Genomic DNA, 72,089 nt, shown 5'->3' with positions numbered 1-72,089 from the left:
TGTCTGTACTTAATTTCATCCGTCCCCCTGTACATCCCGAAATTTGTTTCAGTACTCTAACTTTAATTAGCCTGAATCAAATGTTATGATATATAATGCTTATTACCACAACAAAATAGCTCATGTTTTAATTGAGCTGGCATCCCTTTTACAAACGTTTTATATATCTAGATGTATGCCCCTTTATCCTCTCTAACCTTAGTTTGCCTCAACCAAATGCTATGAAAGCTTAGAAGAACAAAATAATCCTGATCAAGATTGAATTTTGTGGCGTCACTTTTACTGTTAAATTATGAGTTATTTCTGAATTTTGAGTTTCTGTTCTCTAACTCTAGTTTGCCTCAACAAAATTATAGAAAATTTAAACAAAATGATTATACCTTAAAAACACACAGCATGTTTGAATGCTTCAGGTTAAAGTTTTTGGTCTAGGTATTTTTTAATGAAGTTGAAGTCCAATCAATTTGAAATTTTGTACACATGCTCCCTATGATATGATCTTTCTAATTGTAAAGCCATATTAGGCATTTTACCCCATTTTCACTGTCCACTGAACATAGAAAATGATAATGCAGATTGGGCATCCGTGTACTATGGACGCATTCTTGTTTTTAAAAACAGTTATATTTATGTTCTTTGAACCGCTTATTTACAACTGTAATCGATGAACATGCTGAACTCACTATACAATTTTTAAGTAAGAATAATACCAAGTATTGATTTGGCTAAAAATGTATTAATAAACAAACTTGCTTATTGCTTATACTTGTATGTACCTTTGACAACTATTATAATCTTTTCATATAACGCATTTTCTAGATGTACCAGATTCTAAAACCTTTGATGTGACTTTGATGATACTGTTACTGAGGTACTTGACTCCTCTGAGTGGATTTGACCGTCTACCTTCTGCAAAGGAAACCACACCAGTCTCAGACTTGGCAAGGATCAAACACTACAGGAATTATCTGGCTCATTTGGATGATGGCAAACTAGACCCAGGGTTTTTTATTACTGCTTGGAATGATATAACTGGTGTATGTATCTATATCAAGGTTCATTTGGTCCGAGACCACAATTATTTCGTAGTGCAATTCCTTTAGGATATAAATGAAAATAAAAAAAATCCTACCTGCGCTTTCTCAAAGAAATTTTAACAGTGTGTTGTTCTACTTTTGGGACAAATTATATCAAAATTATAGAAAACTTTATCGTCTCTAACTCAAAATATGGGCAATTTGATGTTTAGGGCGTCTTGAAATCTTTGGACAGCTTCCGAAGCGCTAATTGTAAACCTTTTTCAGCTGGACCAAATCACTACTTTCCTTTAAAATTCTGGACCCAAATTTTTTTACAGTGTAATTTCACCCCCTTACTTGCAATTTGAGGCATTCAACATGGAGAAATAAATTTGGAAGGGGTATAAAAATTAATGGCAAGTAACCCACTGTCAACACGAGGGACTATATTTGTGAACAACAAAAATCAAGGGACGACAATGGTGGTCTCGGACCATTTAACTGAGTTTAGGTCACCTATTGGAAGAACGAAAATCACATGAAACCATATTAATTTGCCTTACACACCTTGTAAAATTTATCTATGGAAAAGATATTTTTCTGATTTTAATCATCTTTGAATTTTCAGAATGTGAGACGTACATGAATCATGTATCATGATGTAGTGATGCATTTTTTGGGCAGCTGTATCATCAGTGACAGCAACAGCTTTGCCTACTATTGTAAATGACACCCTTAATATTTTGCAAGCTAGTAGACCTAGATGCTTCATACTTTGTACACAGGTGCCTTTTATTTCAAAGTTTCCATCAGTCATATATCAATTTCCCATTGTCCTCATTTTCCTATTTCAGCAATAGCTTGGAAAAAATGTAGTTTTTGTGGAACCTTTAAATTCTGTCACAGAAAGCTTGACAAAGGGATATAATCCAGCGGCACTGGCGGCGTTTAAAAAAACCTCTTAAAAGCCTTAACCTGGACTTTTTATACTTTGTAAATAGATGCCTTATGTTATGAAGTTTCTGTCACATGTCCATTGCCCTCGACCTCAGTTTTATTGTTCACTGGCTACTTGAAATAAAGTTAAGATTTTTAGTACTCATTTTTTCTTGTTATGACTAATTAGATAAGTATTGTTGGTGTGTGCTTACCTTGTAAGGTCCTCTTGACTGTCAGACAGTTTTCACTTGTCCTGTTCCTCATATCATGGATCAATGAACACATTATAGTTTATTTGATAGTCTTAAATAAAAAGGTTACATACAATTGTATTTAAAAAATTTAACCTTTTTATTTAAGACTATCAACATCATATCGATGGTTATTCAAAAAATTGAGACATTCATTTTGTGCTTTCTTGTTTACCCTCTTGTGTGTTTTGACCAAATCTTAGATAAAAATAAATTGATTAACAATGCAAAGACAAACAAAACAGAGACTTTTGTCATGAATTCTATTCTAGTCTTCATTGTTGGAGAGTTGTTGAATATGCACATAGACAAAGGTGAGTTACAAAGGCCTACTAGAGCGTTTAGCATATGGTTAGTGTTAAATATAGATAATAGATAATCAAGTGTATGATAATCAAATCTATGCTTAAGTCGTTCATTTGTATTGATATGTTTGCAATAAGACCTATTATTACCTTGTCTTTTACCAACACTACTAATGAAATCAACAGAAGAAGTTTTAGTTGAAGATATTAGCAAGCAAAATCAAGGGAATTGTGCAAATGATGATAAAAGCATGACATTAGAACGAAACATAATTATCATATACTTTTAAAGAAAAAACTGCTGGCCATAAGAAAATTATTTTTTTTCAAGTTGGCCACCACCTTTTCTTAAATGTTTGGTTTTGTTTTCAGATTGAAATACATATTATTCTGGAAAACGTTTTCTTTGACCTTCTTTGAGAAAAAAATATTATCAGGTTTCGTGGATACCTTCTATACATGTGACGTATACACTAGAAATGAACATTTGACATGTTCTGGGTTTGCGCATGCGTGACAATGATACAAAATTCACACACAAACATTTGAACTATTTATTACATGCTTAGCGCTTTTGAATTTTTTATGATGTTATGAATTTGTTTGATGACATTTCTTAAGGTTATGATACACATGTGTTACACAATTTCGGGCATGCGCAAACGATTTATTAATAAAGAACGATTTACACGTACTACAAGTGTACAATGATGAAAATCGTAGTACATCTAACAGATGAGGATTTGAATTTTTTAAACATATCTTTGTCGTCATTCATTCCTCTAAGCATCTGGGCTCTTCTGTTTGAGTACAATGTGTTACTTCTTTAATGTCATTGTTTGAAAACACGCCCTTTCAGTTGCAATAATCAAGCATTCGATGGATAGGGTGAAAAAGGTGGTTAATTTTCTAAATATCGGACAAACATCAATATAGCTGCAGATAAATCCTTTGGTATTGGCTAAGCACTTTCGGTTGGAATGGCCAAATTTGTACGTGGGACATAAGTTTATAGTCATGTTTGGTGGAATGTACACTAAAATGACTTCTTTTAAAATTCTAAAAGATATATTGCGTGACAGTGGATGGACATGTGCCCTCACTGAAGGCAATATTGCAACACCTAGAAAAGCAGATGCTTTTCATGTATGTTCAAATGTAAGTAGAAATAGACACGCACATCAGATAACTGCATATGGTTGGCTTGCATTAATATTGCCAGCTGTTATGAAAGCGTTAACACAGAGAATATAGTTCAAGACTCTGTGACGTTCAAGTATGTGATCAACGGGCGTAAGGAAAGAGAGTCATATCGACAGTTTCATTTCTGGCGTTCAATTATGAATTAAAAACTTCATGTGCTTTCAGTAGTACGCTTAGTTAATGAGTCAGATATCGTACTTTACAAACAGTTCATGTCAAGCATGATATCAATATTGGTCTTGATTGTGTAAATAATACTTGATAGTTACCGATCCATCTCCAAGATATGGCTTCCCTTTACAAACATCACCCACGGGTGTCAATGGAATTGCAAATGGTAATTTTTACTGTACGTAAGACCAGCAAGTTGATTTCTTATATTACAATTCATCAGACACAAACAGAATAATGAGTCGTGAACGGCGATGTTGGTACCATACGTTTAATCGAAGGTCCCTTCGAGACGATGGATGGTAGATTGACCAGACGTCAGTAGACTGGTAACTAAATTTGAAAGATCTAGTGGTTTGAGTCATTCTACAACAAATGAACGACGTCATGAAGACTCTACAAAACACAAAAGGATTTCTTCGAAAAATGTTAAAGGCTTTGTAAAAGAATGAACGAGTTTGGAAATCCATTTCAAGAAGAGTCGTCAGATTTATACAAAATTTACTCTTTTAAGGAAACTGTTGATTCATAGTAGTAGGTAAGATATGTATATAAACTCCAAGATAATTGGTACAAACAGTACTTTCTTTAGACGCAAATGCGAAACGGAGGAGAATCTTCGTTTATTCCCAGATGAAAGCCTTTAAATGAAACTTGAAACTTCTATGTCAAAACACAAAGCTAGAGAACTTGAACACTGATTCTAATCTCTTTTCTAGACTTTTCATTTTTTCTTTAGCCATGAAAACCAAACTGCTCCTCCGTCTTTATGTCAGGATGTAGTATTAAATCGCAGCAAATGGGTTTACTTAAAACATTCTGCGATTTGCCATCAACTGATCCAAATTCTCACGAATTTATCGTTGGTGAGGCAGCAATGATTAATTTATTTCCACCATTTGGGGCATACATATTTGATGATTATGCAAATGATATCATACTGCCTTTCATAAAATCTTCCTTCTATAAGTATCGAAGAGTATACACCGATTTGATGTTTACTAGTAAATTAATTATTTAAAAGCTGAGACGGAAACAAAAGGCGAAGTTTTGGTGCTAGACGGAAAGTTGTGGGTTCTGATAGAACGCCAAGGGTTTGGAGTAGTTTTCTCTATGAAAATGAAAACAAAACGGAATTTTCAAGTTTCTTGCCGACAGAATTGCTTCTTAAGAGACTAATGCAAATGTTTATGCTACTCAAGGTGAAAATATTCTTTGCAATTTCAATACGGATACTACCATGCTATCCCCTGTAACCATGAAAATGCAGATACACAAATGATGGTCCATGATAAGCATGCTGCTGAAAATGGTTGTAAAAGTGATTTAAGTAGAACTGACATAGAATGAAGTAGTATTAGGAACGACAGTACTCGCAAGATTAGGTGTGGACAAATTGTTGAAAGAAAAAAGCTTTTCGATGGCTTCCTGTACATTTCATATCAAATGTGTTTGGTCCTCGTGTATCAGCTTTTCCTTTATTACATGCATTAAGAGGGTGTGACACTGTGTCAGCATTTCACCGGAAAGTGACGGGGTCAGCTTGGCAGGCATTGGATTTTTTTTTCAGATTTAACGGACTTTTTTGCCCGTTTTTGTATGAAAACACAGACATGGACATCATAGAAGTTATGGTTTGCATCATGTACGGAAACATCACCGGTTGCTGTTAAGGAGACACGATTAAAATCGTTTGCTGGGAAGCAGCGGCTTTATTGTGCTATCCCGCCTATCACATAATTATTTTAATCTTCTGCAGCACATCAAAAGAGAAGCATATCAAGGTGGACATGTTTGGGCTCGTCCGGATTAATGCATTCGACAGGTTCATGTACCCAGTCATGAACACAGGAGTTGGTTTAATAAAAAAAAAACAATGACAAATGGAAACCAAAATGGACTTCTTTGGTGAAGGCTGATCCTCGTGTCATGATTTTTTGAAATGCGGATGCAAGAAATTCATCTGTGTTGGTAACTGTAAATGCTACCGTTTTGGTCTTCCGTGTACAGGTTTGTGTATTGGTAACTGTCATATAATAATAAGATAAGCAACCTGTCTTTTCTAAACAAACAATACATGCATTGGAACTTAACAAAGTCAGTGATATCTCTTGTTACGTTAAAAGAAATGATAAAATTGACATTTTCCACGTTTTGCCGCCATTTTGGGACCAGAAGTCACCGTTTTTATTCATGAAGGTATTGTTTTTTCGTACTTTATAAATTGTTATTTAAGTTTTATCAAAACTTACATTGGATTATACCTATAACATAGCTTTCAAAAAGATTTACCACATGTAACCAATTGGATATGACGCCATTTGCAAAATGAGCGGTGGCCATTTTGAAAAAATGATTTTTTTTGTTATGGCCAGCAGCTGATTTTTTTTAATTATCATTTAGTCTACCCATGAACCAAATTTTATGCTTGTATCAGGATTTGCACAATTATGTCCATAATATCTCCCACTATTTTAGAGATGTTATCTTTTCCAATTATCGTATGCCATCTGCAGCTGTGGGTTCATCCAAGACAGTTTGCAAATTTCATGGAAATCTTCAAATAGTTTATTAAATTGTCCTTGCTGTTTCATGTGATTGGAATTTAATGATTTAATTGTAATTGTGTTTTTTCTAAACGTTTATAAAGTCATACTTTTGAGTTTCAAAGGTTTTGTAAGTTGTATAGATGTTCTCGTTAGTTGTACATATTTATTACCACACTGTCGGCTTGGTTCATGTTACTGTTAAATGAGGCGTATTTGATATGTTCAAACAAAAATATGTGATTTAAGAAAAAAATACAGATCTTGAAATCTTAAATGAACAAGCCCAGGTTCAAAATATCAAATGAATGAGCGATTCAACAGTGTGGTCTTTCAATATACTTAGAATTCATGTTTCAAATTTAATGTCATGGTTAGGGATGGTTTTGCAATGATTTGGATGCAGTTTTCCTGATTTTGAAGTTTTGTTTCTCGTATCAAAGTTACAAGCACTTTGAATTGTGCCAAGTATTTCAATGAGTGGTTTCCCTTATATATTAGTATAATGACAAAGTCAAAGTACTTTACCAAGATGATCTATCAGATTTGTGAGAGCTGATAAATGATTGCCATCGATCATTGGTTTCTATGAAGACAAAGTATTACAAGACTCTCTTCTGAACCTGCAATTTTTATCAAGTTATCAAGAATAACAAAAGGGACATTACTTATAAAATAATTAAAAAAAATTCATTGTATATTTGACAGGCCATAGATAGATTAGGTGGGCAGCAAATGAAGCAGGAGTGTGATCATCTGAAAACCAAACCTCTTGATCAAACCAACCAAGAAATAATTATGGAAATCAAACATTCCAATAATGAAATCCGAGAACTAAAAGAATCATTGAAAAGTTTGAAAACGTCATATACTAAGATGAGAAAATCCCATGACATGTTACAAGAAGACCATGACATGTTACAGGAAGACTATACAGAAGAAAAATATCCCATGAGAAATTACAGGATGACCACACAAAAGTAAAGAAATCCCATCAAAAACTACAGGATGACCACACAAAAGTAAAGAAATCCCATCAAAAACTACAGGGTGACCACACAAAAGTAAAGAAATCCCATGAGAAATTACAGGATGACCACACAAAAGTAAAGAAATCCGATGAGAAATTACAGGATGACCACACAAAAGTAAAGAAATCCCATGATAAGTTACAGGATGACCACACAAAAGTAAAGAAGTCCCATGATAAGTAACAGGATGACCACACAACAGTAAAGAAATCCCATGAGAAATTACAGGATGACCATAGGAAAGTGACAAAGGAAATGGAAGAAATAAAAACTTTGCAGGAGGATACAGTACCATGGAATATAAGAGGTAAACAGTTAAAGGGACTTGGGGGTACATCTACTAAATTTCATGGGAGATAAGATTTTTATCGATTCCTGGGAATGTGATTGATCATCTCTATTGTTGATTGGTTGATTTCTTGGCTAGAGTTTAGAAAAGGAGGCCATTTTGATAATTTTGGATGCTAGAGGTTAATAACATGAGAGATCAGGTTGGGAGCTAGGGATGTTATAGATCAATGCTTGGAGGTCATGTTTTAAACCTTTCTATCAGAGAAGTCAACAGGCAGGTATATTTAATAGCCATGAAATGTCAGAGGTTAAAACAGTGAGGGCAGGTTGATATCTTGAGGATCAATATTTAAAGGATTCTTGGTTGGTAAAAGGTAGAAACCTTGGGATTTTCAAATTAATCAGAATGTCAAATCAGTCAATATAGTCATCTTGTCAGTATAATGCTTCAGCTTTTTTAGGCTGTTTGTACCTTTAAGGTTTTACATAGCGCAATATCTTAAACTTTTCTGGTAGATGCTTGATTTGTAAAAAATGGTGTTCCACCTACCTCGTTGTCTGTTAACTTTCAAACAAATCTTTATCAGAGTGATTCATTTAGACATGTTGTTTACCTTTTTTGTGTTTGTGCAAGAATTAGAGAAATTAGAGACAATGTAAACTGAAGTTATCATAAATACCAGATCTATAAAACAGAGTTTGTTGTCATAAATTATATTCTAGTCTACATTATTAGAGTGTCAATTGTAGAAAATGCATATCAACCTTAGTGAGCACTAAAGGGTCTTTTCACCTGTAGTTTGTTAAAGCTGCCATTTCAGGGGCAGATCCATCCATTTTTAAAAGGGTTATAAACCCAGATAAAGGGGGTGTTCAAACTATATGACCCATACAAATGCATTAATTGTCAATAAAAAGAAGGGGGTCCAACCCCTGAACCTTCCCTCTGGAACCACCACTGTAGTTGTCAATTTTGTTGAATTGTGTATCAATCAAACATAAAATGAAATTCAGGATTTTGTAATGGGAACAGTATTGGAAAGAAAACAATTATTAACAGCAAAGTTATGTCATTGTTTATTATTGTAAATTAAAAAGATTTCAACACTATATGCAAACTTACAACATTCAAACATAGAGAAAATAATGATAAGAAGGAATTTTTTAGAAGGTTATAGAAGTAATCTGGAGAACCTTGATTTACAAAAAACAATTTATACACACAAATGTTATACAGCAATCAACTGATTATTCCTGTTATGAAATGATGAAGTGCTGCGGATTCAGTTATTTTCGTACCAAATGATTTTGATTGACGAAATCTTGCAATTTTGTTGATATTCAACTTTGTTGTATTGCCTAAGTCTGCATTCAACACACGCAATTTGGTATTCCACAGATGATAATGAATCCACAGCATACTATCCAGATATTTCCATGTTAGTGAATATAAAATATTTTTTTATTTATATTTCAGCAAGAATTAATGATACACTTAAAGATTGGAAGGATAATGATGATAAAATGTTTATAGATACAAGAGCTGCCCAGTATGTCCTTGAATGCATTAAAGGAAACAGTTGTGTAACGGCTAGTTCTGGTGTAGGGAAGACAGCAACACTGAGACATGTGGCTTTACAGATGGCAAAAGAGGGATATGATGTACTTATGGTGACAGAGCCAGGCGACATTCCTAGGTTTAACAATCCAAATAAGAGAACATTGTTTGTTGTTGATGATTTATGTGGAAACTTTTCGCTTGACCAGAGTGACATAAAAAGTTGGGCACCCGTCATGGAGGATATAAAACAAAATCTTGCAAAAAACAAAACAAAAATACTTGCAGCATGTCGGTTACAAGTGTACCAAGATGAAAAGTTTGATTCTTTATCAGTTTTTAAGTCATGTGAGTGTAACATTTTATCTATAAATATGTGCTTGTCAAAAACTGAAAAAGAAGCCATAGCTAAACTGTATCTCAATGCAGAAGCCTCTGAGATAGGTGACTTATATGATATTTATGACTGTTTTCCTCTTTTATGTAAACTGTACCATGATAATCCTAAACTTATTATAACAGATTTCTTTCAAAATCCATTTTCCATTTATAAGGCAGAGATTGATAAGCTTCTGAAGAAAGGGTATTACGCTAAATATTGTGCTTTGGCTTTATGTGTCATGTTTAATAACAAATTGAAGGAAGAAATGTTGACAGAAAAGTTGAATGAAGAAACCAGGGTTATCATTGAAGACACATTTGAGGCATGCAAATTAAACAGAGGAACATCAAGACTTGTATTACAGGATGAACTTGACTCACTCAGACATACATTCATAAAGAAAGAAAACAATATATACAAAATTTTACATGATAAAATATTTGACTTCCTTGTTAAGATATATGGACAAAAAATAATCAATTGTCTGATAAGGAAAGCAGACATAGGTTTAATCAAGAAAAGATTTCCATTTGAAAGGAAGGATAACATGGATCAATTTATCACTATAATACCAACAAAGTATCATCAGATGTATATACAGAGAATGATTGATGACTGGTCAAAGGGAAAACTTCAGGGTGTGTTTAGTAACATCAATATGAAGATACCTCAGTTCAAAGAGAAATTGCTCTGCTATCTGAATACACTAGATATGTCACACCAGAGACGACTGGCAAACATGAGTGTGGATGATCATGATAATGATTTGGATAATGATGACGAGGATGATGTCTCTGAAACTGCTTTATTACATTGTTGTTATATAGGAAATATTTCTCTGGTCAAATGGTGTTGTGATCATGGCGTGAATATAAACAGGTGTACACACAATAATCTGTCTCCCTTAATAATTGCTTGTGAACATGGTCATACAGAAATAGCGAAGATGCTGTTAGACAGAGGAGTAGACTATTATAAATGTAATATTGTTGGTTCGTCACCTTTCATGATAGCTTGTGAACATGGTCATACAGAAATAGTTAAGATGTTGTTAGACAGAGGATAAGACTATAATAAATGTGATGATGTTGTTAAAAAGAGGAGCAGACTATAATAAATGTAATGCATTTGGTCACCCACTTATAATGTATGCCTGTATATATGGTCACATACAAATAGTGAAGATATTATTAGACACAAAAACAAACTATAATAAACGTGACACGAATGGTGCGTCATCTCTAATGATGGCTTGTGAACATGGTCATACCGAAATAGTCAAGATGCTGTTAGACAAAGGAGCTGATTATAACAATTGGGATATAAATGACAAGTCACCTGTAATGTATGCTTGTCAACAAGGTCATACCGAAATAGTCAAGATATTGTTAGACAAAGGAGCAGACTATAGCAAATGTAACTTGAATGGTTGGTCATCTGTGATGATGGCTTGTGGACTTGGTCATACGGAAATAGTAAAGATACTGTTAAACAAAGGAGCGGACTGTAATATATTAGACAGGAATGATGAGTCATCCCTAACCAAGGCTTGTAAACATGGTCATACAGAAATAGTCAAGATATTGTTAGACAAAGGAGCAGACTATAGTAAATGTAACTTGAATGGATGGTCATCTGTGATGATGGCTTGTGGACTTGGTCATACGGAAATAGTAAAGATACTGCTAGACAGAGGAGCAGACTGTAATATATTAGACAGGAATGATGAGTCACCCCTATTGAAGGCTTGTGAACTTGGTCTCACTGAAATAGTAAATATTTTGCTAGACAGTGGAGCAGACTATAATAAAGGTGATAGTAGTGGTAAGTCAGCTGTAATAAAGGCTTGTGAAAATGGTCATACAGAAATAGTGAAGATGTTGTTAGACAAAGGGGCAGACTTTACTACACGTAACTTGATGGTCCATTCAGCTTTACTGATTGCCCATTTACGAGGTCACAGAGATACAGTTGCTCTTATAAATCAACATTTCGGTCAAACACAAATTTGAAATTAGAGTTTAATTAATTTATAAAACACTTTGCATCTGTAATATATTCAATGTTGATGTTTAACATGTTTAAACAGTGTGGTTGTATTGACAGTTTAATATGAAACCTTTTTTAGAAGACATACTTGGTAACCTATTAAAGATATGTGTATTTAAATCAGTTTTTATAACTAATATCTGTCTGTTTTATTTTCAATACAAAAAGTATAACAAGAAATTTAATAGTCAAAGGGAAATTGTACTATCACAAAAAGATTTGCTATAGTTGTAAAACAATGTTTTTCTTTTTTTGAGAGACAATTGTTATCAGGTCTGTTGATTCAGTAGACAGATATGTTGTATTTTAAGGAATAATATGTTAAGCTATAATAGCTGAGGACATTAACTTATCGAAAGTAAAATGCATAAATTCAAAACATATAGTTCTATCAAAAAGATGAGTTACTAGTTTCAAACAATATATTTCTTTTGTTACGCGATTTATGATTATCATGATTATGGTCATGGACTAAATATGCCACTATTGTTTACATTATCTAATTAAAAAGATTAGTCAGTTTTGTAAATGTGAATAAAATCAATGGTCACAATATTTAATTTGAACAAAGTAATGTGAAGGCATACTTACTGTATTTTATTTTTGTGAGAGTTCTACAATGCTTAACTTGACTAAAAATTGAAAACAAATTTTTGATAAAGTAATTCCTCAATTCTGGAAAATTTCAATTAATTTATTCTTTGTGTTAATGCTTTGTTTCCTAATGTCGTTTTTTTTTGTTTTCTCATTCTAACTAAAGTTTATAAAATATTTTAATTTTGTGTAGTGTATTTATGTGTTCTTATGAATGATTGTTATGCTCATAAATGACTTAATAAAATATCTTGTAGTTTGTCTTTGTGTTTTTACAAATTGAATTAAGAACATTTGCTAATTATATTTCAACACTAGAAATTGTTTGCTAACTTTCATCTATAAGGTTTGAATGTATCTTCCACGTTTGTATTATGTTTTGGATTTCACAATACTTTGGATACACATATTTTCGAGTATATCAATTTTCAGGTGATAGACGGAATCTTGAATTTTCGTGGATACTTGATTTCATGGTTTTATCAAAATTTTCTCCAATAAGACTATTGGAAACTTCAACTTCGTAGAACACTTAAATTCGTTATTCACCTTTCTCAACCAAATTTACGAAAATTAATTCTCCAAGAAAAATAATCAACCCACAGTATTTCGCATCGAGACCACTGTCGAGACATTTATAATGTAAATGTGCAACTAGTACATACCTCGAGGTACAGACATTTCTTATCGTCAATATTATCCCCTGACCTGATATCAGTACAAGTCAAGTCATTATAAGGCGTACAAAAGTGAGAACATTGAAGACATAGTTCGGTTTACAGTGATAATTTGATATATATTATTAGGTGTGTAGAACACGGTAGACATCGTTAATAGATATAGGAAGATGTGGTGTGAGTGCCAATGAGACAACTCTCCATCCAAATAACAATTTAAAAATTAAACCATTATAGGTTAAAGTACGGCCTTCCACACGGAGCCTTGGCTCACACCGAACAACAAGCTATAAAGGGCCCCAAAATTACTAGTGTAAAACCATTCAAACGGGAAAACCAACGGTCTAATCTATATAAACAAAACGAGAAACGAGAAACACGTATATATTACATAAACAAACGACAACTACTGTACATCAGATTCCTGACTTAGGACAGGTGCAAACATTTGCAGCGGGCTTAAACGTTTTAATGGGCCCAAACCTTCTCCCTTTTTCTGAAACAATAGCAAAACATCACAACATATAAAAACATACGATAAAATATCAATTAGCAGACTTAACTCAATCAAAAAACGTATGATTACACAAAGAACGAATAAATTTGATCTGCGATATCTGAATACAAATGCACAGTTAATTAAATATTAGAGACAAACAGTCATGACCAAAAGGCTATCAAATAAATTCAAACAGACTGAGAAATATTTAACCAATCAATGTTCACTTTAGAAAAAAACCGGTTTTTTATAATCTTGAAGTTTATACAAATGTTGTAAGAATAAGTGAAAAATTGAAGATATTACAAATAATCAAAGCTGGTATACAGCCAAGATCCATATAAATAAAAAATGACAAAAAAGCATTATAAACAGTATCAACAGGTCGAATTAACAAGAAAATACGATTTGAGAGTACTCGCAGTTACTGACAGCTAGTTAAAAGCCAAAACCAATTAATAGTAAAAAATCATGCATCAGAGACTAAAATCGACTAAAACACATCAAAGGGATTTAGTTTTTAAGTCTACATTAGTGAGAATATTGTAAATACTATTAGGTCTACAGTAGTGACAACATGGTACACCATTATAAGGTCTACAGTATGAGACCATGGTAGACATAAGGTCTACAGTAGTAAAAAATATGGTAGATATTATAAGGTCTACAGCAGTGAGAACATGGTAAACATTATGAGGTCTACAGTAGTGAGAATATGGAAGACATTGTTAGTTCTATAGTAGTGGGAACATGGTCAATATTATTAGGTCTATAGACGTCGAAATATGGTAGACATTATAAGTTCTACATCGGTGAGAACATGGTAGACATCGTTAAGTCTGCATTAGTGAGAATATGGTAAATACTATTAGGTCTACAGTAGTGACAACATGGTAAACATTATAAGGTCTACAGTATGAGAACATGGTAGACATTATAAGGTCTACAGTATGAGAACATGGTAGACATTATAAGGTCTACAGTATGAGAACATGGTAGACATTATAAGGTCTACAGTATGAGAACATAGCAAACATTATTAGGTCTACAGTAGTAAAAATATGGTAGATATTATAAGGTCTACAGCAGTGAGAACATGGTAAACATGAATAGGTCTATAGTAATGAGGAACATAGTAGACCTTATTAGGTGTTTATTTGTGAGAACATGGTAAACATTATGAGGTCTACAGTAGTGATAATATGTAAGACATTGTTAGTTCTATAATAGTGGGAACATGGTCAATATTATTAGGTCTATAGACGTCGAAATATGGTAGACATTATAAGTTCTACAGTGGTGAGAACATGTAAGAAATTGTTAAGTTTACAGTAGTGAGAACATGGTAAATATTATTAACTCTGCAGTAGTGAGAATATGGTAAACATCATGAGGTCTACAGTAGTGACAACACGGTAGACATTATAAGGTTAACAGTAGTGAGAACATGGTAGACATTATTAGGTCGACAGTATCAAGATATTGTAGATATTATAAGGTCTACGATAGCGAGTACGTGGTAGACATTGTTAAGTCTACCGTGAGAAAAAGGTAAACATTATTAGATTTATCGTAGAAAATAAAAGTCAATATAAGGTCTACAGTAGAAAGAACAAGATAGTAAGCAAGACGTAAACGGAATGAGAACATGATAGTCATTAGGAGATCTACAATAGTGAGAACATGAGGTTCGTCATAAGGTCTACAGAAGTCAGAGCTTGATATCTATTATGAGGTCTTTAGAAGTGAAAGCTGTATTGTCATTATATTATCTTACTTCCTATTTATTTCTAGGAATATGATTGGTTAAAAGCAACCGCGTGGAGATCGTGTATAAAATATGAAAGGTTTCAACAGCCTCCAAATTGATAATGAACGATTAAAATAAATTCAGAAAACACATGTAAAGCTTACAAGTTGTTATTGTTAACATTATGTTTTTGTAACGACCAATAGAAGTAGGTTCAGAACTTCTAAGTATTGAAGACTTGGTCACTTTGATAGACCACTAGTCTTAATACCACATGTTAAAATCTTCGGTAAGATAAATTCATTACTCATTGCATTAGCGACCAAATACGTAAAAAATGACACAGTTCATTCTATATTAGGTCACTAGCACACTATATCACTAATATTATTAGGTCTACACGAGAGAGTATCTGTATAAAAATAGGAAGATGTATGTATTATTGCCAATGATACAACTCACCACAATGAACCAACTAACACAGCTGACAGCAATTAACAACTATAAGTCACCGCACAACGATGAGTTTCACGCATACCACATATTCAGCTGACTTTTCGGCTCTCCCTTAAAACCTTTGCAAGTATGGTCTTGAGGAAACGATGATAATCCGTCAGAAGGGGACGATAAATGGCTGACTCGTGTTAAGAGATGGCCATATCTCTTGTACGTTAAAAACACCCTTGTAGATTTTGAAAAAGAATAGGTTAATGCCGCTACAAGGCAGCACTCGCACCCGCAAAGTGGAAAAGGATTTATAAAATTTGTAAAACTTGTTTCCCAGTCAACTATAAATAAATATGTTTAAACTAATTCAGCTATTTTTAAAAAGGTCCCAAAATGACAAATGTAAATCAATGAAATAAGAAAACAACCGACCTGATTTATGAACAAAACGATGTTAACAAAAGAAGAGTGATACAAAGCATTACATGACAACCATTAAGTTACAGATTCCTGACTTTGGACCGTCTCACACAGAATGTGGCTGGCTTGAACTAGTTTGAGGCGCGTTGACAGTGCTTTAAAAGTACAACATAAGAACAAACTATAGAAATCGGGTGAACATGGTTTAACTCATCAGATCGATTCAAAGCAGAACAACAGTTAACAAAATTACATTGTACGTGGCAGCAAACAACAAATAGACACCGAGTACAGATCTGAGAGTACTCGTAGTTACTGGCTAGTTCAAAGTCAATAACAAATAATAAAGTAAGCCATGCATCCAAGAATAAAATAGTAATATACAATTCTTGTTGCTTTGAATCTTTTAAATCTAAAAGTACTTAGTATTTAGTCTTAGATGCATGATTTGATTTTATTAAGTGGGTTTGAACTAGCTGTCAGTACCTGAGAGTACTCTCAGATCTGTACTAAGTGTCTTTTTGAAGGGATATACAAAAACCCGGTCATATCCACTCTGTGTAGAAGTTGTATTTGTATCCATCTGATGAGTTAAGCATTTTTCAACTGATTTTTATAGTTCGTTCTTATGTTGAACTGTTACACCACTGTTCCAGGTTAGATGAGGGTCGGGTTTCCGCTAACATGTTTAACACCGCACCATTCTGTATGTATTTGCCTGTCCCAAGTCAGGAGCCTGTAATGTTGTGGTTGTCGTAATTTTGTCAAATAATACATCATAAGGACCAATTGTACGCCTCTCGAAATCTACTTTTTACATGCTCCTCTTTTCGCTCACTTGTTCCTTTATAGCTAAAAAGCACAATTTGTATAAAAGAGGGACGAAAGATACCAAACTCATAAATCGAAATAGTCTGTCTGCACAGCAAAATGCATATTTTAGTTGAGTCTAATTTAGTGGCCAAAATTATTGTGTAGTTATGACAAGGGTTTCTCTTCAAGAACGAAAAAGTTGTCTATACTTCATGATCTTCCATAAAGATAATTGAAATATGTGAATGAAAAGTAATACAAAAATATTCTTCATATCTAGACATTGACATTACAACTTTATATTAGGTATATTAGCATCATTGTAATGATACATAATGTCGTTATATACATGGGAGTTTCTTCCTTTATTTCACAGTTAGATCACTTAGGTGCTCTTTTGGTTATGTACTCTTATTATATTCAGACCGAGAACATATTAGTTCAGTTATTAATTTTTTGTTTAACATGATTAAAACACTAACAGTATTTTTAAATATCCTGGTTCCAAGGTGATTGAACACACTCATCGGATAAATATTCTGAAATCAAGCTTTCGGGTCCAAAAGTTTCTGTTTAAACCTAAATGCCACGATGCTTCAGATACGTATTGTCGATATCTTTTATTATTATTGGTAGTTAATCTCCAACCTCCAACTGCACTCGTTGAACAATATTTTAGGTTGATCGCTCACCATGATTATACGGTAGGGTCATTGATGAAGCTCGTACGGTGACCTATAAGTGTTGATTTCTCTGTCATTTGGTCTCTTGTAGAGCGTTGTCTCATTGTCAATCATGCCACATCTTCTTTATTTATATGAGCTTGGTTGTTTTATTTTTTTTTATATTTGCTTCGAAGCTACTAGTAACCAAAAGAGAAATCAATCTACAAGAGGGCAAAAGATACCAAAGAGACATTCAAACTTATAAGTCAAATACACTTTTTTTTCGTTCCGATTGAGACAATAACTAGAAAGCACAGGGGTGTAATTATTCTGCAAAAACCTTCTTTCTGTATAATTTCTCAGTTTTAAATCTGTGTATTGTTAATCATCAGGTACACATTTGATGCATGAGATTTTCAGAATGCACTTTGATTGGGCCATTGATACAATTCCTGATCGATTTCCCGTGTATGGTGTTTGGAATATAATTCAGATGAATCGAGGATATGAGAGAACTGAAGACCCAGAATTTCAATTACTCATCTGAGTTAAAGTTAAAGGCCAACAAAAAACATAGAACACAAGGCAAAAGTTATTTATGTGAATAGAAATTTTACAGAAAAACATGAGTCTCTGTTTCATTACTTGAAAGAGATCATCAGGTTTCCAGTTTGGAGTTAATGTTATGAAAGGATTTAGGACCAGTTATAAGAAATATTTAGAAATTAAAATCAAGGAGATCTTAGTTAAACAAAACAAATACATTTCTAGTTTATTAAGGTAATTAAGGAATAACTGTAATATTTTTTCTGTCTATGAAGAAATAACATTAAAAATTTGGTGCACACTGAATAACGCGCGTAGCGGTTTTTTTAACAGTGTGCACCAAGTTTTTTATGTTATTTCGACTAGACAGAAAAAATATTACAGTCATTTCTTATAATTTAATTCTAAATTCCTTTTTAAACTGTAAAAAACCATGAAAAAACGTTGATGACGTCACGGTCACATGACTAAATTATGTCTATGGGCTCATAGATATAGGAAGATGTGGTGTGAGTGCCAATGAGACAACTCTCCATCCAAATAACAATTTAAAAATTAAACCATTATAGGTTAAAGTACGGCCTTCAACACGGAGCCTTGGCTCACACCGAACAACAAGCTATAAAGGGCCCCAAAATTACTAGTGTAAAACCATTCAAACGGGAAAACCAACGGTCTAATCTATATAAACAAAACGAGAAACGAGAAACACGTATATATTACATAAACAAACGACAACTACTGTACATCAGATTCCTGACTTAGGACAGGCACAGGTGCTCATAGTCTGTTTCCCGGTCGTTATTGAAATTCTTGACACTACCAATTATTTGTATATTCCGAAGGCATACTGAATGTTTTACGGAGGGGACCAACCTAATGGGCATAACAAAATAACGTCAGCCAATCAGAAGACGTGTTACATCCAAAATTAAATTATTGAAAGGTAAAGAGAATACAAATTTCAAATAATTCGTTGATATAAGAAGAAGATACATTAGTAAAATAGATTAAGATTCGTAATAATAACGAACTTTATTTTAAATGCATGATAGTAATAGATTATCGTTGACTACATTTTATATATACGCCAGACGCGCGTTTCGTCTACGAAAGACTCATCAGTGACGCTCGAATCCAAAAAGGAGGTCAAACTGTGTTGTGCAAGAATCTATACAATATTTTGGGATGCTATGAATAACAAAGAAGCTAAATTCATTCAATTATGGACATCACAATATAGCAACTCATTACAAAACAATTAATTATGTAATAATTATGTCATAATGAAATTATCACAATTTGAAAGATTGATCATTCTTCTTTCTTTTGGTACCTCATTTTTATAATTTAAAGAAAGATGAGTGGAATTACATCAGTTTAAAGATGTCCGATTGGGGATGAAAAATCTTTGTATTGTGCTACCTTAAACCTTCATCTACACTTGCCTGCGAATCCATATTGAATAAGAAAACGTCACAATAACCAAACTTTATGCCAAACCATCAGCGAAGGATCGATCATCGTACTTCGGTGCGTACCATCGCACTTCAATGTGATTATCGCAACTCCGATTCCTACATATATACTAGTACACAGATGTGTATACTATGGTATGAAATGCGTAAAAGACAGACAGACAGACAGGACATAAAATAGTAAACCATGAGCCCATAAAAACAAGAGTGCACACGCTTAAATGTCTCGACTTCTTTACTTATCATTGATATTATATTGATAGTCCTATATATAAAGCTTTATTTCAACTGTCATATAAACTTAACATTAATCAAGAAAACTAAACATTGACCAATGACAATAAAAATGAGGTCAAGGTCAGATGAACCATGCCAGGCAGTCATGTACAACTAACAAATCTCCCATACAACAAATATAGTTGACCTATTGCATATGGTTTAAGAAAAACAGACCAAACACAAAAACTTAACACTGAGCAATGAACCGTGAAAATGAGGTCAAGGTCAAATTAAACCTGCGCGACTGATCACATATAGATTATAAAATATTTCCATACACTAAATATAGTTGACCTATTGTCTATAGTATAAGAAAAAAAGACCAAAACTCAAAAACTTAACTTTGACCACTGAACCATGAAAATGAGGTCAAGGTCAGATGACACCTGCCAGCTAGACATGTACACCTTACAATCATTCCATTCACCAAATATACTAGACCTCTGGCTTATAATATCTGAGATATGAACTTGACCACCAAAACTCAACCTTATTCACTGATCCATGAAATGAGGTCGAGGTCAAGTGAAAACTGTCTGACGGGCATGAGGACCTTGCAAGGCACGCACATACCAAATATAGTTATCCTATTTCTTATAATGAAAGAGAATTTAACATTACAAAAATTCTTAACTTTTTTTCAAGTAGTCACTGAACCTTTAAAATGAGGTCAATGACATTTGACATGTGACTGACGGAAACTTCGCAACATAAGACATATATATACAAAGTAGGATGCATCTAGTTCTTCTGCCTTTTAAAATATGAAGCTTATAATAACTTAGCTAACGCCGCCGCCGGATCACTATCCCTGTGTCTATGGAAGAATTTAGTAGGGTTATTGATTAAAAATATTGTGGTAACAAAATATCTGACTTAAAAATTTACTCAGTACTAAATAAAAACGACTTTTTACACAGGCACTTTTCTCAAAATATTTCCCCCCTATATACCTTAATTTAACCTCTTGTGTCATAACACCTTGTGTTATACTAAGGTATTTATATATGTTAGCGACAATAAGTGAAATTAGACATTAAGCTTAAATCCTAGGCAATAAGCTAACGCCTAGGCAGTAAGTATAATGCCTAAATGATGTTAGGCATTAGTCTTAAATCCTCGGAGTTAAGCTTCAATCCTGAAAAATGTGTCCAGGCATTAAGCTTAATGCCTAAAATATAAATGCGAGTAAATCAAGACATTTATTCAATTAGATAAAAATACATTTGTTACATAATAGCATTACGAGAACTGAAGTTTAAAATGTCATATACCAGAAATAAAATCACAGGTAAAGAATGTTTTTATATAAAAACTCATAAAATATTACTTATAAAACATGAAAACTTGATAGAAATTTGTGTTCAAATCATTTGTAATCACAAGTTGTGGAACTGTGGCACCGATTATTACACTTTCTCCCGTTTTTCTTGCACCGGTTACTTAAACATTTAGATTTATACATGATTATTTAAAAAAATCCTTGACCTCCGGATAATGACTGATGGGTTGCTGCCTTACGTATTTTTAAAATTGTTTCACAATTTATGTCCTCTTCCAGAATTAAATTTTGTTTACAGATTCCCACCAAATGTTCCTAGGATTTGTCCAAAACTTGTAGCTACAACAGCATTGCCCTTATCATTGACCTGAAAAAATAAACAGATGAAATTCTTATGCAGGCAGTTTGATTATTTTCATTGAAATATTGATAGAATAATATTTGTGCGAGTAGAATTAATTAGTTATTTGCAATTATTTTGAGTGAATTACAAAATGAATTCGTGTTGCTTATAGTGATTTTCAACTGTCTTTGTGGCCATGCTCCGGTGCAGATTCTGGATTCTGTATATTTCAAAAAGAGGGAAAGGAGCCTGGCAAGTTAATGTTTTGAATGATACCTATATTTTTTTGCATTTATCATTTATGTAGCTCCATAGGGGAGGCCTGGTACCATAACCCCTTTCCTAAATTAACATTTAAACAAATGTACTATTACTGGGTTTTTTTCTGTTCAGTATTTAATAAACATGACATATTAAATGATGCAGTCAAACTTTTGATAAAATATCTTACCTCAATGACTCGGTCGAGTGAATTTCTACTGTGTTTTATCTGTTATACATTACATATTACATGACAGTAATGTAATACTTTAGTTAAAGCTCCCTCCAGGATTAAAGAGTCGGTTTTCTTTTAAATATTTCTTAGTACTTTCTCAAATCCATCAAATCAACTTATCCTCTACTGTTAAAGTATTTAGATAAAATGGGCTTCACTACTACTCCGTTCCCTATAAAAAAAATTTCCATGTTGCAATTTTTACAAAGTGACAGAAATAATTCAATTGCATCACGGGAAATATGTGCATATCCATTGTCCAGTTAGTTGTTGTATCATGCAATCTCTGTCGCAATGACTCAAGTTGTTTCTTTATGTGCCTTTTCCAAAATACCATAGAGTTCCTCTCGGAAGACATAAATTTAGAAATTTCCCTCGTGTTTCTCGCTGACAGACTTAAGTTATCTACCTCTCAAAACCACCAATGTTAAAAATGTGGGCGCACTACTTTTGCGCGCATTTGGGGATTAAAATGTGTTACGTTTGCGCGCAGCTTTTGATTACATTTGCGCGCATTCCTTTTACAGATAAAATTCGTTAAAAATATAAATAAAAATTAAATCTAATTATAATTCACTATAATTATTTCTTTTTTTTTTTCATAATAAATATGATTATCAATTATTAATTTTGAAAATATTTTTTAATTCAAATTATATATAATTGTTCATATTTTTGTTTTTGTTTTGAATTCTAAAACCAAGTATAAAATGATCATGTTCAACCCCGTTATAGTTTAAAGCATACATGCAAATGTAACTTCATTGCGAATATTTCAGAGTAAATAGTGTTTAAACGAATAATGATCGCGTTTAAAATTAGTAAATAATTTAAGTTAATTTGTATAGTTACACCAAGGCACAAACATGAAGTTTTGTTTGTCTGAAACAAATCGAGTGACAAAATCATTAATATACGATGGATTTACTTTCCTTATTGATAGAACAGTGAAGTCTGTGGATATATCTTGGGGATGCACTGCTACGGATTGCAAAGGCAGAATAAAAACATTTCAACAGTCATTCGTAATGGTATCTGTGAACATAAACACTAGTCCGATGCTAGAAAACTCGAGAGGCAGATTATCCGCGTAGTGGTCAAGAAAAAGGCGACAAAAGATATAACTGATAGACCTATCAAATTATTCTGTTGCGAATCGATGAATATAGAAGGAGAAACACTTATTGAAAAAGACATGAAGACTTCTACTTGTAAATAATTGAACAAATTAATAAATGAATAAGTATTATTACCTGGGTTTTTTTACCTAAGTTTACCTGAGTTTACCTGTCAAAAAAATGCGCGCAAATGTAATCAAAAGCTGCGAGCAAACGTAATGATTTTTGCGCGCAAATGTAATGGTAATGCGCGCAAACGTAATGCACCGAAAAATGTCATGCATGTATCTTCTTTAATTGTACTAATCTTTTAACATATATATAAAGGACATTTTATTTCTGAGACAAGTGCCTGTGATTGTTAACCAGGGACAGTCCATACTAATATAGAAAGTTGGATTTACTTTCCTTATTGATAGACCACTGAAGTCTGTGGATATATCTTGGGGATGCACTGCTACGGATTGCAAAGGCAGAATAAAAACATTTCAACCGTCATTCTTAATGGTATCTGTGAACATAAACACGAGTCCGATGCTAGAAAACTCGACAGTTCATACTAATATAGAAAGTCTCTGTGTTTACCAACTGTAGAGTATACATACTGTAGAGTGTTAATTGAGATTTAGATTAAAATATATTGATACAAATAAGGGTAGATCACTGACAGAGGTGCCTTCCGCATCATAGATCGTAAACATATCCAACTAAGTTAGACATCACGTGACTTTTGTGACGTATAATAGCCGCCATTTTGTATTATATTTCCCCATATAAAATGCATATATACTTCAATAAAGTTTAATTTTCTCATGAACCTGACTCGTTTTCTTACTTTTGCAAATCAATCCTTGATATTCAAACATATTTCTATCAAACAATATTGGTCCTAACAGTTTAATTTTTGATTAAATTCGGTCAAATCGGAATCGTAAAACATTCCCTTTTTCTCGTCATTTCTCCGTTGACTCAATGCTAAATTACCGATACCCATGTCTACTTTTACAATAAATAAAGAAATTCTGTAAATAAAACACAAACTTTGCAAATCGATTAAGTATATTCAAACATATAGCTGGCGAAAAATAGTACTTAAAACAGTTTAATTTCAGGTCAAATTCGGTCAAACATCGATTTAAAAAAGGGAATTTTCCGAGATTTTTCAAAATGGCGGCTGATGTATCATATGAAGATGTTGCATCAAATCAATGATTTCTATAGTAAGACTTTCCTAGATTATATTTAATTTTTTATGAAGAATCTCTGATGATTCTGTTATTTTCCTATAGTGATATTTCGATATCATTGATTTCAAAATTTCTTAATAAAAAAATATATTAAGTGTAACTCGGGAACATTTATTTTGACAGATATTCATCCAGGAGATAATAATTATATATAAATATACTGTTACCAGAAAATAGTTTACAATATCTATTATAAAACAAAATTCTCTTCGTTTTTTAAAGGTGTTTTTCAAGTTTTCTGTCTACTTTATCTTCACTGTAGAAATATATGTATACATTCCTTTTTAAAAAAAAATGTTTTCATCCTAAGAAAAAAAAATTATGTCCAGTTATAATAGATAAATATTCTATACCTTCAAAATTTCATTCCTTGACCGAACAGGTGAAATCTAACTTGGGTTATAATGTTACATCATAATATATTGTCAGGTAGACGTGCAGGCAAAAGCAAGCAGGTGACATTCAACATCCTGTCAGTGTGTATACATGTATTACCAGAGTTAAAATTTTGTAATATACAAAAGTTTTCATAAATGTACAAATAAAAATCTTCTCCTTCCCGAGTCATATCAGAAGAAGCATATTTCATAATAAACTTTAGGGAAATATGAATATCATGAAAAATTCAGTTTAAAAAAATATTTTTTGCTTAAAAGGCATTCAAATATTTATATGTTTCTACAAGGATTTGTATAGTTGGATTTGGTTTCTACAGAGACATATATACACATATGTGTATATATGTCTCTGGTTTCTATAATTATTTCAAAGAAATATTCTGATTCAAATTTTAATTTAAATGAATTTCGATCATTGAATATGACTTTACTGTTATTTATTTTTTAATTCAATATTCCGTAAAGCTAAATCTAGGCAATGCATCGATATATAAAGTTTAAATTGTGTAAAAAAAAATAGTTATTGTATACATTCCAACAGAGACGTATAATACGATTGGTCTGGTTTTAACAATATTGTATACCCGATAATATCTATCGACAGAGTTATCGGTCCTGAATAGGACTGATATAGTTGGGTATGATAGCTGAATACATTGTACATCAGGATTAAAAATCTATAAAATATATAAGTTTTTAGAGAGAAACCATTGGTGATTTATTTGAATAACGTTCTGTTCAAACGGAGGAAGCTATGTGTTTTATTTCGTTATAGGCTGCTTTGAAATTCGAAGAAAATTATTTGTATGATTATTATGATTTTTTGCCAACTTTGCCCGGCAAACATTACAAGAACATCATCATATATACGGTATGAAATCTGTACCTAAGGTATGAATAAAAACACCACTTTATATTTTTATTATGTTGATCTATGTTGTTCATATGATAGTTGGAAGTACACTTGTCATCCAGACTGAGAAAAACTTTTAAAGTCTTTGTGTTGCAATTATTTGTAGCACAAATATATAATTATATACATCATGCTAATCAGCATAATCGGTTTCCATGGCGTTTCACTGGTAGTTGGGCAGCAACCATTTGATTTTCTAGGGGGGGGGGGGGCTATGGAATTTTTTTGGAAAAAAAAGTTTGTTTCCAGTTTTTTGATAAAAAAATAATTTGTTTTTGACCCTGAGAAAAAAAATTGTTTGTTTCACCCACAGCTGCCACTATAATACACTGTAATGCTAAAATGGAAAGAAAAAAAATGTTTTCAACTTGTCGCCAAAAAAAATAGATTGTTTTTCGTCAAAGGCGGCAAAAAAAGTTTGTCCGGGAAAAAACATCCATAGCCCCCCCCCCCCGAAAATCAAATGGTTGCTGCCTTACATATGAATTTCTTGTATGATATGTCTCTGCTGAGCTCCTCTGCTTGCAGGATATTAGTATTAAGTTGATTCAACCCATTGCAGTACGTTTTGATCTAATCATACATTTCGGTCTTCAGATAGGCCATTAAAAAACGAAAGTAGGATTTTGCAGTATTCCATTTTCAAATTGCAGGTTTAACAGAAGATTTATAAGTCAGTCACCAGAATCAAGGGATCAACATATAGAAATCAAACTGTGGAATCAAGTGGAAACTAACTGGTAAGAATTGACTTAATTGTTATAGTGTCTCACACAGTCACAGATATGAAGACACAGCCACAGGTATTTGGGGAATGGACCCCCCTTTTTTTTGGACCTCACTAAAAAAAAAAGGCAGTGGCTATTTGACCGGCACCGGCAAAATAATAAATTTGCTATTTGACCGGCACCGGCAAAATAGCAAATTTGCTATTTGACCGGTGTTATATAGTCATTCTTCCCCCATGCCAGTTTTTCCCCCGGGGGAAAGACTGGCATGAGCCAATCTTTCCCCCGGGGAAATTTTGGATCGTTGTGATTCTTCCCCTGCGGAAAGTTGACAATACGTATACATATAGTAACTTTTCCCCCATGCCAATCTTTCCCCCATCATAGATTTCACTATGTTTATATAGAGTCTGGAAATTAAACCGAACAGTGTTAGAATTAGATTTATTTATAAATATACAAATTTGTTGTTCATTTACATTTACACAATTCTTTCTACAGCCAATGAATCAACTATCCACAAAAGACCAAAATGACACAAACATTAACAACTATAGGTCACCGTACGGCCTGTCTATGAGTCAACAAGTCTGTCTCTCTATTCAATAGTCTTTCTATGTGTCCTCTAGTCTTTTTTACATTTTTAAATGACTGTCTATATGTCCACATGCAAGGAAAAAACTACTGACTGGCCAGAAGTGGTTAAAGTACTAGTAATTGCATTTATTGGTCAATGATACCAAGGGTCCACGAAAGAGAATGGATGTGATCAAAATGTGCTTCGTGTGAATAAATATATATACGAAAATACGAAAATGTGATATAAGTGACCGTGAATGAGACAACTCTCCATCCAAATAACAATTTATAAAAGTAAACCACAATAGGCCTTCAATACGGAGCCCTGGCTCGCACGGAACAAAAAGCTATAAAGGGCCCCAAAATCACTAGTGTAAAACCATTTAAACGGGAAAAACAACTGTCTATTAAAGTTATATAAAAAACGAGAAACGAGAAACACGTATTTTAAAATTACATAAACAAACGACAACTACTGTTCATAAGATTCGTGACTTAGGACAGGTGCATACATTTGCAGAGGGCCGTTAAAAGTTTTAATGGTGCCAAACCTTCTCCCCCTTTTTTTGAAACAATGTTATACATCACAACTTAGAAAAACACATATAAATACATATCAAATGTATATTCACACGATGAAGCTTTGGTAACTATAAACTGAGAAAAAAGTTACTATCATTTAAAAATCTTACTCGTGACGTCGCCGACGTTATATTACAAGGCGGAAAATTTAGCTTTCATGCTACTCACGGGGGAAAAATTGGCATGATCCTAGTTTTCCCCTTACAACGCTGAAGGGGAAAAGTTGGATCATGCCAATTTTTCCGGGGGGAAATATTGGATCGATCCAGTATTTCCCCCCGGAAATTTTGGCATGGGGGAAGAATGGCTATAGGACACCGGCACCGGCAAAATAGCAAATTTGCTATTTAGCCGGCTCTGATAAAATTATATCTAACTGGAGTTAAAATTTAAAAATTATAATTAAATATCAAAATTTTCTATTTAAAAACTTTTGTTACTGTTGCTCATGTAAACACTTAAACTTCTTAACTAAAAAAAACTAAAAAAAACTGTACACATCGAAAATTTGACAAAAATAAAAATATGGTGAATCTATTATGAATAGAAGTGAAGTGATAAGATAAATTAAACAGTAAAATATAAATATGATAATAGTCACTTTGTAGCTATATACTATAATCCGGAAACTAGGATACTCTTTTCATTTACGTAACCAGCATTGTGATTGTGTTGCCGATGCAATCGCAGAATGGTCTTGCAGTACCATGAGAAGACTTGAGAAATACAATTATAATCAAGCGATTATCTGGCTTGGTCTTAAAAAATCAAAAAATCATCAGACACATTTTTTTTAGTATAAGAAGCTGGAAATGTTCCTCCATTTTTAGAATTGTATTTGAGAATCAAAAGGTGAAAAAAGACTTAAAACAAAAAGGAATGTAATTGTATTTATTTAAGTATTTTCTCATTTTGAAAAATAGCATGTAAGTTGAACAGGCGCTGCTCCTTATTATCCAATCTAGCTCAACCCAATTATACACGTTAGAATAAAATGGGGAATGTGTATGAAAGGCCGTTCATGTCAAAAACCCGATAAAGTAACGCGTTAATATTTAACGCCATAAAATCACATTTAACGCGATAAATGTTGTTTAAACGCGTTAAAATCATTTTTAACGCGTTAGTTGATAATTTAACTCGTTAAGCAATTCACTACAAAAAATGACAGAAAAACTTTCTGCTTTCGCCTTAACTAAGTTTTAAGACGTCAGATTTTACTCGAAACATGATAAATGAAATGTACGGATGTGTCATATCTTCGTCAATTAACGCGATAATGTTGAGATTAGCAGCACATAACATAGATGCTTTTTTAATGCGTTAAATGCAACTTTAACGCGTAAAAAGAAACTTTAACGCGTTTTAAGCATCTTTAACGCGTTAAAAGCAACTTTAACGTGTTAAAAGCAACTTAAACGCGTTAAAATATACTGGAACGCGTTTAGACTATTTTAACGCGTTAAAAGCTACTTTAACGCGTTAAAAGCAACTTTAACGCGTTAAAAGTAAGTTTAACGCATTAAAAGCAACTTTAACGCGTTAAAAGTAAGTTTAACGCATTAAAAGCAACTTTAACGCGTAGAAAGCAACTTTAACGCGTTTAAAGCAAATTTAACGCGTTAAATTATAGTATATATATTATATATATACATATTATATATATACATATACATATACTAAATAAATAAATGATTTGGAAAATACTTTGAAGGTATAAATAGTCATGAGAATTCCGAATGCAATAAGGTTCTATCGGGGCACTCTGGTTCTAAACCCTGGTTCCATCTGGGTTGTTTGGTTCTGAACCTTGGTTCTTCGGTTCGAAACCATGGTAACTGGTTCAACCTCCGGGTTGTTTGGTTATAGCAACCCGAATTCCTGGTTCCATCTGGGTTCTTTTCTAGATTATTCTAATGTTCCCGTTGAATTTGAAGAAGATATCCACAAGTATCCGAATAAAAAGGTTAAGTAGGTCAAAGACGCTAAAATTGTTTTATAACATTAAACATTTCAGGATCGACGGTAAAAGAAGCTCATTGTAATGATTAGGAAACTAGATAAAAATAAAGCATCGTTTAGATTTTAAAAATAAATCAAAATGGTTCATTATATCGAACATTATTTTATTTAATTCAGTCGTTCTGTTTTATTTATTCCCGTTAATATTTCTAGACGTTTTAAAGCAACAAAATTTGGAGACCTGTCGTTCAATTGGCCAGCGATATATGCATCTAGCCACTTCACCAGTTGACGACTTGCATATATATTTAAATGCACATTTAAAGTTCGATAGAAATACCTGTGAAGTATATATGTCACAAATCGTTTTGTTCAAAACGGAATCTTAAAAGACAAATAAAAAGAAAGTGTTGATCAATTTAAGTTTAATTGTTATTTTAACGCGTTAATGCAACTTTAACGCGTTAAATGTTATTATAACGCGTTAAATGTTATTTTAACGCGTTAAATGCAACTTTAACGCGTTAAATGTTATTTTTACGCGTTAAATGCAGTTTTAACGCGTTAATGCAACTTTAACGCGTTAAATGCAACTTTAACGCGTTAAATGTAACTTTAACGCGTTAAATGCAGTTTTAACGCGTTAAATGTTATTTTAACGCGTTAAATGCAACTTTAACGCGTTGAATGTTATTTTTACGCGTTAAAGGCAATTTTAACGCGTTAAATGTAACTTTAACACGTTGAATGTTATTTTTACACGTTAGAACAACTGTAGTGCGTTAAACACTACTTTAATGCGTTTAATGCATCTGAAACGCGTTAACTGCAATTTTACAGAGTTGAAAGTTACTGAACGTGTTTAAAGCAACGTTTGATTTAATTAAAGCTTTCTTTTCATATATATATATATATATATATATTGACAGATCATGCTGATTAAAAGGCTATCATATTTATATTTGTCAACCTGTCTTTACGCTTCGTCTTGAAGAAATTTTGTTTATATATCAGGTTTTGGATAGTGACTTCGTCTTTTTGCATTATGTGATGTCTGTATCTGACATTATGGTTTACCATGAACTGGTAGTTTGACGTATACTTACATAAGTCTCTACAGGTGAAGTGTTTTTTTCTGCAGATGGTTAAAACATGACATATCTTTACTATATCTATTGACCATGCCTCAGTTAAACATTACAATCGGATATTGCTACACGGCTATCAGTCAAATAACCGAGGCTTTTTTTATTTATTTTAATCATTTGAACGTCATTGATGAGTCTTATGTAGACGAAACGTTCAATTAGCGCAAATACAAAATTTCAATCCTGGAACCTATTATATAATATGAATTTATCAGCTAACATTTGTATGTGAACATGTTTAAAAGAGGCCCTTAAGAGCGTGCATCGAGGATCTAGTAAACCATGCCCAATAATGTAACGAATCTGTGCCAAAAGAAAGATGACAATTTGATATCCATTGGGGAAGGAGGATGTTATTCTTTATTTTTACTACTTACTAAGTCAGTTTTTTTCGCCGCGCAATCATTCATTTTCGATATTTTTACCTCTTAATACTGCGTTATTTTGTAATATGCCATGTACGGAGAACAGATTATTATTATGGGGGCTTCGGATTCACAATTAACAAGTAGGGACGGGATGTTTGGTTTCTGATGCATATACTAGTTACATTCGGATTTGGTAGATTTATAGATACCAAGTCTTTGAACTTGTATCTTAATATTTTTTGTAAAGGTTTAAACAGATCAGTACTTTTTTTAAGAATTTTTGTCATTGTATAGAACCTATCAAGTTTAGGTCTTGGGATCATCTATTATATATTGGGCGACCACATAACAAGCGTTAAGAGAAGACCAGGGGGTCAAAACCTGGAGTTACAGCAGCTAGGGATGAAATGAAAAAAATGTAAACTTCAGTTGAAGAGAATCTTAGATGTTATCCACCTCCACACATTTTGATCATCCGTTTTGGGTTCTAACGATTTGGGTTTAATTTAAGGAAAAGAGCTTTTTGAGCAGATAAGGTTGGACATTGTGCGATTACATGTATTATTGCCAAATCTCTCCTTGGTGTGGAGTGAAATTTCGCCTCGTATATACTGGCACTTGGCAGATAATCAGGTGGCTATCAATTCGACTCGACAACAAGTTAATGCAGCTCTTCGCAATATATATTCAAGAATAATTATTTCATGGCATTGTAATATGCCAACCAAATAAAAAAGCTCAAGGAAGAGATTTTTCAGGAACGACGGAGTGCCCTTGTCAGATATAGGTAATGATGTTTTCTTAAATAATGTTCAGGGAGCTTTAGAGTCGTTTGCAAGTTTGGACCGTCGAGTATTTCCTATTTGATAAATTTAATTATCTTTCAGTACGGTGTAGTAAACTCGTTGGTGATGAGAGTGTATAGACCTTCTCATTCGGTGGGATCTGGCAAGATGACAGGGGGTCATGACCCTATAATTCTACGTTAGACCATATGTTAAAATATCCTACTGTGGTACCACAGGGAAGTTGTGTCATTTATTAACGGCTTTCTCTTGTTTACCAGAGCGGCCAGTTCATCGCTGTTATCAGTTTTGAATTTTATCATCCGAGTACGTACCGAGGAAGCGTTATTCAGATTATGGCTTAGCGTCAGTATGGGGTCGTGCTCCTCATTCACTCTAATTTTCCTTCAAGGAACTTTTGTTACTTCTGTTACCAGAAGAACACCTATTTGCCAGTATTAAAAATGCCGGCGGTTTGTATCGTCTTGCCAGTCCACATTTACTGTTTTTCACCTGCGGCCGATTTGATTCCACATACGATTTCTTGAATTATTTAGTTTTAAGGAGTTGCGGAATGGTCGCCTATGAGACAACTCAACTGTATAAACAATGTTGGTATTGGCATCTAAAGGTAACCGTACAAACTTCAACAATGAGCAAAATCCTAACCATATGCGGATTGTTTTATTCCACACAATGTTTCTTGAATTATTTTAATCTTAAATCAACTATTGGATTCCCCAAAAGATTACCATTTCTCGCTGATATAAACTTTTGAAAAGAATTTTCAATTTTTAAGATGCCGACACCTACAATTGGATTGATAAGCGCTTTATGTAGTACAGCGGCCACTATTACATAAAAATGAATGCCGAAAATAATATTTATGGTATACGTTTATATATATGATATAAATGATTTCAACTTTTACAAAACCAGAGCTATAAGTTGGATACAAACGTTCACTTTATTTAGCCTTTTAAATTTTATTTGACTTTATTTGCCTTTTTAACTTATTTGATTAGAGCGTCACCGATAAGTCTTTTGTAGACGAAACGAGCGTCTGGCATAAAAAACGGCAAAATTTATATCCTGGTATCCATCTATGATGAGTTTATGAAGATACCTTGTAACAGTAGTTTGGCTCCAATCTACTTATATTTGATCTAAGAACTCTTAATTTCAGCGTAAATAAGATATATATATATATATATCAAAAACCTCCCACATTGTAGACTAGCACAACCTTAATTGGGACACCATGCATTCAGTATTCCTACCGTTCCAAAAGAATATATTAACTAAAATCATTGATACAAGGCAATATAATTATGATCGTCATACAACCGATAAAAATGAGAACATAACGTTAAAAGTTACGACCAAAGCGCTTTTCTGGATCGACCTTCTTAGGGAACGTTGAAAGCTGAATAATTATGGCCAACAACTTACAAAGAATAGATTAAAACGTTAAAGATGATCCTTCATAATGTATATGGAATGATATATTCTTTAGCCAACATGATTGCAGAAAGTAAGAAGTCATAGTGCAAAACAGAAAAAAATGAAATCAAAAGACATAATACACCGTGTATTGAGCATTTTTATTGCTTTAGAGTTCAGTAGAAAATATATATACAAATGTACATGCTCAACCTAACCATACCATTTGACCTACTGCGAGTTGTTCAGTATTTACTGTTACTCCTTTTTCTCCTAAAATATGGGTGCTAGAAAAACTAGCAAGTAAAATGGCCAATATCAGAGCGTACGTCTGGTTTTAAAATGAATTCTCTTCTTTCGAGAAATATTTATTTTGTCATCCAATATTTCACCGCTTACAACTGTCAGTCTGTGGTTTTATTTCATACATAAACTTTAAAGTATCAGTATGTTTTCAATTCATATTGTTTCGTTTCGTTCCGCTTTTTATATTTCGTTTCGCTTTTTACAGGTACACCTCTTGTCGCCCATTTTCTATTTTTGATATTTTAATCAAAAATTAAAAAAATTAAACTTTCAAAAAGTGAAATAACCAAAATTGCACGTTGGGTTTAGTCTTTAAAATTTTAATCAATTTTTTAAACTATCAAATTTATAAACGATATTTAGAATTTTAATATTTTAATAATTTGGTTTAAATTTCAAAATTTCAAAACTTTTACACAATTTGAAATTTTGATATTTTAAAACTTTGATCAAAATTCCAAAAATCTAAAATATCAAAACTTTTTAAAACTTTGAATTGATAAGTGCTACACGGACCTTTCTGGTATGGTTTGACTCTAACCCCATTGTTTTATTTTGTTTTTACATTAAGTCATATATCACATTTATTCGTTCAGTTTATCTTTATTAGTTTTTATTTTAATATGTCATTTGATTGAGGAAAACCATTTCAGTTGATATTTAAAGTGTGTCTTTCTATGTTGTGATATTAAACTATTGATTCTAGTTTGTGGTGGTATGTTTTCATTTGCAGAACTTGTTTTTGATAGTATGTTGTTCAAGATACCACATTAGAACTTGTATGGTTTCAGTTAACATACCATGTTTCCTTTATTGAAATCTGGTTTGTAAGGAGAGTGGTTTAATCGTAAGAGGAAGACGAAATGTAATATCTTCATTATCCTCCTCGTCTGAAATGTCCTGGGGTTGAAGTCATAAAACCTTGTCAAGTGCTCGGAGCACAAAAAATCGTGCACGAAACAAGAAATCCTGCATTTCAATTTGTTAATTTTCTAGAACAAGTACAAAATTTTGACTCAAAATTTTTATGACCGCAGAACAACACGCTCCTAAAAAAAAGCGAACAGATCATAGTATTCGTTAGCAACATTACTTCATAATTCCAACCAACCATGTTTTATCGCATGACTAAATGAACTTTTAACGCGTTAAATGAAGTTTTAACGCGTTAAATGATATTATAACACGTTAAATTATATATTGACACGTTAAATGATATTTTAACGCATTAAATGATGTTTTAACGCGTTAAAATAATGAATCGGAGCAACGTTTTTGTGTTAAATTTAACGCGTTAATGTGATTTATTATGACAAATGTGGCCAATGCGATGGATATTTTATCGCGATAAACATCTATTTTCACTTACGGGATAAATTCCAAACTTGATAATTGCAAAGTTTAACGCGTTAAATATATTGATTTCCTATCGCGTTAAAATCTTGTTTTAACGCGTTAAAATCTTGTTTTAACGCATTAAAACTGTATTTATCGCGTTAAATGTGATTTTTTTCGCGTTAAATTTTAACGCGTTACTTTATCGGGTTTTTGACATGATCGGCCTCTCATAAATGTGTTAAGGAGACAACAACCTGACCAAATAAAAAAACATAACAGCAGAAGGTCACCAACAGGCATGACAGGTCTTAAATGTAGAAGTTTGTTTTTCACTAATTATTTTTTTTCTTGAAATTATCATATGATATTTATGAGGTCATGTTTAATAAGTTTCCAGGAAATTGCGAGAATGTAGAATTTTTCACTATTAACACCAGAGCTTCCAGGGGCCTTGAGGGGCCCCAAGACCCCTCGCCATATTACTTACCCCCAGCTTTTAGTATACATCATTTTTGACTGGCTACACCCCTGGCTGGTTAGAGCGTATATAAAGAGGAGAAAAAGAACCCTTTCTACATATGTAACATATATGCAGACAAGATGTAGATTCAAAGGAAGCCAATGTAATGTTTAGTTCCTGTTTTGAGTGGCAACATTTATCTTGTGCTAGACTAAACAACTTCCAAAGGCAAATAATTGGTTTTGTAACAATTGCAAATGTTAAATCATGTGTCCATTTGAAAATTCAACTATTAATATTGTCTATCATATCTATTGTATGATGTAGTTTTGCATAACACTATTTTTATCACTGGCAGAATATTTAAACCATAGATTTTACACAGATTTAAATTTGAAAATCAACATTTTGTTATAAATATTTTAGAAAAAATATATTTAATAATGTATTTACAAATGTGTTTTCATGCATTTAATTAATATTATAAAGTTATAAATTATTTATTTATAAAAATCTTTTATTTTTAATGCTTGATATTGTGATAAAATGATTTTAAAATATTATTAAGCATTTATATTCTCCACTAATCCAGGGACGTATATAAGTCCTCGACTAATCACATCAATGAACAGTTTTATTGGGTGCCGGCTAAATAGCAAATTGCCGGCCAAATAGCAAATTTGCTATTTTGCAGGTGCCGGTCAAATAGCCACTGCCAAAAAAAAATTTTGGCGTTTTTTTTATTCATTTACAATTTTCTGCAATGTATAAACATATATCAAGTCTCAACAATCCATTGCTAGTCGATTACGATAATTTTTTTACTATCCATACGAGCCCCAAGTGAAAAAAGCTTTTATGTTTATACATTCATGTAGAAAATTGTAAATGAATAAAAAAAACGCCAAATTTTTTTTTAGTGAGGTTCAAAAAAAAGGGGGGTCCATTCCCCAAATACCTGTGGGCACAGCAAATGAAAAATATGACAACACCCAAGAAAGTACTATCACTAACTAGTGTACAGACATACATAGATAAGATAACTTTATTAGCACTAACACATTGACAATAAATGGTTATGGCAACAAATTAAAGACTAACTACAATAACATATATACAATGAAGGAGTGACAGTGGATAATTATGAGAGAAATATATAAAAAAATAAATGAGAAGAATATACATTATTACAGAAATCAAGTACCTTTTAATAATGAGTTTCTCCCCATATTCAGTTTTAAAAGTTATAAAGCATGGCATTTCTTTGTTATGTTCCCATAGACATATTAAAATATTCCAAATAAAAAAACAATTGAATTGTAGTGGATACATGAGTCCTTTTAGTTAGGAAAATACCTTTTTATTTTTGAAGAAAAGGCGGAGGTGATGAGTGGGGTCTCATCCCGATTCCCTAGTCCAAATAATTATGAAGTATTGAAAGTCTATTTTGATTTTGCTTTGACGCTTTTCGCTGATTTAAAATTTTAAAAATCTGGAATCAGGGACTTGCTTTGTGACCTAAATAAATTTGTTCCACAATTTAAGAGTTTGGAGGTTCAATGTGTATGATTTTAATGCTCAGGTGTTATTGATGTTCTGTCAGCCGTAAGCTATCAGGCTAGTTATCATCAATATTACTGTGAGTGACGTGAATCAGCATAAACATTATTTTTGTCTTAAATGTTTAGTAGGCAGTCAGAGATTAGCCGATCTATTTATAACCCGAATTCCTGACAGAATTTTTCATTGTTAAAATCAGCCAATCCTGGCATCTAAAAAATGGTCTTCTGAATATTAATTTAGAGAAAAAACATAGCCCCCTCCTCCTTCATTTCCTTCAGAGTTAAATGGATCTATACTTGGTACTCACACCACATCTTACTACATGTACTACATGCATTATTATCATATCTATATTGGTTCCTGTGCACAGTTTAAGTCAACAGCTACATGTATCTATTTATACAAAATAAGGAGATGCTGTATGTCATCAGATTGTTATTGCAACAACTACCTACCAGGGTTCAAATGCAGTGGAGCAATTATAGGCAATTATACTGCCTTAAACAATGAGAAAAAACATACTGTTATTGTATACTATAAAAGACCATGACATGAAAAATGTGAAACAATTCAATTCAGAAAACTACATTAAACAGCCTGAATTTATACCAAAACAATGTGACAGATATGAACCATCAACAACCGCTGAACCACAGGCCCCTGAGGCCATTTAAAAAAGATTACTGGTTTCCTCTATGTTCACATTATTAATCAATTGTTGGGTATAATGTATCTTATTGAAATATAAATATGTGATTTTACTTTGTCCATAACTTCGATAAATCAAAGCAAATTAGACCTGTATTTAGTTCAAATTGGTTCTTTTCTTCTTCTTCTTCTTTTGGTATACAATAGTCCATCGACATAGGATGATAACATACTGTTGGCATAGGTATAGACTAGATAGATATAGGAAGATGTGGTGTGAGTGCCAATGAGACAACTCTCCATCCAAATAACAATTTATAAAAGTAAACCATTAAAGGTCAATGTACGGCCTTCAACACAGAGCCTTGGCTCACACCAAACAACAAGCTATGAAGGGCCCCAAAATTACTAGTGTAAAACCATTCAAACGGGAAAACCAACAGTCTAATCTATATAAAAAAAAGTCTATAAATTTACATATGTTACAAAACTTTTACCCCAAATTAAACAAAATGTATGTCTCTTTCATATGTTCAATGTATAAAATTGAGAATGGAAATGGGGAATGTGTCAAAGAGACAACAACCCGACCATAGAAAAAAAAACCCAGTATACATGTATATATTCTAAATTGAGACTATCTATAATATATATATACAACTCGTCTAAACATCAACCCAACAATGTTAGATCTGTAAATTTGCTTTCGCAAATTTTTGGTTCTTCCCTCTCCGGGATTCGAACCCATGCTACTGTGATATCGTGACACCAAATCAATAATATATATATATATATAGTCTGTAACTTTCTATCCAGGCGTATAAACTAGTGGTTGACAAATGTGTTCATTTTTGTTAAATCAATATTTCTTGTGTGGTTTAAACTGTCCTTCACTATTGAGATGCAATGAGTATAATTATACTTACATTTCCCCAAATTTACCCTTAACCTTGGAAAAAATGTGTAAATAGAGTTTTATTTTACCAATTTTTTTAGGGAATTACTTTAGATTTGTATAAATAATATTCTTTACACCAGACATTGCCAGAAATGTTTTATAAACAAGCATATGAGTTAAGTATAATGACTAGTATATCACTATTGGACACGCAAGACAGAGCTGTATATTGTATACCTGATAGTTCAAAATGGAAAGTTACTGGACGTGTACACTGATCAATACCCTCAGAAGTGAAACGATGCATGAACTTGCAAGTCCTACAGGAAATCTCTTGATACCTGGAATTTTGTCCTAGCCCCCCCCCCTTTCCCATAAAAATCAAATAGTAGCTCCCTAATACCTTTATCCATTCTGGCGATTAGATGAGGGAAGGTCGGAATTTAGTTGAATAAGTTTATAACATACAAAAATTATGAACAAATTAGATTATTGAAAATAATTTTCATGAAACACTTATTTATGATCATTTACGACTTTGAACTTCGACTTTTTAAATTATTCCCAAACAGTTTAACACCGACAGACCACGGTTATTTAAAAAAAATTAACATTTTCCGTATAAAGTTAGTAAGTCTGATAAAACAACGGTACGATTGACAAGATATCGACATTCAATTACCACTACATTAGGTTACTGTAGTTTTGGTCCTTTGTGGTTCAGAGACATTTTGTGGTTTCTAAACGGAGAAGATGTCAAAATGAGAGCATGCAGAGAATTGATACTTAAAGCAGATTTTAGTAATCTTAGTAAATTGGTTAAAAATAAATTACATAAACATGAAAAATTTTCTATACCACCAGTGAATATGAATGAGCTATTTAATGAATTAGCAAAACTTGATATAAATAAAGCATCTGGTATGGATAATATTGGTCCAAAAATCCTAAGATTAAGTGCCCCTTTTATTGCATCACCTCTCACATATATATTTAACAGAATGATAGATACTGGTATATATCCTTCATTACTGAAGAATGCTAAGGTAACACCAGTTTTCAAGGATGGTGACAAGCTTTTAGCAACAAATTACAGACCTATATCTGTTCTTCCAACTTTATCAAAATTAATAGAAAAACATGTTTCTAATAAAATGTACAAATATTTATCTAAACTTAAACTTATACACCCTACACAATCTGGTTTCAGGCCGCAGCATTCTTGTCAAACTGCACTTATCAATATCATTGACAAATGGTTGCAAGAAATGAATGATGGCAATTTAAATCTAGCAATTTTATTAGATTTTAAAAAAGCTTTTGATTTGGTAGATCATGATATTCTTTGTTTAAAGCTTGAAATTTATGGATTTAGTTAGGCTACTGTTAGTTTTTTCAAGTCATACCTCAATAACAGAAAACAGCAGGTAAACATTTGTAATGTTTATTCTGAACAACAACATATAAAATTTGGTGTCCCCCAAGGTTCTATACTTGGTCCCCTATTGTTTGTACTATTTATAAACGACCTTCCCTTATGTATTGGAAATTGTGAAACAGACCTATATGCTGATGACACCACTATTCATAAATCTGGGAAAAACATAGAAAACATACATGATGATGTTCAAGAAGATTTATACAGGGTTGAAGAGTGGTGTAAAATGAACAACATGTTCATTAATGCAAATAAAACAAAATGTTTGGTTACTGGAACAAAACAGAAACTATCAATTCAGACTTATCAACCAAACTTGATAATAAATTCAAAAGTTTTACAAAATTCTTCATGTGAAAAATTATTAGGTGTTAAAATTGACAACACACTTAACTGGAAAAATCAAATTGACCAAGTTTGTGCTAATATATCATCCAGAATATACCTTCTTTCTAAAATAAAGAAATTTTTAGATATAAATGCAAGGAAAACATATTACAATGGGTATATTCTTCCCTCAATTGACTACTGCTGTATTATTTGGGGTGAATGTAAAAATGAAGGGAAAACAAGAATTTTAAAACTCCAAAAAAGGGCAGCAAGATTAATTCTAGATGCAGATCCTTTATCCCCCTCAGCCCCCTTATTTAAAAAAAACTTGGGTGGATGACAGTTGACAATAGAATAAATTACCACAAATATTTACTTCTATATAAATGTATGCGTATGGAAGCACCAACGTACCTAGTTCAAAAGTTTAAACTGAAATCAGATAATAATCCTTACTCCTTAAGAGGTGTCACTCAAGGTAATCTGATAGTTCCTAAGCCAAAAGCTGAACTATTTAAGAAATCCTTTGCTTATTCTGGATCAGTATTATGGAATGGACTACCATACAAAATGCGTAAAGCTCAAAACACTTTTACTTTTAAGCAAAGTATCAAGAAGTACCTAACACAATCCTGATCAGAAATGTTTGCTACAATGCATTTGTAATGTATATTTTTTATTTTCATATGATTTTTTGACTACATGTATACTTCTTTATAAACAGCATTATATCTTATAATAGAGGTCGGTCATTTACAGACGTATCAACCGTATCATAAACGTTGACGTATCCGCATCTGCAGATATACCAAAAGGCAGTGTCTGCGCGTACCCGCATGCGGGTACGAATAGTCAAATTGCCGTTCTAGGCTGCGAGTACCCACATCCGGTTTTCTAATAAAATGCCATTGGATCACGGGGGGGTCTCAACATGGGATTTTGGGTACAGGTGTGCAGCTGGGATTTTAAAAACACCCCCCATTGATATATTGAATAATTGTGAAATCCCTACCTATACATATATTTCACAGCGAAATCATAACCCATTCATATATTTATCAGCTCAAATAGTACCTATATGCATATACAATCTTATTATACATCAAAAACACTTTTCAATTACTACCTATTGATATATTTCCTCGGTAAAATTGCACCCCATTGATATATTTGACGGATCAAAAAAGGGACCCATTCCAGCGGCACATATGTATATACCTTTATATAGGAAGAGACCCCCCCCCCCGTGCATTGGATCGGGTATAAAACGTGAAATATCTACGGAAATTATCGATAAAATGGGGATATCGTGTAGAACGAGTGAAAAGTATGAAAAATAATATTTTCAAATTGTATTTATTAAATATTGATACATAATAATCATTGCAAAATTAAATGCACAATGATGGAAAATGAACCTGTACAGTCCCTGTAAAAGAAAAACATGATAGAAATTATAATACTATTATAAAATTTTAATGCAAATTTAAAGAATAACTTTTTTATAAATTAAAAATATACCCATATGATATTTTAAAATAATCTTTAAGTAAAATTTTAAACAGAAACTAAAATTTTAAAATATATAAAACTACTAAAGTTAAAGCATGCATGAGTTTATAAAAAATTAAATTTAAAGAAGCAAGTAATAATGATTTATGAAACGTGAACGGAGGCTGGCAACATTTGAAATGTGCAGCCGGGTTGAAATCCGTGCCAAAACAATCATATTTGATATGTAAAATGTGTTCCAAATCTTAATTAGTAACATGAATCTTTTGTAATTGGTTTAAATTGATATTATAACTTGCTTCTTTAATTTTTATAAACTCCAGCTTTAATTTTAGTAGTTTTCTTTTACTTTTTTCTTTTCAGGGACTGTACAGTTTCATTTTCCATCATTGTGCATTTAATTTTAATTAATAAATACAATTTGAAAATATTATTTTTTCATATTCTTCACTCGTTCTACACGAAATCCCTATACTATCGATAATTTTCTTACATATTTCACGTTTCATTCCCGATTCGATGGCCTTTTATTAGAAAACCGGATGTGGGTACGCGCAGCCTAGAACGGCAATTTGACTATTCGTACCCGCATGCGGGTACGCGCAGACACTGCCATACCAAAAACAGTATGTGGTCCCGAAAGATTAATTTTATGTACTTTCAGTAATGCAAATGGGCGACTAATTAATTTCTGATACAGAAATTTACAAAACAATAAGGAAATTTCGAGTTTTTGTGGAATATATGTAACCCGACTTTTAAAGATAATCCGGATAGTTGGACCAGTTTAAAGACATGATAGGAGTGAATACGGTAAAATCGTTTGTTTCACGGTGTATGAACTTGTGCTCACGTAGAACCAAATCGTTATTTGACAAATAGAGTGATACTCAGTACTGTTTTATTACATGTACATGTATTTATATGACATCTGAAGACAACTCGTGTTTCTATTACCTCTTATGATAACATCGCAAATGAACAATATTCAAAGTTCCCTACATGTATAAAAAAAAAGTACAATTGATTTTTTTGTGTTTATTCATGTTAGATCTTGAAATATTTTTAAACTAGATTATTAAAGGATTGTGTACGATATTCGTGTACCTGCCCTACATTGGCACCTTTTAAACGGCATATAAAAGTAGATGATAGAACTCCTTTTTTTTTTTTTTTTTAGAAAACACAACTTTCATGAATATTGAAAGTGTATGTTTGATTGTTTCGAAGAGATTCCAATTAGATTTTGTTTTTAAATGAAGCATGATCTTATAAATAGCTCGGAATCACATAATATTTTTCGATATATCTGCGGATGCGGATACGTCAACGTATACGATACGGTTGATACGTTTGTAAATGACCGACCTCTGTTAATAGAGGTCGGTCATTTACAAACGTATCAACCGTATCGTATACGTTGACGTATCCGCATCTGCAGATATGTCGAAAAATATTATGTGATTCCGAGCTTATTAATAAGATCATACTTCATTAAAAAAAAGGATTTGGAATATCTTCGAAACAATTAAACATCCAGTTTCAATATTTATGAAAATGATGTTTTGTAAAAAAAAATAAGGGGTTCTATCAACTACTTTTACATGCCGTTAAAAAAAAGCCAATGTAGGGCAGGTACACGAATATCGTACACAATCCTTTGAAAATCTAGTTGAAAAAATATATCAAGATCTTACACGAATAAACAGAAACCAAATCAACTGTACTACTTTATATTATATACATGTAAAGAACTTTGAATATTGTTCATTTGCGATTGTATCATAAACGGTAATAGAAAAGTACTGAGTATCACTCTATTTGTCAAATAACAATTTGGTTCTACGTGAGCACAAGTTCATACACAAACAATTGATATTACCGTATTCACTCCTATCATGCCTGTAAACTGTTCCAAATTTCGGGTTACATATTCCACAAAATCTCGAAATTTCTATATTGTTTTGTTAATTTCTGCATTTTCAGTCGCCCATTGCATCATTGAAAGTACATAAATTAAATTTTTCGGGATCACATACTGTTTTTTGGTATATCTGCAGATGCGGATACGGCAACGTATATGATACGGTTGATGCGTCTTAAATGACCGACCTCTAATAACAATACATTGAACTACATGATTGTAAATTAACTATGTGTAAATATCTGTTTTGATTGTATTGTAATTTGTATGTGAGGGCCTCAGGGAAGATTAGTTTATTGTAACTAACTGAGTTTACCCTCTTTAAATAAAGAATTTATTATTATTAAATTTAAAATCTATAGTGATCTCTTATCTAGCAAAATAAAACATTAATGTCTATGAATTTAAGCATTTTTATACAGAATGGACATATACACTATCAATTTTTGATTTTTTTGCGAAGTTTCCCTTTAAGACAAATTATCAATGAATGATACTTTAATTGTTTGATAATCTCTTTTAAAATGCTTAATTCATCATTCTTTAAGTTTAATATATCTTATATATATTGATATACACGTTATAAATGTTATATATAATGCTTCAGTCTTGCATAACTTGAGAATCTTAAAAGCACCAACCCTGCTATTTCCAACACTGTTTGAGTTCTCATTTCTTGTGTCGCAGCATACCTTTGCATTTGCATTATTTTATGGGGACTACAAACCATTGCTTAGAAAGCAAAATAAATTTAGAGTTGGTAGTCCAACTGAATAGAGAATTTCTCCATGATTTTACTGTTTACTGAAAATAGGTTTCTAAAGAAGCAATATTGGGACGCTGTTCTATTTAATTACAATGTATTAATTTTGGTTAAATTTTTTCCTAGGTCATGTTGCTATCAGCAGCTGAACAGACACAAAAATGTTACTTAAAGTCATAAGAAACGAGTGACCGGTGAAAAATAATGTTCTTCCAATTCTTGAACCAATGCATACAAACATTATTAACTTAGTCTTCTGTGCACGAATTTATCATTTTTTTCGTGTAAATTTCGTATAATCGTTTTTTGTTTTTTTTCAATCGGTCAGTGTTGTGAAAATATGGCAGGTAATTAAAGTTTGTGTTTTAAAGCCGAAGTTTAACGATTGTCACCTGTTTGTCAACAATCGACAAAAAATCAACAAAAAGCATGGAAATTGAGCACGTTTTTAATAACATGTAAATTCAGATAATAGTTTATTTTAAGGACATCCATGCATATTGTGATCACAGGATTTTCACGAGATGGGTCACACTGAGGTCACTTTGCATACGGAAAATATGTCGGGGGAATTGCTTCCTGGAAGCAATCAAAATAAAGTATACTTCTTCTAAGTATGAATAAATTCAAGAATTTTCTTCAGAAAAAAGTATATGTACATAAGTTTTATAATGAAAACTATCCATTGAGTTATAAAAAACCATATATGCATTATTTTTTTTTGGATTTGAGGTTTCTTATGACTTTAAGAAAAAAATTCCTGCATTTTCCAAGCTTTATTTATCACTGTTAATCTTGAATGTTAATATGTTTTATACAATTTACTGTTAATTATAAAGTTATATATTTTTTATTGAAAATGAAATTTAAACATGTAATGCCTCGTTCACACGTACGTTTAATTCGAATTGAATTCTAATCGAATGAGAATCAAATTCGCTAATCACGTTCACACACTTTTCTTTTTTAATTCAAATTATCCAATTCACATTAGAAATATGCTTTTGTTACTACGAACTAAAAGTTAACATTGTTTGGAAATTGGACAGTAAAGCGAATTTGATACGCATTGCAATTTTGAATTCGAAATTGGCGTTAGGACATAATCCATTTTGAATGCGAATTAAACTAATTCGAATTAGTTGATGCAAATCAAATTCGAATTACATGTGAACTCAGTATTAAATTGCATTTACATGAATATTTGAATAAATTTGCTTTTCAAATTGCACTGTTATTCCATAAAAAAAAATTAACAAAATATTCAATTCTTTATTAACATGCCTCTTTGTACATGTTGTCAAGTTGTTCATAATTTACTTTACTTGAATATACTTCAAATAATACATGTAAATGATTTGTAGTACTCAGGTATTTACATCTTTAATGATACACCTGAGATCTACTCCCCCCTGTACTTTCTAAATTACAGGGATATTTATCATGTCTTTGATGTAATTTAATCATGAAAAAAGGTTGATGCTGAAACAACCTGATAATCGGTAAAACAAAAATCCCTTTATCACAACACCGTTCAACATTACTCTAACAATACTTTTACATTTTTTGGCAGGCACCTGAATATGTGACATGGTTAAACTTTGACAAAGATGCAAAGGCAAGACTTTAAGATGCTGTTTCTGGTGGTTACCATGGTTTCAACAATGTATTAGTTTGTGATTAGGTAAGTTTCAGAGTAACCATTATCAGCATCGTCATTTCTCATTTTTTCATTTAAATTATTTGGCCCAGACCCTAACATGCCTAGGTCATGGTCTGTTGACTTCGAGCATTTAACTTACATACTTAGGTTGCATGTTAAAATTGGTGATTAGGTCAGTTAAAACTATTGAAGGGGAACCACCAATGCTAAGTCAAAATATATGTACATGTAATCATCTTCCCTTTGGTTATATCTGACTCTGCTCAGTCCATCCAATTCTTGTTTCATAACTTTGACATGTGAGCAGACATTATAAGAATGAGAAGAAGTTGTTAATGACACCTGGCCAGGTGTCATATCCTTTTAAAAAAAGTTAGAAGGTATACATGGTATGATTCCACTGAGAAAACTTTCCACCGGAACGTAGAAGCTAGTATCTATACATGTAGGTCACCATACAGTCTTCAACAATGAGCAAAACATTTCATATTTTGTTTATAATCTTAAGATCTACCAAATATAAATATAGGAGTTATTGTCTATTAACATGATTAAAAGAAAATTTTCATGAACTTTAAAGTTGTTTTTATTCGACCGCAAAAATGGTTGTATATTGGTATCATGTCGTCGTCGTAGCCCAAAGAAATTTGGTTTTCGCACAATAATTTTGATATCAATAAATAGAAATCTATGAAATTTAAACACAAGGTGTATGACCACAATAGGAAGGTTGGGATTGATTTTGTTGTTATGGTCTGGACAGTTTAGGAATTAAGGGCCAAAGGGACCCAAATAAGCATTTTATTTAGTTTCCAGACAATAACTTGTGGAATAGTGTATGGATCTCTCAATTATACCACAAGTTTCCATACCACAAAGGGATGGTAAAAATTGGCTTTAAGGGGTTATGGCTGAAACAGTTTAGGAATTATAGAGGCAAAAAAGGGGATAAACAATTGTGTCCTCACTGTCCAGGTGAATGGACAATTACTAAAGTACAAAACATAATTTAAAAGAAGTGAAATTTGATTTTAGCCGTGATAATGAATGTCATTTTCTATTTTAAGACTTTTATGATGTATTTAAATGGATTATTATTGCAAACTCCATTGGAAATTTGAATTAAGAATATGACCATATCTTAAGGGAAAGATTATTTTTGGGAAAAAAGGTGGGGGACAATTTGTTCTCAAGATTTCAGAAATTAAAAAGAAAATTTCTTCTATTAATATTTTTTTTTGCAGAAAAAAAACAGCAAAGTGTTTTGCACAAAAGCAAAAAAATGATTATCAATTCAAATCACATAACCAATTCATGTTCTTTAAATGCAGTTATTCTGTGTCCGAAACATATTATGTGTCAAATACTTAATAACAATCTAAATTCAGACCTGTATCAAGTATGAATACTGTGTCCATTTTTGCCCCAACTGTTCAGGGTTGGACCTCTGTTGTCATATCCAGCTGTGCTTGGCGAAGCAATTTATTAGATATTACCATGTATCTACTTTTTAATAAACAAAATGCACATACACATGATAAAGGAGATTTAAAAAATCAGCACAAATATTATACTGGTCAACAAGCATCCAATTGACCTGTTCAGACTTTTTGTTTCATTTTACCGTATAAACTGGTAAATAAGCCGCAGGTAACATATACCAGATATCATAGTATTTTCTTCATAACACTCAAGATTTAAGCAAACTTGAATGTCATGTATTAGTGTCACATAGCAAATAACAATGATTTAGAAATTGTAGTAAAGATCTTTTGATTAATAGAATTCTGTTTAAAATTAGCAAAGGAACAAAGGAGACTTAAATATTGCATCTCTTTCTGTAGAGGAAGAAAACTATGCATGCTTTATAATGTTAGAATGAGTAAAATATAACTGAACAATCAATTGTTATTCATACTGCCCTGAAAATAATAATTTTCATGAACTTGAAGTCTTTTATTGGGTTTTGAAAAATTACTTACTTTGTTATACATGTTATATATGCAAAATACATTAAAATATCAGTATATACAGGAATTATACCAGAAAGCATCCAATTGACCAGTTCATGCAGACATTAAAATTAATGTATAACTTATTTTTCAGTAAATACATGGTAAATAAACCAGATTTCCAAGTGGTTTTCTTCATCAGAGGGGCAACAACCAAGATTAAATCCAACTTGAATGTCATCAATTATTGTCATATAGTGAATAACTATGATTTGATAATTAGAATAAATATATTTGCTTGAGAGAATTCTGTCTAAAATTAGTAAAGGAATAAAGAAGTCTTAACTATGGCATCTCTTTCTGTAGAAGAAGAAAACTATGTTCGAATGAGTTTGTTATTAACTGGAATTTCTCCTCGTGCAGCAAGAACTTTCTTTGATAGTGAATTTGCTCCAGCATGTTTAGAAGCGACATTAAAAAAGGAGTATAACAAATTGCTTGACTTAAAAAAGAAGCATAGAATCAACCAATCACAGTGGAACCTTCTGTGTCCTAGATTTCCCGGTGAGTACAGAAATTTTTATTTCATAATACAATGTTTCCCTTTCCTAGATTCCCAAAAAGTATACACAAAACTGTGCTTTACATGATGTTTATATATATTGTTCATAGCCAAACCTTCTGTTCCAAAATATTTGTTATTGCAGATAATTTAAATATCCTTTTTCTAGTATCAGTTTTTATATACGCCCAATTTCAATACACATTTTGGTATACCGTTGTCTTTCCATGTCAGTCTGTACATTTATGTCCTTCCTTTCATCCGTCCCTTCTTACATCCCGAAATTGGTTTGAGTACTCTAACTTTAGTAAGCCTGAACCAAATATTATGAAATTTATACAAAATGCTTATTACCACAACAAAATAGCTCAAGTTTTATTTGAGCTGGCATCCCTTTTATAGTTCTAGATGTATGCCCCTTTACCCTCTCTAACCTTTATAGTTTGCCTCAACCAAATGCTATTAAAATTTTGCACAAAGCTTAGAACATCAAAATACAAATCAGATTGAATTTTGGTGGCATCACTCTTACTATTTATTTAGAGTTATCGCTGAATTTTGGGTATCTGTTCTCTGACTTTAGTTTGTCTCAACGAAATGACAGACAATTTAGACACAATGCTTATAAGTTATAAACACAAAGCATGTTTGAATTTTGGTGGTGTCACTTTTATATTTCTAGAGTTAACGTTATGTTTAAGTTGACGAAAAGATATATGAGTAAACTAAATAGAAGTTTTTTTGAAAAAGTTTTATTCTGGAGTGATGAATTTTACATCCCAAATAGGGCAAAATTTTACGAAATCGTACAGATTTCAACCAAATAAACACATCTATGGAAACAAAGCGTGCAGGCCTAGGGGTTGACAAACTAAATATTGTGCAAGATATGTAAAATGCTCTCTATATGTTTCCTATCCGATGCAAGAAAGTAATGGTAATTATTCAATTTTCATTGAATTTTCGTCTATAAAATTCAAAATGAGTGCTATTAATATGCATGTGACGTCATGAACAAAGTCAAGTATGTAAAATTTCAGCAACCAAAAATTTGAAATTGTCATCGTACAAGCTATGATTTATTTTTGCATTGGTCAATTAAGCCTGATTTTAAATTTTTGCCAGAAATTGGGGCCATTTTAGGACTTTATCCAACATACTCCTTTTGCTGTATCTCTAAGCTTTTTCAAATGAAAGTATGATTAAAATGAAAATATAGTTTTTTATGCCCCGCCATACCCCCCCCCCCCCCCCCCCTGCTGAATTTCATTTCTGTTTTCTAACTTACATGTAAGTAAGCCTCAACCAAATCTGATGAAACTTATACACAATGCTTATTACAACAAAATACAGATCAAGTTCGAATTTTGGGAGTGTCACTTTTATTGTTCAAGAATTATGCTCTTTATAAAAGGAAAATATTGCTGGATTTTCGTTTCTATTCTCATGGTTCTCTAACTTAAGCTTTCCTCAACCAAATTTTTTGAAACTTAAACATAATACTTATTTCCACAAAACTCAGATCAAGTTCAAATTTTGATAGAGTCACTTTTACTTTTCTTTGGTTACTAGAACACACCCGCGAAATCGCGGGCATATACAGCTTGTGAACTGTTGTAGAACGATTTTTTGTGAAAGATATTATGTATTGAGAATTACATAAAAGGTATCTCCCTTTTCCAAAAGTCCGATATTTGTTTCCTGTCTATTAAATTCAATTATATTCGTGTTTCCGGCCTACGATCACAATTATTCTTCTCCTTTGCTACAATGCTTCTTTTGGTAAAAGTCAATTCAAATTAACAATTTGCACCGTTTCAGATTTGAAATAAATGTAACTGCTTATATATAGACCATTAAATAGTCTAAAAAATATGCTTTATGACAATCCATCAGCTTTTTTTAGAGCCTTATTAACATGTCAATGGTAGGATTAGAATCATGTATAAATGAGTAATACCGACTAAGGCTAATTTGAGGGGTTGTCGATCGGAGGGGTCCTGATTCCGAAATCCCGGTCTGAAAACCATGAAATCCCGAAATGCAGAATTTAAAGATATTCATATCCCGAAATCGAAAAATATATTACCAGATCCCGTAAGGATCAATCCCAAATCCCGAGCCTAAAAAACCCCGATCCAGAAACCCAGAAAAAGGCCCTGCCTCCCTCTAATCTCTACCTTACTTTCATTTTTGCCAAATCACTATTTTCCATTTTAACAATAAATTATATATAGAAATTCCCTGACAGAATACAGAGAGTTTCTATATATTAAAGTAGTATAATCGTAGTTTATATGTAGATAAACGCGAACATTATTTGTCATCTCTAAAGTGATATAATAGTTGTGATTTTTGCGATCTAAACACCATGATATGGAGAACGCTCTACGATTGGTTGTACTTGTGTCACATGTTTCACCTATTTTAATATAAATGCAACTGGTATGATCCCTTGAATAGTAAACATTAAAAAAAAACCAGTAGACTGAATACAGAGATTCTCTATATATTAAAGAAGTATAATCGTAGTTTACATGTAGATAAACGCGAAAAATCATTGTCCCCTCTAAGGAGGTATAATAGTTGTGGTTCTTGCGATCTAAACACCATGCAATAGAGAACGCACTGATTGGCTTATCTATTTTTCTTTTTTGTTATCTATCATACGATTGGTTGTATTTGTGTATGTTTCAAACAGGAAGTCTTATCTATGACTGAAAGTTAGTCTGATGACGGAATCATTTCCGGACTCCTTTTTGTCGTTTTTCTCCCAAAATAACTCAATCTGAATAATCATAAGAATGGATGACAAATGCGACTATGCATGTTACCTATAGGACACAGAGGCATGATGATTGATTTATTGTGGAAGGAAGAGAAGCGACACCAAAAATGAGGTCTTCTCGTTTAATAGTATAGATGTCCCTTTATAACTTTATATGATATGCAAGCAAGGGCATCAGTTTTGTTCTGTGGACACATTCCCCATTTATTTCACAATTGTCTGTAATAACATTATTTATAGCTAGAACCTATAAATCTCCCTCCCCCTCCTCATGTCACACTTAGCTGAATATGATACAAAAAGTGAAACAAAAATTGTGTTAGCTTATCAATTGCAAGCATCATGAAACCATAATAAGCAATAAAAGTTCTATGATAAAAAAAAAATGGCAAAGAATTCAAAAGAAATAGTAGCAGCTTTGTTCATTTGCTTGTTCCTGGCTTTAACAGAGGGTAAACATGTTTGTGAGCATGGTGAGCCCCAGTTACCCGCCTCTGACTAGTGGTATTACATTGTACTTTTCAGCTCACCTGGCCCGAAAGGACCAAGTGAGCTTTTCACATCACTTGGCTTCCGTCGTAGTCGTCGTTAACTTTTACAGAAATCTTCTCCTCTGAAACTACTGGGCCAAATTTAAAGAATTTTGTCCCCAGTCATCATGGGGGTATGTAGTTTTAAAAATGTGTCTGGTGACCAAGATAGCCGTTAGGGCTAAAAATAGAACATAGGGGTAAAATGTAGAATTTTGCTTGTATCTCTGAAACCAAAGGCATTTAAAGCAAATCTGACACGAGATAAATAGTTTATCAGGTCAATATTTATCTATTAGCCCTGAAATTTTCAGACGAATCGGACAACCTGCTGTTGGGTTGCTGCCCCTGAATTGGTAATTTATAGGAAATTTTACCGTTTTTGGTTATTATTTTGAATACTATTATAGATCATTGTAGATAGAAGTAAACTGTAAACAGCAATAATGTTCAGCAAAGTAAGATTTACAAATAAGTCAGCATGACCAAAATGGTCAGTTGACCCCTTAAGGAGTTTGAGCCCTTTATAATCAATTTTTAACAATTTTTCGTAAGTTTTGTAAATTTTTACACAACATTTTCCGCTGTAACTACTGGGCTAAGTTCATTATAGATAGAGATAATTGTAAACAGCAAGAATTTCAGTAAAGTAAGATCTACAAACACATCACCATCATGGAAACAAAATTTTGTGATAAATCCATCTGTGTCCTTTGTTCAATATGCACATAGACCAAGGTGAGCGGCACAGGCTCTTTAGAGCCTCTAGTTTTTCAAAACTGCTAAATTTATGTTTCTTTTGAATCACTTATTTACAACTGTAATCAATGACCATGATGGACTCACTATACAATTTTTAGGTAAGAATATTTCCTAGTATTGATTTGGCTAAAAATGTATTAATAAACAAACTTGCTATTTTCTTTTACTTTTAATCTTTATTATATAATGTATTTTCTAGATGTTCCAGATTCTAAAACATTTGACGTAACTTTGATGATACTGTTACTGAGGAATTTGACTCCGATCACCCTTCCTCTTTGTGGATTTGACCATTTACCTTCTGCAATAGAAACCACACCAGCTGCAGACTTAGCAAGGATCAAACACTACAGGAATCATCTGGCTCATCTGGATGATGGCAAACTAGACACAGGGTTTTTTAATACTGCATGGAATGATATAACTTGTGTAAGTATCTTTATCAAGGTTCATTTAACTAATTGTAGGTCATCTGTCAGTAGATATTTGAAACCAAATTACAAGAAACCAAATAGAACTACTGTAATTTGCCTTAAACACACTTATGAAATTTATTTTATAGAAAATATATGATTTTGATTTTTGTGGCGCCTGCCAGTGACACTCATATCAAAATATTTATAAAGCTAAACAAGTACAAAGTTGAAGAGCATTGAGGATCCAAAATTCCAAAAAGTTGAGCCAATTACGGCTAAGGTAATTTATGTCTGGGATAAGAAAATAACAAATATGTAACACATAAAAACAAACGACTACCACTGAATTACAGGCTTCTGACTTGGTACAGGCACATACATAGATAATGTGGTGGGGTTTAACATGTTAGCGGGTTCCCCACCCTCGACCAAACCTGGGACAGTGGTATCACAGTACAACATAAGAACGAACTATAAAAACCTTGATAAGTCAATGTGACAAAAAAACATTTGACTCATCTGATATCAATATGAAGATGTGGTATGATTGGAAATGAGACAACTCTCCACTAGAGACCAAATGACACATAAATTAACAGCTATGAGTCACCGTTCAGTCTTCAACAATGAACAAATCCCCTACCAAATATTCAGCTATAAAAGATCTCAAAATCACAAATGTAAAACAATTATCAAGAAAAACAAATATGTGTCACAGCAACAAATGACAACCACTGAATAACAGGGTCCTGACTTGGGACAGGCACATACATACAGAAAGTGGTGGGGTTAAATGTTATGTTAGCCAGATCCCAACCCTCTCTATAACCCTAGACAGTTTTGATTTTTAGCTCACCTGACCTGAAAGGTCAAGTGAGCTTTTCTCATCACTTGGCGTCCGGCGTCTGGCGTCCGTAAACTTCTTCTCCTCTGAAACAACTTAGCCAAAATTAACCAAACTTGGCCACAATCATCATTGGGGTATCTAGTTTACAAAAATATGTCCACTGACCTGGCCAACCAACCAAGATGGTCGCCATGGCTAAAAATAGAACATAGGGGTAAAATGCAGTTTTTGGCTCATAACTCAAAACCTGTTTATCAGGTCGAGATCTATCGGCCCTGAAATTTTCATATGAATCGGACATTCCGTTGTTAGGTTGCTGCCCCTGAATTGGTAATTTTAAGGAAATTTTGCAGTTTTTGGTTATTATCTTGAATATTATAATAAATAGAGATAAACAGTAAACAGCAATAATGTTCAGCAAAGTAAGATCTACAAATAAGTCAAATGAACAAAATTGTCAGTTGACCCCTTTAGGAGTTATTGCTCTTTATAGTCAATTTTAAACCATTTTTCTAAAATTTATGTATTCTTTTAAAAACTCGTCTTCTCTGAAACTACCAGGCCAAATTTGACCAAACTTAGCCACAATCATCAATGGGGTATTTAGATTAAAAAATTTGTGGCTTGACCTTGCCAACCGACCAAGATGGCTGCCATGGCTAAAAATAGAACATAGAAGTAAAATGTAGATTTTAGCTTATAGCTCTGAAACCAAAGCATTAAGAGCAAATATGAGGAGGCTAAATTGTTTATCATGTCAAGATCTATCTGCTCTAAAATTTTCAGACAAACAGACAAACCGTTGTTGGGTTGCTGCCCCAGAATTAGTAGTTTTAAGGAAATTTTGCAGTTTTTGGTTATTATCTTGAATATTATTATAGATAGAGATAAACTGTAAAAAAGCAATAATGTTCAGCAACTTCAAATAAGTCAAACATTACCAAAATTGTCAATTGACCCCTTTAAGAGTTATTGCCCTTTATATTCATTTTTTAACAATTTTCATAAAGTTTTGTAAATATTTTCCACTGTAATTACTGGGCCAAGTTCATTATAGATAGAGATAATTGTAGCAACAAGAATGTTCAGTACAGGTAGATATACAAACACATCACGATCACCAAAACACAATTTTGTCTTGAATTTATCTGTCTCTATTGTTTAATATGCACATAGACCAAGGTGAGCGACACAGGCTCTTGAGAGCCTCTAGTTATAATGGTGGTGTCACTTTCAATTTTTTGCTGGATTACTCACTTTTCATTCTAATTGATCTTGAGTTGTGCGTATTTTAAAAGAACTGGAAAACAATCTTTTGTCAGCACTTTTACTGTTGTATGCACTGAATAAACATTTCATTTCCATGCTCAAAAGTTTAAATGAGATATTATAATATGACATTGACCTCATTTTCACCATGTACTTTTAATCAATAGACACTAAGTCTCTATCATTTACCTTTTGCATTTATGTTTAAGATATGCCATTTATTACTGGTTTGTTATTGTTTCGGAGTAATGCAAGAATTATTCAGACCCATTTTTGAACCTACAAGTTTTCATAATAAGTTTTATTGTAGTCATTTACAGTAACAAGTATCATCCTTTATTTTGCAGGCTGTTGATAGATTGGGTGGGCAGCAAATGAAGCAGGAGTGTAATCATCTGAAAACCAAACCATTAGATCAAACCAATCAAGAAATAATAATGGACATAAAACATTCCAATAATGAAATCCGGGAACTAAAAGATTCATTTAAAAGTTTGATAATATCTCATGAATTACTGCAAAAACACCATGCTGAAGTGAAGAAATCCCATGAGATATTACAGGATGACCATAGGAAAGTAACACAAGAAATGGAAACAATAAAAACTTCACTGAAGGATACTGTACCATGGAATATAAGAGGTAAACAGTTTGAAGGGACTTGGCAACATATTTTGTGGGACTTTTGGTTGGTAAGAGGTAGATACCTTTGGATTTTTAAATTCATCATAATGTCAAATCATGCAATTTAGTTTATATTGCGTCAGTTTTTTGAGACTTTATACCTTTAAGGTTGAAGCTATGGATTTTTTTGGAAAAAAAAGTTTGTTTCCAGTTTTTGGAGAATTTTTTTTTTGTTTTTTTCACCCTCAGCTGCCACTATATATGTAGTGCTAAAATTAAAAGAAAAAATTGTTTACGACTCTTTGCCAAAAAGTAGATTGTTTTTCGCCAGACACAGAAACAAAAGTTTGTCTGGGAAAAAAAACAAAGCCCCCCCCCCCCCCCCCCCTCTTCCGAAAATCAAATGGTTGCTGCCTTATGTTTACATAATTTTCACCCTCTGGTTGTTCAGTTAAATTTTCAGATATATATAAAAATAATGAGATGTGATATGCTTGATAATGATACATATATCTTTAAGAGCCCAAAGATGTGACTGTCATGACTGTAAGTAACTATATGTCACTATAGGGCCTCCAGCAATAAGCGCAACATACACACAGTAAGCTTTATACAAGGCCCTGACTCTTCAAAATTGGAATGATTCATACATACACGAAATCTAGATACCTGTTGTATGCAAAACAATTAACAAAAAATAAATATGTCAGACAAACTTTCAACTTAGTAAAGATCCCCTAAACATGGAGATATTTTTGAGCAAGTGTTATGTCGCAACCTAACCTTCAACAGTTTTGTAATATTACAAAGTAAGCACAAACTGTAAACAAATATGTGAAAATGAATTGATTCATTGTATTGGTATTATCCACAAATATAAATGGCAGAAGACACAGTATTACTAATCTGAGAGTAGTCAAAATTTATGAAAGCCCTCTCAAAGACCTTAAAATGATGCTTCCTAGACATATTACACAGTCGAAGCTAATAATAGTTATTGACTGGATATATGACCATACAGGATTTTAATTGGATAGTAATAAAATTGAGAATGGAAATGGGGAATGTCTCAAAAAGACGACATTGACCATAGAACACAAAACAGCAGAAGGTCACCAATAGGTCTTCAATGCAGCGAGAAACTCCCTCACCTGGAGCGTCCTTCAGCTGGTCCCTTAACAAATATTTATACTAGTCTACATACAAGACTAACAAAGGCCAGAGGGTCCTGACTTGGGACAGGCGCAAAAATGCATATTAATACATGTTTTAATGTATTGATAACAAAACAAATGAAGTACTGAATGATACAATATTCAAATATCTTAATCGTGTCAGATAATCAACAGCCTTTCAAAAAAAGTTGATTCAAACGGCTAACAAAAACACAAAAGACACAATGTACAGATCTGAGAGTACTTGCAGTTACTTAATACTAGTTCAAAACCAATAACATCTTATACTTATACAAAACAAATGTTTCTAAGACAAATGAATCAATCAGTATTCTACCAAAAACCTTACAAGGCATCCATGTCCTTTAGATAGCCTTCTCATTACCTTGACCTCAGTTCATGGATCAGTAATCCACATAAGCTTTGTTGATAAGCTCTGATACTTAGACACAAAAAAATGAACCAGTCAATATTGATTGTGTATGTAATAAAAATATAGTAATACAACAACGATATTTGATTTTGAATCAATAAGAAATATGTAAGTTGATTGGTATTGATTTTGGGGTTTATGCCCTAGCTGTGTTGGAAATTAGGGACAAAAAGGGTGAAGAAAGCATTCATCTTGTTTCAGAGCAGTTACTTGAGTATAACTTATTTATTAAAATCTATAAAAATGTACCACAATGTTCAATCCCAAAATGGACGTGTGGGATTGATTGTTGTGGTTATTGTCCTAACCGTCTAGGAATTATGCTTACGGGTACCTATTTCAGTGTGATATTATTCAAAGTCTTGAATTTTTTGTGTTTTTCAATATGCCGAATCTAGCTGTATTTAGATTGTTGCTGTGGTCCCATTTTTAAAATTGGGCAAATTTGAGGTCGAATGGGTTAAAAATTAAACTTTGCTGGTTTTGATAAAAAATTGTGTTTAGATTTTTATCTTGTCTGTGAAGAAAATCAAGAATATCAGCATAGGTATTGCTTTTCTTGAAACGACAACAGGGTAAAACGTTGTTAAGTTTTCTGCCAAAGTTGGTTTGATAGGAACCAGTTACAATAAGCAACCATATTTTCTATGAAGTAAACATTAAGATCAGAAAGTCCAAAATTGATTTTACCTAAAATTGAAATCTTGGGTTTTTTTCGTATGCTGAAAAATAAGCATGTATTCATCTTCTTTGATATTGGCCCTGTTTTCAAATTGGTACAATTCGGTGTCTAAAATTAAAAAAAAATAAATGTATGGGAATCTTTGATATGCTGAATTTAATTATTTATATGTTGGATTTTGGGCCCTGTTATCAAATTGTTGCACATTGAGGTCCAAAGGATCCAAGCTGAAACTCTGTTTGATTTCATAAGATATAGATTTTTTGTTTTTTTGTGATATGATGAATCTAACCATATATTTAGATATTGCCATTATTGGACCATACTAGGTTAATATCCTATTTCAAATACTTTATTTCTTCGACAATATTCATTCTGTGTCAGAAACATATGTATATATATGCTGCATCAAATATACTCACTATCCTAATTCAAAGCTGTATCTAGCTTGAATGTTGTGTCCATATTTGCCCTCAACTTTTCAGGATTCCACATCTGTGGTCGTATCAAGCTGTGTCATGAGAAGCATTTTATTTAAACATATTAAAAATATATTGTCACTGTTCATTCTATGGGAGAATTGATGCATACTAAATGCATATTACAGAAATTCCAAGAAGAAATTTGAAAAAAAATAAAAACTAATTAACAACAATATATTTCAAGAATAAAAATGAGATTTGTGAGTTTCAACAAAGTGCACCATTGATAATGACAGATATGTTAAACTGTAAGCAAACAAATGACTTATATTGATCATTTATTGTTCAGAGGTGATTGATTAATCTATTTTTATTTCTGATTGATTAATCTATTTCCATTTCAGCAAAAAATGAACAATTACTCAAAACCTGGAAGGACAGTGATGATAAGATGTTTGTTAACACAAGAGCTGCAGAGCATATTTTCGAATGTATAAAGGAAAACAGCTGTGTAACTATAACAGCTACGTCTGGTGTAGGGAAGACAGCAACACTGAGACATGTAGCTTTACAGATGGTAGAAGAATATGATGTACTTGTGGTCACAGAGCCAGGTGACATTCTGAGGTTTTACAATCCGAATAAGAAAACATTGTTTGTTGTTGATGATTTATGTGGAAACTTTTCGCTGGACCAGAGTGACATTAAATGTTGGGAACCAATACTAAAGGATATAAGACAAAATCTTGAAAAAAACCAAACAAAAGTTCTTGCAGCATGTCGGTTACAAGTGTACCTAGATGAAAAGTTTGATTCTTTGACAACTTTTAAGTCATGTGTATGTAACATGTTATCTAAAAACATTTGCTTGTCAAAACCGGAAAAAGAATTAATAGCTAAGTTGTATCTCAATGCAAAAGCCTCTGAAATAAGTGACTTTTATGATATTTATGACTGTTTTCCTCTTTTATGTAAATTGTACCATGATAATCCAGAACTTATTATTACAGATTTCTTTCAGAATCCATTTTCAATTTATGAAGCAGAGATTGATCAGTTTCTTAAGAAAGGGCATCACGCTAAATACTGTGCTTTGGCTTTATGTGTCATGTTTAACAACAAATTAAAGGAAGAAATGTTAAAAGAAGAGTTGAATGAACAAACTAGGGCTATTATAGAGAACACTTGTGAGGCATGCAGATTAGACAGGGGGACATCACGACTTGTATTACAAGATGAACTTGACTCACTTACACATACATTCATAAAGAAAGAAAAGAATGTATACAAAATTTTACATGATAAGATATTTGACTTTCTTGCTAAGATTTATGGACAAAAAATAATCTATTGCTTAATAAAGAACGCAGACAGTGGTTTGATAAAGGAGAGGTTTTTATTAGAAAGAAAGGACGACATGGATCAGTTTATTACTATTGTACCTCCAGTCTATCATCAGATGTACATACAGAGAATGATTGATGACTGGTCAAATGGAAAATTACAAGATGTATTTAGTAACATCAATATGAAAATACCTCAGTTCAGGCAGAAATTGCTCTGCTATTTGAAAACACTAGATATATCTTACCAAAAACAACTGGCAAATATCTGTGATGAACATAAATCATTATGTAAAAACCGTTATTCGTATATATTTGATGATGATGATGATGATTATGATGATGATGATGATTATACCTATGCACATACCTATGAAACTTCTTTATTACATTGTTGTTATTTAGGTGATATGTTATTTGTCATGTGGTTGTTAGACAAAGGAGTAGACTGTAATAAATGTGACAAATATAAGGAGTCTCCTGTAATAACCGCTTGTCAACATGGTCATACCGAGATAGTAAAAATGTTGTTAGACAGAGGAGCAGACTATGATAAATGTGACATGTATGGTGAGTCACCTGTACTGAAGGCTTGTGAAAATGGTCATATAGAAATAGTAAAGATGTTGTTAGACAGAGGAGCAGACTATGATAAATGTGACAGGTATGGTGAGTCACCTGTACTGAAGGCTTGTGAAAATGGTCATATAGAAATAGTAAAGATGTTGTTAGACAGAGGAGCAGACTATGATAAATGTGACATGTATGGTGAGTCACCTGTAATGATGGCTTATGAAAATGGTCATATAGAAATAGTTAAGATGTTGTTAGACAGAGGAGCAGACTATGATAAATGTGACAGGTATGGTGAGTCACCTGTACTGAAGGCTTGTGAAAATGGTCATACAGAAATAGTAAAGATGTTGCTAGACAGAGGAGCAGACTATAATAAATGTGATAACGGTGGTGATTCACCTGTAATAAAGGCTGGTGAAAATGGTCATACAGAATTAGTAAAGATGTTGTTAGACAGAGGAGCAGACTATAATAAATATGGAAGGTATGGTAAGTCACTTGTAATGAAGGCTTGTGAAAATGGTCATATAGAAATAGTAAAGATGTTGTTAGACAGAGGATCAGACTATAACAAATGTGACAGGTATGGTGAGTCACCTGTACTGAAGGCTTGTGAAAATGGTCATACAGAAATAGTAAAGATGTTGTTAGACAGCGGAGCAGACTATAATGAATGTGATGTAGATGACAGTTCACCTTTAATTAAGGCTTGTGGACATGGTCATACAGAAATAGTTAAGATGTTGTTAGACAGAGGAGCAGACTATAATAAATGTGATGAAGATGACAGTTCACCTTTAATGGAGGCTAGTCAACATGGTCATACAGATATAGTTAAGATGTTTTTAGACAGAGGAGCAGACTATGATAAATGTGACTGGATGGATAGATCACCTGTAATGAAGGCTTGTGAACATGGTCATATAGAAATAGTAAAGATGTTGTTAGACAGAGGAGCAGACTATGATAAATGTGACTGGATGGACAGATCACCTGTAATGAAGGCTTGTCAACATGGTCAAACAGAAATAGTAAAGATGTTGTTAGACAGAGGAGCAGACCATAATAAAGGTGATAATGTTGGTCAGTCACCTGTAATGATTGCTTGTGAATATGGCCATACCGAAATACTGAGAATGTTGTTAGACAGAGGAGCAGACTGTAATAAATGTGATGGACAGGGTCAGCTGCAAAGATTGCCTATAAAAGAGGAAACAAAGCTATAATTGCTATGATTTATCAACATACCAGTCAGAAAATAGTTCGAAATTGAAGTTTAATAAAAAAAATAATCAAATGCTTAAAAGGCAATAACAATGAAAACCAAGGAGTAAACAAAGACTCACAAAACCAAAGGACATTTACATCAACAGTTACAAATAATAATTAAGAAACAACATGAACTCCACTAAAAACCGGGATTGAAATCAGGTGCTCCGGAGGGGTAAGCATTTCCTGCATCGTATACGGCACCCGTCGTGTTATTTCTTTGTTCAGTTTGGTAATGATTGAAGGTTATTATGACTGAGGAAGAATATCAGATATGATTTCTGACACACCTTTGTCATAATGGCCAATCCAGCTCATGATGGCGACCGTAAAATTTCTTGAGTGATGACCTTAATTTGATTGATTCATAGCCCTGATTAGCATGTTTTGAGAAAGTAGTACTCCTCGTTCAACAAAATCAACGTACTTTGAGCTAGCTCTAGAGTAACGTATCAATTGAGAAACATATACTACATATGCTGGTGCCGCTGGGATGTTGCTACACAGAAATGGAAATTTAACAAAAGGAAAATTAAAATCATCGCGTTTGTCATAAATTTTGGTATTCAACCTACCATCAGTAGTCATTTCGAGAAAAAAAGGTCTAAATATAAAGCAGATTTATCTGTGTCGGTAGTATCTTTAATTTCAAATTCATTTGGATGTAATAAATGTAAGTGATCACTGAATCTATTATTATTTAGAGACAGTACATCATCAATATACCGAAAGGTGAAATTAAAAGCCTGGGCTAATTTCTTTTCTCCTTTCTGTACTAGCCCTTGGACAAATTCTGCTTCATAGGAATATAAAAACCAATCTGTAAGTAGAGGAGCGCAATTGGTACCCATTTGGATTCCAATAGTCTGTTGGAAGACCAAACCTCCAAATTCAACATATATGTTGTCAATTAAAAAGTCCAGCATGGCAGTGATATCCTCGTCGGTATATTTTTTCCTTGACTCTGTATGATTTTTCACAAAGGAAGCTAAATTCCAGCCCAAAACTAGATATTTAAAACGTCTAGTGCACTTTTTGTTAAAGCTGACGAGTTCTTTCAGTCGAGCTTTAAGTTAAGTATGTGGAATAGTGGTATAAAGAGTTGAAAAATCAAAGGTTTTAATGATGATACAATGTTTTAATGATTGAGATTATAAATTCACCAATCACTCTTTTTTGAATTTGACTTGAACTCGAATTTTTTAGTATCCACATCTGATTAACACCACTTCTTGAATATGCCGTTTCGGAATATTTCTGAAGTTTTTCTTTGACTGCAGTGAGTATGGCAGTAAGAACTTTAGAAAGGGGTTTAGTGGAACACTTGGAAGAACCTGCAATATACCTTTCCTTATAAGGATTCTTGTGAAGCTTAGGAATCCAATATAAGGATGGAAGATCCTGGTCTTCATCCTTTGGATTAACACCAAAGAAGATTAGAACCGATTTGTGGTTTTCCAGGATCTCCTGCTTCGTAAGCGTACTTAGTGTATATGTAGGATTTCCAAGTGTGTTATTTGTCCCCAGTTCCTTAATCAGGCAGTCAATGTATTGTTTCTTGCAAACAAAAACAATATTGTTTGAGGCTTTGTCAGCTCGAACGACAACATATTTGTCATGGAGGCGAGACAACTCCTCTATGACATGAGGGTCTTTAAAGATGGAAGGAGCTTTGGTGCTCATTGACCCTTTAAGCTTACTTACTCTTATCTGAATCAGTGACCTCACTGATTTTACCCACTCCGAAAGAGTGTCAACCTCAACTTTTTCTCTTTTTCCCCAGTCTTTTGCATAACCCTCAACAGAATCCATTAGTAGTTTGAAGTTCTGCTTCCAATTGATTGGCTGTGGCTCTGTGTATTTCGGACCCTTTGACAAAAATTGTCTCAACTTGTAATTATTGACTATGTTCAGAAATTACATGGTCAGCAGGATTATACACGAAAAGGGAATGGGAACAGGCACAATCAGGTGGTTTACCTTTAAATTTGAGGTCATCAATATTTAGATTCTGCAACACTTTTTTGTGATTAAACATTTAAGATGCAACAGGGTAGGTGTAGGAATAGGATACTATAGGAGAAGAGTGATCATTAAAGTAATAAAGAATGTTGCTTTTTACTCTTATTTGGTGAAAATTATTACTTATATTGATAGCATCAATACCCTTGTTTGTGAACTTCAAATTTTTGCAGTTCCTCCGAATGTTCAAAAACGGGTCTGAATAATCTATGTTTAGCAATATCCATCACCATGGCAACTATTTTAATGATTTAAAGGCTGTCATTAATATTTAACCCCGCCGCATTTTTGCGCCTGTCCCAAGTCAGGAGCCTCTGGCCTTTGTTAGTCTTGTATTATTTTAATTTTAGTTTCTTGTGTACAATTTGGAAATTAGTATGGCGTTCATTATCACTGAACTTTATATATATGTGTTTGGGGGCCAGCTGAGGTACGCCTCCGGGTGCGGGAATTTCTCGCTACATTGACACATTCCCCATTTCCCTTCTCGATTTTATTTGTTGATATTTAAACTTGTGTGTGGTATATGTTTATACCTGTTATATTGAAAGTTCGATATTCTACCTTTTTTCTAGAGACTTTCTTGTTATTGCTTACATTACTTAAGGATGTACTTAGGTCAGGTGTAGGAACTTGTGTCAGATTTTTGTTTTGTCATACGATACAGGGTAAAATATATTGCACCATAACACCCATTTTTCTTTTCATATAAGACTTCAATAGCTCATAAAAGGTCATTTAACAAAATTTAAGCATATTATAGATTTTTTTTCTTTCGATTTGAGGCCCAAATGATACCGATGCAAGTATAAGGTAAAAGTCTGAGTCAACTAATGCTCTTCTGACTTAGAGTATCAATTTTAAATTCCAAATTTGTTTTTTTATTTCACCTTAGTACATCCTTAACCTATTGAAGATATATGTATTTAAATCCGTTGTAAATACTAATATTAGTCCGTTTTATTTACAAAATACAAATATTATGACAAGATATTTCAGTCATTGCCTCCATTGTTTAAGTAATATAAACTTCAAATTAAAAAAATATAATGCATATGTTTTTTTATAACTAAATGTCTAGTTATTATGATAAAACTTATGTACACTACACTAACTTTTTTCTGAAGAATATTCTATAATTTGTCCAAATTTAAAACACTTTTTTGAATTTCAAAATGTATGGCCGGAAATTTTTATAGCAAATGGTGCCCTCAATTTGGTGCCTTTAGTGTTATCAGTTGAACAAACATCAGTGCAATTCATTATAAGGTTTACGGAAGTGATAACATGAGTCGGTATAAGGTTTACGGAAGTGATAACATGACCGTCATTATAAGGTCAACGGTAGTGAGAACATGATAATCATAACACATTCTACAGTACTAAGATCATGAGAATCATTATAAGATCTTCAATAATGAGAACATAAGTATAGTAATTATTAGGTCAACAATAGTGAAACATTAGAATCATCATAAGGTCTTAGATATTGAGAACATGACTGTCATTATTACGTCTACTAAAGTGAGATCAAAAGATTCATTATGAGTTTTTCAATAGTGAAAACATGAAAGTCATTATTAGGTCTTAAATAATGAAAATATGACAGTTTTATATGGTCTACAGTATTAAGAACATAAGTCATTATTAGGTAAACAGTTAGCAGAGCATGAGAGTTATTATTTGTGTTACAGAAAGGAAACACATTAGAGTCATTATAAGGTCTGCAGTGCTAAGAACATGACAGTTATTATAAGGTATACAATATTAAAAACATGACAGTCATGATAAGGTATAAAGTATTAAGAACATGCAAGTCATTATAATGTAAACAGTTAGCAGAGCATGAGAGTTATTATTTGTGTTACAGAAAGGATAACATATGGGATTCATGATAAGGTCTACATCAGTGATAACATAGTCAATAATGGTTCTACAGTTCTGAGAACATGTGTTATTATAAGGTCTACAGAAGGCAGAACATGAGAGTTCGTTTTTTCTCTACAGAATGGATAAATGAGGGGCGAAAGATACCAGAGGGACATTCAAACGCAAATGTGAAAAATAAACAGTTAACCTCAATGCAAAAAAAGACCAATAGAACACAAAACACAACATAACAAAATTAAAGACTGAGCAATACGAACCTAACTAAAAACTGGGGATACTTTCAGGTGCTCCGGACGGGTAAGCAGATCCTGCTCCAAATATGGCACTCGTCGTGTTACTCATGTTATTACAAACCCGGTAATAAGTCTAACTCGGTAGGTCACTTTCGGGAAAAGGGTACGGGATTATAGTTACAACATTAGGAACATATCCGTTGTCATCTGTGAAACCGGTATTCCATAACAGACAACCAACTCTTGATGGCATCCGGTACAACTTACGAAGGGATGACTAAAACTTCATCACTTGGAACTATTGGTTTAATAGCTTCCTTGTGAGCAGCAATCCCCTATCAAGGAAATCATGATGGCAAATACACGCCATAGAATATCGTATCAACTGGGAGATAAATACTCCCTACGCAGGCACTGATGGAATGTTGCTACAAAGAAATGGAAAGTTTACATCTTTGAAGCTGAAATCTTCTCTTTTGTGGTAAAGTTTTGTTTTCAACTGACCTTATTGTCAATTGCTAGATGTAAGCCAATATATGAGCCAGACTTAACTGTATCTGTTGAATCCTTTATCTCAAGTTCGATGGAAAGATTTGTTCAACATAGTCACCAAATTTCGGATTATTTAATGATAGAACACCATCTATATAGCAGAAAGTAAAGTTAAAAAATACTGCTAACTTCTTTTCTTTCTTCTTAAGAAGCTCCTGTATGAAATCAGCCTCATATGAATAAATAAAAACAATTCGAGGGACACAGTTTATTCCCATGGGAACGCCGATTGTTTGTTGAAAACACATCATTCAAACGTAACAAATATGTTGTAAATCAAGAAACAAGCATCTTGATACTCTCAGTTTCAAAAAATGTGTTGTTAGAATCAGAGTGATTTTTTTACAAAGTAGGATTTTTCCCTTCCTATGACAAGATACTTGTATCTACGTTGAATATTCTTTTTATGAAACAAAGCAGGACCAACTCTTTCAATTTGTCTTTTAATTGGAATGGGGAAATCTGAATGCTTGTGTAAAGTGTAGAAAAGATCTTTTGAATTTTCTAGTATCCACATCTGATTCACGCCACCTCTAGAATATGTAGTTTCACAATTACTTTAAAGCCCTGCTTTGATTGTTGATAACATTGATGTTAATAATTTAGAAAGAGGTTTCGTGGAGCACATTGAAGACCAATTATTATAACATGTGCAAGTAATTTCTAGGCGAACAAGATTATGAGGGTCATTATAAGATCTACAGTACTTAGAACATGACGATTATAACGAGGTCTGCAGTAGTGAGAAAATAATAATCATTTTGAGGTCAACAGTCCACAGTATAAAACACAAAATAATCATTATTCGTTTTAAAGTATAGAAAACATGAGAGTCATTAGGCTACAATGTTGAGAACATGATAGTCCTTATAATGTCTACAGTATTAGGAACATGGGAGTCATTATGAGGTCTATAGCAGGCAGAACATGAGAATCATCAAAAGGTCCACTGTACTTACGACAAGAGTCAATATCAGGCCTACAAGAATGAGCATATGTAAGCCATTACAAGGTCTACAGTAGAGAGAACATGACAGTCCTTATTAGGTCTACAGTACTAAGAGCATCAGTCACTATTAAGTCCACAGTAGGGGGAACATGATAGTCATTATAAGCCAAAGAAAAGTGCACAAATGAAAGTCTTCATGAGGTCTATATTAAGGAGAACATAAGGAACAATACCAGGTCTACAATACTAAGATCATGAGTGTGATTATAAGATCTTCGATGATGAGAATATATAAATAAGTTTTAGGTATACAAGAGTGAGAACATGAGAATTATTATAAGGTCGGTCTACAGTTATTAGAACATGAGTCATTATTTGGTTTACAGTATTAAGAACTTGACAGTCAGTATAAGTTCTACTGTACGAAGAACATGCCAGTCATTATAAAAAGTAAAATCACAAAACCTTCGAGGAAAATTCAAAACGGGAAGTCCCTAATCAAATGGCAAAATCAAATGATAAAACACATCAAACACGAATAGACAACAACTGTCATATTCCTGACTTCGTACAGGTATTTTCAAATGCAGAAAATGGTGGATTGAACCTTGTTGTATAGTTCTAAACCTCTCACTTATATGACAGTCGCATCAAATTCCGTTATTTTTACAACGATGCGTGAACAAAACAGACATCATTGGTAAAATAGTCAAAATATAGTTACAGCAGTCAATCTCAAAACAAACAAGCATTTACAAAAAGTATCTATCAAATTAAAAAAACACATTTAATGTTTCGCGTGTTTGGCGTCAGAAAATGTAAACACAGAAATTTTGTCGTTCAATGTTTATTCAAAACAATTATAATTTCACTTGTGAAATGGAGTTGTGCAGGGTTAAAAAATCAAAAGTTATGTAAGAACTAATTTCATAAACAGACCGAGATACAAAATTATCCAGAAGTTCATTAGAATTTTGAAGAATCCATTTTATGCTTAAACTAATTTTGTCGTTTGTCGTTCAAAGTATTATGAAATTTATAATAGAACAATAACATAATGACATATAATAAAACAATAACATAATGATGGGATCTTTAAAAGTACAGAGTCACGTTATAAGAACCAAAAAAGTTGCATATACAAAACACAGTAAGGTTTTCAGAAAACAGAACATAAGTTATTATTTGCGTTACAGAAAGGATAACATATGAGAGTCATTTCGAGGGTTACACTGGGATAAAACATGAGTCATTATAACGTCTACAGTAGTGATAACATGAGACATTATTTGTTCTACAGTTCTGAGAACATGCCAGTTATTATAGGATATACAGTAGGCAAATCATGAGAGTTCGTATTACAGAATGGATAACTTATGAGTGTCATTTCTATGAGTACACTGGGAGAGTATGAGGGTCATCATAAAGTCAACAGTACTAAGAAGATGATAGTTATAATAAGGTCTGCCGTAGTGAGAACATGAGAGTCATTATGACGTCTACATTAAGCAGAACATGATAATCATCTTAAGGTCTACAGTGCGTCCGGCATAAGTCATTATTAGGTCTACAGTAGGGGAAAATAATAGTCATTATAAGTTCATCAAAAGTTAAACGTCTACAAAAGGGAGATCAAACGAGTCATACGGTCTACAGTGCTAAGAACATAACAGTCATTATAAGGTCTACAGTATTAAACATTTGAGTCATTATAAGGTCTACAGTATTAAACATTTGAGTCATTATAAGGTCTACAGTATTAAACATTTGAGTCATTATAAGGTCTACAGTATTAAACATTTGAGTCATTATAAGGTCTACAGTATTAAACATTTGAGTCATTATAAGGTCTACAGTATTAAACATTTGAGTCATTATAAGGTCTACAGTATTAAACATTTGAGTCATTATAAGGTCTACAGTATTAAACATTTGAGTCATTATAAGGTATACAGTATTAAACATTTGAGTCATTATAAGGTCTACAGTATTAAACATTTGAGTCATTATAAGGTCTACAGTATTAAACATTTGAGTCATTATAAGGTATACAGTATTAAGAACACGGCAGTAATTATAAGGTATATAGTATTAAAACTTTACAGTCATTATAAGGTATACAGTATTAAAACTTTAGACATTATAAGGTATACAGTAAGAAGAACATACGAGTTTTTATTTGTGTTATAGAAACAGTAACATATGAGAGCCATTTTTAGGTGTTCTGAGAACATGACAGTTATTATAAGGTCTACAGTAGGCGGAACATGATAGTTCGTATTTGTTCTACATAATGGATAGCATATGAGAGTTATGTCTAGGTGTATAATGGGAAGCGTATGATGGTCATTATATGGCATTCAGTAGTGAGAAGATGAGAGTCATTATGAGGTCTACAGTAAGCAGAAAATTAGAATCACCATAAGGTTTACAGTGCTCACAACATGAGTCATTATTAGGTCTACAGAACTAAGAACATCCGTCATTATAAGTAAACAATAACTTCTGTTTAAGTGTATTGATCTCTCTAACATTGTACTACAAGGTTCCATACGTTTATGACTAGGAATACAATGCAGAATTTCCTTAAACTGTCAAAATCAATGAACAATTTATGTTCGACCCTTTTCGTATGAAACCAGATTTCACGTACTAAGATTTGGTGGTATTACACCATAGGACTTTCACAAGTAATAACATTTTAATCTTAGATCATTAATAAGTTTTCAATGGTATTAACATGAAAGTCATTATAAGATTTTTAGTAGTAATAATTGGAAAGTCATTATTATGTCTTCTAAAAATCAACTCTCAGTCAGAGACCAAATGCCACAGAAGTTAGGTAACTGTACAGCCTTAAGCAATGGACAAAACACACAGAGTATACTTGTCAGATATACAAGGCCCTGAAATGAATATTGTAAAACAATTCAACAACAACAAAAAATAACGGCCTAAATTAATTTATGTACTTTCACTGGTAATAACATTTTAATCTAAAATCATTAATACATTTTCAATGGTATTAACATGAAAGTCATTATAAGGTTTTAAGAAGTAATAATTGGAAAGTTTTTTTTATGTTTTTTAAAAATCAAGTCTCCATTAGAGACCAAATGACATAGTAGTTAACAACTGTACAGTCTTAAACAATGGACAAAACACACCGAGTATACTTATAAGATATACAAGGCCCCGAAATGGATATTCTAAAACAATTCAAACAAAACAATAAATGCCTGATTTATCATGTTTATGTATAAAACAATGACCGAAAAAGTGAAAAACAGCAACAAACAACAACCACTGGATTACAGGCTACTAACTTGGGACAGGCACGAACAGAATTTGTCGGCTTAACCACGTTTCCTGATACCAAACCCTCACCTAACCTATCACATTAGTGTGACAGTAAAATACAAGAACAAACATTAACTTTAATTTATTCAACAGTTCATTATTAACGTTGGAGTGATAACAAGGTAAAAGACGTAACACCTTGGTTCGAGTGTTATCTGCTTGGTATTCCATTATAATCCGCAAAGCTTTTGAATAACCCTTCTGTTGTTGATGTGCATGTCCGACTCCGTGTGAGCACTGCTGGTGTAAATCGAGTGAAATGGTTCATTCTTTCTTTATAAACACCTGTTGAAATGATGTGTCCACTCGTTTGTGTCTTTTGAGTACATGGTCAGTAAAAACCTATCGCGCACTTAAGGGTTAATTTGTAAAGATCCACAATATAAAAAGCAAGTATGGACGTCAAGATTCTAATCAGTCGAATTATCTATTAGGCTATTATTTTCTTTTCAGAATTTATATTTAAAACGGTTTCGACATTACTTCAAAAGTAAAATATGAAACAGTCACAACTCCGAGCAAACAACTAGTTTCGATCTTTTATAAATACAAGTATTAGAAAACATCATTGCAGGATTATATCAATCATAAATATCAGTTGATTGTCCGGCTATAATTAACTGATAAAAGTATTACCAATTATTTAAACTTTATCAGCAAGGACTGGACCATAAAAGACCTAAGACTTAAACATCCTTTAAAAACAGACAAAGGCATTGTTATGCTTTTACTTTTCTACATTGGCTAGAGGTATAGGGGGAGGGTTGAGATCTCATAAACATGTTTAACCCCGCCGCAATTTTGCGCCTGTCCCAAGTCAGGAGCCTCTGGCCTTTGTTAGTCTTGTATGTTTTTAAAATTTTAGTTTCTTGTGTATTATTCGGAGTTTAGTATGACGTTCATTATCACTGTACCATTATGCAAATTTTTAGGGGCCAGCTGAAGGACACCTACGGGTGCGGGAATTCTCGCTACATTGAAGACCCATTGGTTGCCTTCGGCTGTTGTATGCTCTATGTTCGGGTGGTTGTCACTTTGACATATTCACCATTTCCTTTCTCAATTTTATCGACTGTCTTAAATTTGTCTCGATCTTTCTTGACATATTCTTGACAATCTTAATAATGTCTGAATGTGTCTTGACATATTCTTGATATTCTAAATAATGTCTGAATATGTCTCGACACATTCTTGACAATCTTAAATATGTCTTGACACTATCTCAACAGTAAAAAAATTTCTCCTGAAATGTGAACAGACATATTCTGCACTGTTTATGACATTC

At 32.7% G+C, this 72,089-nt stretch overlaps 1 protein-coding gene and 1 pseudogene across 1 annotated transcript; both read left to right on the top strand.

Annotated features, from left to right (window-relative positions):
- The first annotated feature begins 7,720 nt into the window (after positions 1–7,720).
- LOC134710399 (ankyrin-1-like) lies at positions 7,721–11,708 on the top strand (annotated as a pseudogene).
- A 14,602-nt stretch (positions 11,709–26,310) lies between these two features.
- LOC134710397 (uncharacterized) lies at positions 26,311–64,828 on the top strand. The gene is made up of 6 exons (XM_063570752.1): positions 26,311–26,450; positions 46,059–46,169; positions 48,255–48,664; positions 52,942–53,171; positions 55,622–55,916; positions 59,015–64,828. The coding sequence occupies exons 3-6, from the start codon at positions 48,448–48,450 to the stop codon at positions 61,753–61,755; spliced, it is 3,483 nt and encodes a 1,160-aa protein (XP_063426822.1). The 5' UTR covers positions 26,311–26,450; positions 46,059–46,169; positions 48,255–48,447; the 3' UTR covers positions 61,756–64,828.
- Positions 64,829–72,089: the final 7,261 nt, after the last annotated feature.

This window comes from Mytilus trossulus, chromosome 3 (genome assembly GCF_036588685.1).
Source record: "Mytilus trossulus isolate FHL-02 chromosome 3, PNRI_Mtr1.1.1.hap1, whole genome shotgun sequence".
In the NCBI taxonomy this organism is placed as follows: Eukaryota; Metazoa; Mollusca; class Bivalvia; order Mytilida; family Mytilidae; genus Mytilus; species Mytilus trossulus.
This window is presented reverse-complemented; position numbering and strand designations above follow the sequence as displayed.

Excerpts from the sequence above, each read along its gene's own strand:
- LOC134710397 (XM_063570752.1), top strand. The coding sequence starts at position 48,448 with ATGGCATCTCTTTCTGTAGAAGAAGAAAACTATGTTCGAATGAGTTTG. Across the intron at positions 53,172-55,621 it reads CATGGAATGATATAACTTGT|GCTGTTGATAGATTGGGTGG; the intron begins GTAAGTATCTTT and ends TTTATTTTGCAG. Across the intron at positions 55,917-59,014 it reads TGTACCATGGAATATAAGAG|CAAAAAATGAACAATTACTC; the intron begins GTAAACAGTTTG and ends TTTCCATTTCAG.